The 72,089-nt window shown below is 42.8% G+C and overlaps 1 protein-coding gene and 3 pseudogenes across 1 annotated transcript; 2 read left to right on the forward strand and 2 right to left on the reverse strand.

Moving 5' to 3' along the window:
* Positions 1–1,219: 1,219 nt before the first annotated feature.
* Positions 1,220–2,305, reverse strand: LOC128574513 (density-regulated protein-like; annotated as a pseudogene).
* Positions 2,306–6,962: 4,657 nt separating this feature from the next.
* LOC128562571 (poly(A) RNA polymerase GLD2-like) lies at positions 6,963–8,671 on the forward strand. The gene has a single exon (XM_053557643.1). The coding sequence runs from the start codon at positions 7,399–7,401 to the stop codon at positions 8,491–8,493; it is 1,095 nt and encodes a 364-aa protein (XP_053413618.1). The 5' UTR covers positions 6,963–7,398; the 3' UTR covers positions 8,494–8,671.
* Positions 8,672–24,886: 16,215 nt separating this feature from the next.
* LOC128573072 (60S ribosomal protein L12-like) lies at positions 24,887–25,440 on the forward strand (annotated as a pseudogene).
* A 27,450-nt stretch (positions 25,441–52,890) lies between these two features.
* On the reverse strand, positions 52,891–62,195 carry LOC128597838 (ATM interactor-like; annotated as a pseudogene).
* Positions 62,196–72,089: the final 9,894 nt, after the last annotated feature.

Here is a 72,089-nt window from a genome sequence, read left to right on the forward strand (position 1 = left end):
TTTTAAGAGTGAGACAGCTGGTCTTGGTCTGTTGAAAACAGGAAGGGGCTTTCTGGGGAAGGGGCTTTTCTGGGGCAATTACCTAACAATTTCCTCATACAAGGCCTGGGTGTGGGTGCCAGAGCACAATAGGCCTAGCCAAGGCCAGACTCTCTCCTGGCATTTCAGGGACTGGGCTGGGTTTGCAAAAACAAAGACACTGGGACCCGTAGGAATGGAAGCTAGAAATGGGACAAAAGCTAATGTTACTAAAAGCTTAGCACTTGTCACTGAGGCCCCATCAGAAGAATAAGGAGAAGTGGTTGAGGAAAAGGAAAAAGGAGTTTATTAATTTGCCAGCAAATGAGGATTTTCTTTCTGTCTTAAAATGTTGTTGTTGTTGTCCTAATCATAAGCAGAAATACAGAGCTTTTAAAATTATTTATTATTTATTTATTTTGTAGAGGCACCCTCAGCATATGGGGCCGGCGCCCTACTCACTGAGCCACAGGCGCCGCCCTCTTTTTTTTTTTTGAGATAGAGTCTCACTATGTCATCCTCAGTAGAGTTCTGTGGCATCACAGCTAACAGCAACCTCAAATCTTGAGTTCAAGTAATTCTCTTGCCTCAGCCTCCCAAGTAGCTGGGACTACAGGTGCCCACCACAACACCTAGCTATTTTTTTTGTTACAATTGTCATTGTTGTTTAGTAGGCCCAGGTGGAGCTCGAACCCACCAGCTTTGGTGTATGTGGCCAGCACCCTACTCCCTGAGCCATGGATGCTGAGCCACAAGACCATTTTCTTAAAATAATGTCAAAGAAGTGGCTTCCTGGGTCATACAGTGCATATAGTTTTAAGCTTTTAATATACTTTACCAAAGAATCTCCAGAACAGCTTGAACAACTACTAACAGTATGTTATTATGCCTACAAAATGGACTTAGTAATAAGGAAGCAAATTCAACCACAAATCTGTTAGATTTTCACCCATCTCAAAATTATCACACCAAAGAAGCAAGGAGACATATTACTGGTGAGGAAACCAAATTTTAAAAAATCACTCAGCTTTAGAACAGTAAAATAATCAACAGAAATACTTCCCACAGAAGGTCTACAGGGTTTTTCCAAAAAATAAAAAGTTAGAAAGAGAGAAAGATAAAAGTCAGTACCCAATGACCAAAATTTTTTATTTCACTAAATTCTCTCTCATGCAGAAGCATGACAGTCTCCCCTCTTTATTAGACTTTGGCAATAAAAAAACAAGCAGCCTTGTACAGAACAGTGAAAATGCCAAGGATGAGGGTAGTCTACAGTTTTACTGTAGGATATATATATATATATATATATTTTTTTTTTTTTTTTTTTTAAGGCCGTTCCCCCTTTGGCCATATCAACTTTCAGTTCAGGTCATTAAATACAAACACATTTTCAAAATCATTTCTTCACTTCTCCAAGATCTTCAATACTGTCATCGTCTACCTCTGGCCATTTTTCCTGAATGACATCAATTATGTCATCTGCAAAGTCTCCCTGAATTATAATTTCATACTCCCCTGTTACGGAGGCACCATAGGAAAACTTTTGAGCAAAAAATCTTTGTGCTTCTTTAAGATAAATTTCAAAAGTTGCAAGGCCACATACTCTTGTTACATATTTCTTCTTCGTTCTAGGAATTTTGGCTATAGTAACGCTCTGTGGTACAGTCTTCTTTTTTTGTTTTATTTGCCCCCTTCCACCTCTCTTTTGTTTTTTCTTCTCCTACTGTTCCTTGACCCTCACTAATTCCAGCTTCTTGTTTGGGGTAATTTTCTACAGTAAGTTTTGCAAACGCATTTGGAAAATTCTTTTTTTTTTTTTTGAGACAGAGCCTCAAGCTGTGGCCCTGGGTAGAGTGCTGTGGCATCGCAGCTCACAGCAACCTCCAATTCCTGGGCTCAAGTGATTCTCTTGCCTCCGCCTCCCACGTAGCTGGGACTACAGGCGCCCGCCACAACGCCTGGCTATTTTTTGGTTGCAGCTGTCACTGTTGTTTGGCAGGCCCGGGTTGGATTCGAACCTGCCAGCTCAGGTGTATGTGGCTGGCGCCTTAGCTACTTGAGCCACAAATGAGTGCCAAGCCTCATTTGGAAAATTCTTCTCTAACCATTGTCTACATTTAGCAATATCAGGCATGTATTCACAGTACTCTGTTGGTAATGAACAGACTCCACAGTAAAGGGCTCGAAGTGGGTAATCGGCATCTCACTTGGCACTGCTCCTTGGGTCTCCTTTGCAATCAGCCCCACTGGATTCAGAAATGTCAGCAGCCATTTCCCAAACCCAGGCAGTCGCACGGGCCTGCTGCCTCCACTCCTGCCGCTATCGCCAGCTAAGGTGACACATGCAACTCCTCGTCCCCAGCCAGAGCTGCCCGAGCACCGAGACAGAAATATTTTTAAGGCCATTCCTTCTGTAACACTAAGGACCTGCTCAGGAAACCAGAGCTGGAATTGGGGAGCTGCTGAAGAATAGACAGGAGTAGCTATGGGGCTGGACTGGTTGCTTTGTATGGAAATAACACTCACCATGTCAAGGAACACTTGGACATAGACTATACTGAGTGTTCTCAGGCTTTGGTGTTACCAGACGAAGAGAGTCTGACCATCTGTGGCTGTCAGCCAATGTGCAGAAATGAGGATGGGCTGCCAAACTTTGTCCGAAGGCCAGAAATTCTAGCGAACAGAAAGAGTAGCCTCTCCAACTGTTCTGTCTTTCCATTTCCAAAACCACAGTTTTATACATAAAAGTTAAATCCAAGAACCATATTAACTCTAATCTTAACAGCAATCGCCATAACCCATGACCCATAATAAACAATAATTGACATAACCCATGACTCACACAACAACATTCTAATTCAAAAGTTAATCTTTTGGGGCGGCGCCTGTGGCTCAGTCGGTAAGGTGCCGGCCCCATATACCGAGGGTGGCGGGTTCAAACCCGGCCCCGGCTGAAACTGCAACCAAAAAATAGCTGGGCGTTGTGGCAGGTGCCTGTAGTCCCAGCTACTCGGGAGGCTGAGGCAAGAGAATCACTTAAGCCCAGGAGTTGGAGGTTGCTGTGAGCTGTGTGATGCCATAGCACTCTACCGAGGGCTATAAAGTGAGACTCTGTCTCTACAAAAAAAAAAAAAAAAAAGTTAATCTTTTGGCTCAGCACCTGTGGCTCGAGTGGCTAAGCACCAGCCATGTACACTTGAGCTATCAAGTTCGAATCCAGCCTGGGCCTGCCAAACAACAATGACGGCTGCAACCAAAAAATAGCCAGGCTTTGTGGCGACACCTGTAGTCCCAGCTACTTGGAAGGTAGAGGCAGGAGAATCGCTTGAGCCCAGGAGTTGGAGGCTGCTGTGAGCTGTGATGTCACAGCACTCTACCCAGGGCACAGCTTGAGGCTCTGTCTCAAAAAAAACAAAACAAAAGTTAATCTCTTAAATTAATCACCATAAACTACTCAAATATACACTTTCAGGTTAAAGCTGAATTTACAAAATAATGAGAATGGAGACAGGAGGTAAAGGTCACGTAGGTTCTAAACCAACCAGACCAGCTATGTCGTCTTGACTGAGTCCATCTTATTCTCATTTCAGGCTATGTGGTGATAGTGTTAGAAAAACAATTAAAAATAAAAGCTACTGCCAACAGACAAATCCTCTCCAGAAATTACAGAAAATAACAAAAAAAAATTTTATCACTAATTATGCATTAAACTAGACCATGATAGGCATCACAGTCCACTAAAGAGATTGCAAAGACAGAAAGAAATCCCACTCTTATACAGCCAGGCGGATATAATCCATGACTTACATGTTAATTGTCTTTATCAAAGGGAAGATGAAAGCATCTCATATCTTTACAATAAGCAAGAAGTTAGAACTTAGATATAGGCACCAAGGCTGAGGTCACTGAGAGAAGAGGAAACAGGATGTCATTCTTTTTTTTGATATTTACATTTCTTTTCTTTTTTTTTTTTGTAGAGACAGAGTTTCACTTTATGGCCCTCGGTAGAGTGCCGTGGCCTCACACAGCTCACAGCAACCTCCAACTCCTGGGCTTAAGCGATTCTCTTGCCTCAGCCTCCCAAGTAGCTGGGACTACAGGCGCCCGCCACAACGCCCGGCTATTTTTTGGTTGCAGTTTGGCCGGGGCCGGGTTTGAACCCGCCACCCTCGGTACATGGGGCCGGCGCCTTACAGACTGAGCCACAGGCGCAGCCCTTGATATTTACATTTCAAAAAAAAAAAAAAATGGCTCCAAAGCTCCCAGGAGGGAAAGCATTCCTGGAATGCAAAACTTGGCATGAGCCTTATTTAGCTTTTAAAGAGATTTATATACATCTCAAAGAGACAAAGAAAGAATTTATTACATGTCTTCTAAGGGAATTGCTCTAAGAAAAAGCCCGCCACACAGCCCTGTGTATGTGTGTATGCTCTCTTTGGACACCAGAGAAATTTAAATTTTTTTTAGATTTCTGTTTATCCTTACAGTGGAGACTGTTAATTGTCAACCATAATCTCTTTTCTGCTTCTTTCATAGCAGTAGAGTTTAAGCTTGTTGCCAAATTGACAAGGGAGAGAACACATTTCCCAGCCTTTCATGTAACTGCATGTGGTTCTGTTACTCAGGCTGACTGACCATGAGCAGAAATAAATATGCAGCTTGCTCTTCTTTTGTGTGTGTGTAGAGATGTGATCTCACTGTATTTCCCAGGCTGGTCTTGAATTCCTAACTTCAAACAATCTTCCTTCCTTTGTTACCAGATGAAAAGGGTCTGGCCACTTGTCCTTATCAGTCAATACGCAGAGAAGGGGATAGGTACCCCAAACTTCATCAGAAGTCCGGAGATTCTGGAGAACAGTGAGAGTAGCTTCCCAAGACTGTTTTGTTCTTCCATATCCAAAATCACAGTTGTATACAAAAGGTTCAAAGTAAAGACTACATTAACCCTTATTTTAAATAATAAATCAGTACAAATCAATGGCAATCTATTACATTTTCAATTCAAAAGTGAATTTCCTAAATAAATCCTCCTAAAGATCACCTTAACCCTTATTTTAAATAATAATCAGCATAACTCAGTGGCCTACTACAACATTTCCAATTCAAAAGTCAATTTCCTAAATCAATCTTCTTAAACTATTGGAGGTGGGTATCTTCAGGGTGGAAGCTAAATTTACAAAACAATGACAATGAGAGACAGGGGGTGAAGTTGGGTAGGGCCTAAAACCATCAGACCAGCTGTGTTATGTCCACCTTAGCCTGACAGACTCCATCTTATTCTCACTCCATGTGCTTTCACCTTGGTCTCCCAAAGTGCTGGGACTACATGTGCCTGACCAGTAGGTAACCTTTAAATTGAGAAAGGATACCCGGGAAGGGTGAGGTCTAGGAGAACAGAGTTCTTCTCAAGGAGACCACAAGAATACATAAGCAGGATCCTCTCCATGGTGACTCAATTGTTAGATCAGGCCCAACAGAGACAAAGAGCACCCAAACACCGTGTTTATAAGAGGAAGGGCTTTATTTACCAGCCAGGAGCTTACGGCATAGAAAAACTCCAAATGGCCATGCTCCCTGACTGACTTGGTCTTTCCTTTTTTTTTTTTTTTTTTTTTAATTTTATTAAATCATAGCTGTGTACATTAATGCAATCTTAGGGTACAATGTGGTGGTTTTATATACAATTTGAAATATTTTCATCAAACAGGTTAACATAGCCTTCATGGCATTTTCTTAGTTATTCTGTGAAGACATTTGTATTCTACATGTAGTAAATTTCACATGTACCCTTGTAAGATGCACCGTAGGTGTAGTCCCACCAATCACCCAGGTCTTTCCCTTTTTATCAACAGTCAAAAAGTTCCAACCCACAGGTACCCTTCTCAATGGCCAGTTTGAATCAAGCAGGAGATGTTATTCCAGTCCCTACAGAACTATAGGATTTCATGGAACTTGGAAATTTCCAAGTTCCAGGAAGTTAAGTTTACAAATTCCCAAGAGCTGAGTCATCATGGAAAGGATCCCTCAGGTGTATCCTTGTGGTCTCCTTGAGAAAACCTGTTCTCTGACCTAGACTTTACCCTCCTCAGGTATCCTCTCTCACCTGGAACCTAGAAATTTCTACTTCTGTGAAATCCTGTAGTTCTATATGTGCTGGAACACATCTGCTTGATTCAAACTGATCAGTGAGAAAGGTACCTGTGGGTTGGAACTTGTCGACTGGAGATAAAAAGGGAAGGACCCAGTCAGAGAGCGTGGCCATTTCAAATTCTTCTATGCCATTTGCTTTTCTGGCTGGAATAAAGCCCTTCTCTTACAAACATGGTGTTTGGGTGCTCTTTCCCTCCATTGGATCTCATCTTCCTACAACAAAATTATCTCCAACCAAAAGGACAAACTGACTCCCAGGAGTTCTCTTTTTAATTCCTCCCATAAAGACACACATGTGAACATGCACGTGGATATAAATGTGTCCATGACCCAGATTTGACCATGCAGATAAAGACATCCCATCTGGAGAGATGAGATAACAAGATGGAAGGAATCTGGGTTCCTGCATGACTCTGTGAGGTGTCCCACCAACATGGTCTACTCTTTGTGGGATGATTATGTGAGAGAAGAATAAGTTTTGTCTTCAAGACATTGCATTTGGGAAACTTCTTGGCTCAAAATGAAATCGGTCATTACTCTAAATAACCCAAGATACTAATATCAATATACACATTCATATTATATATTAATATATAGTAAGATATTAACATCCCGTATCGTCATACATATCTCCCCATGTGTGTGTACCTTACCTATCTAGTTACAGCACTAGTTCATAAAACAAAAATATTTTAACACCCAAAAGTAGGTAACAAGACTATCTCAGAAACAAAAAGTGTCAATTTAGATTAAAAAACAAAATTTCAAACAATTTAGGCTTGCTCCCGGAGGAAGATTGTCTTGGGACTCCTGCATGGTGTTTCAAAGGGTGGTGAAGAACTAAGGTAGAAGAATACATGTTCACTTTCAGTGAACACGAGCATGTTCCCAAACTCAATATTGGGTCGCCCACCCTTCTCTCCAAACCATCAACAACATAATAACTTCTTCACCTTGTCACCAGCTCTTTATTCACACCAGCAGCTTATAGATGCACAGTTCAACTTTCAGAATGCAGATTTGTCTAGAGCTGTGTCATTACAGCAGCTGACATATGGAAATGTCAGTCCAATACAGATCTCAACTTCTCCATTATTTCGAGGAAGGAAGAGATTAAGCGATGAAAAAAATCTTCCTCTTGATCGTAAACGTCAACGTTTCCATTCACCCCACCAAGAACCAACTGTAGTTAACCAGATAGTGCCTTTATCAGGTGAATGAAGATACTCAATGCCGCCATTGTTTCACACGCACTATGTACCAGATGTCATCAGATGTGCTCCGCCTTTTCGAGAAATAGCATTTTTAGAACCTAGAGAACTCACACTGCCTGATGCCAAAGATAAGCTGAGTCAGCAGATACTGGAGTTATTTGAAACTTGTCAGCAGCAAGTAAGTGATTTAAAGAAGAAAGAACTCTGTCGAACACAGCTACAAAGAGAAATCCAGCTGTTATTTCCCCAAAGCAGACTTTTTTTGGTTGGATCCTCTTTAAATGGATTTGGTACCCGGAGCAGTGATGGTGATTTATGCCTTGTTGTTAAGGAAGAACCAGTAAATCAGAAGACTGAAGCATGGCATATACTCACCTTAGTCCATAAACATTTCTGTACTAGACTTTCTGGCTACATTGAGAGACCTCAACTGATTCGAGCAAAAGTGCCAATTGTGAAGTTCAGGGATAAAGTCAGTTGTGTGGAGTTTGACTTGAATGTAAACAATATTGCTGGAATAAGAAACACATTCCTTCTCAGAACTTATGCATACCTTGAAAATCGAGTTCGTCCATTAGTACTGGTGATTAAGAAGTGGGCAAGTCACCATCAGATAAATGATGCCAGTCGTGGTACTCTAAACAGCAATAGTCTTGTATTGATGGTTTTGCACTATTTACAAACCCTACCTGAACCCATCCTTCCATCCCTCCAAAAAATGTACCCAGAGTCTTTTAGTCCTGCTATACAGCTGCACCTTGTACATCAAGCTCCATGTAATGTTCCTCCTTACCTCTCAAAGAATGAATCAAATCTTGGGGACCTCTTACTGGGCTTTCTTAAATATTATGCTACAGAATTTGACTGGACTAGTCAAATGATTTCAGTTCGTGAAGCCAAAGCCATTCCGAGGCCTGATGGTATTGAATGGAGAAATAAATACATCTGTGTAGAAGAACCGTTTGATGGGACAAATACAGCTAGAGCTGTGCATGAAAAGCAGAAGTTTGACATGATCAAGGATCAATTTTTAAAGTCATGGCCCAGATTGAAAAACAAACTGGATTTGAACAGCATACTACCTTTAAGAGCTGCTATCGTGAAAAGATAACTGGCCTCTATTTCTTAATATTCTTCCAAGAAATAAAGAACAATAGTTACATTATAATGCATTTTGTTTACCTCCATCATGGTTTCTTTTTAATTATTCTTGTTTTCATGTTTTATTTTTAAAAAGACATAAAGATTGCATATTTTGTTATGATATTTCCTAATAAAACCCTTTGATTTAAAAAAAAAAAAATTTAGTTTAGGGCGGCGCCTGTGGCTCAGTCGTAAGGCGCCGGCCCCATATACCGAGGGTGGCGGGTTCAAACCCAGCCCCGGCTGAACTACAACCAAAAAATAGCCGGGCGTTGTGGCGGGCGCCTGTAGTCCCAGCTGCCTGGGAGGCTGAGGCAAGAGAATCACTTAAGCCCAGGAGTTGGAGGTTGCTGTGAACTGTGTGATGCCATGGCACTCTACCAAAGGCCATAAAGTGAGAATCTGTCTCTACAAAAAAAAAAAAAAATTTAGTTTAAGATCTAATTGGCTTTTATTAGCAATTCTTAAATTATACAGAGTCACATTTGCAAATTGAAGGAGCTCTGTCGGGGAAGACAGAACAGTTGGTTTTTTGTTGTTGTTGTTGTTGTTGTTTTAATAGCTTGAGCAGGAACAAAGAAACAGAATAATTTTAAAAAGCAGGCTATTAACATCACATTACTTCAGGTTACTTTCCTTGCAAAAGTTAAAGCAGCAGAAATTTCTGTATCATGCCAGCTCAGGTTAATTAGGCCCTTTTTGATGGTTGTATGAATAAGACACATCAGGAGGCCTGTTAGGGGATTTTCCAGCTTCCTTAAAGTTTTAGTTGGCACCAAACTTAGCACAAGTGATTCCACTTTGATTTGGTCTGTTTGTGTTACTGAAAGCTTGGCACTTGTCCCTGATTGCTACATCAGAAGAATGAAGACAAGTGGTTTGAAGAGAAGGAAAGGAAGATTTATTAATTTACTGGCAAATGAAGAGGAGGGAGACTCCTATCTTAAAATGCCATTTTCCTGGCTGGGTGTGGTGGCTCATGCCTATACACCTAGAAATTTGGGAGGCTGAGGTGAGTGGATCACCTGAGCTCAGGAGTTTGGGTCTAGACCCTACCTTTACTAAAAATAGAAAAATTAGCCAGGTATTGTGGCAGGTACCTGCCAGCTACTTTGGAGGCTGAGGCAGCAGGATCTCTTGAGCCCAAGAGTTTGAAGATGCTGTGAGCTTAGGCTGAAGCCATGGCATTCCATCCTGGGCAACAGTAAAACTCTGTTTAAAAAAAGAAAAAAAAAAGCCCCTGTCTTATCTATAAGCAAGAAGGTTTTCAGTTTGTGGGTATTATTGTTTAACCACAGTTGATGGTTATGATCAAATCCATCTTTGAAGAACAATCTCAATTTCTTCCAGAAACTGTCAGTTACAGTTAAGTCATCTCCTCTGGTACAAAGAACAAAGGACAGGGCGGCGCCTGTACTCAGTGAGTAGGGCCCTGGCCCCATATACCAAGGGTGGTGGGTTCAAACCCAGCCCCAGCCAAACTACAACAACAAAAAAATAGCCCGGTGTTGTGGTAGGCGCCTGTCGTCCCAGCTAGTCGGGAGGCTGAGGCAAGACAATCGCCTAAGTCCAAGAGCTGGGGGTTGCTGTGAGCTATGATGTCACAGCACTCTACCAAAAACAACGACAACAAAGGACATGCTCCTGCCCTTCCTGACCACAGGCCTGGGGCAAGGATACAGGTTTTTTTTTTTTTGTAGAGACAGAGTCTCACTTTATTGCCCTCGGTAGAGTGCCAGGGCATCACACAGCTCACAGCAACCTCCAACTCCTGGGCTGAAGCGATTCTCTTGCCTCAGCCTCCCGAGTAGCTGAGACTACAGGCGCCCGCCACAACGCCCGGCTATTTTTTGGTTGCAGTTCAGCCGGGGCCGGGTTTGAACCCGCCACCCTCGGTATATGGGGCCGGCGCCTTACTGACTGAGCCACAGGCGCCGCCCAGGATACAGGTTTTAATTCCCTCCAAAGTAAGGGAGATTTTAAAGAAACAGCTCCTAAAACATTTCTTATCCTTTTCTAGGCTGTTCCCTCTGTTACATTGGGGTCTACTCAAGTGTTTTAGTTTAAAACAGTGGCCTCCTATTTAACAAAATCAATGAAAACTCAACACGTGCCCTTATTTTTCTCATTGTATGGCTGGCTGATAAATGATCTATTGTGAACCACATTCAGAATCTTCATTGTTCTTTAGAAATCAGTGCTCTTCATTATGAGAATATATTATCTATTTTCATAATACATATAAGGGCACACAATATGCAGCAGAGAATAGCTTATCTGAAACAACCACAATAAAAGCCTTTTGGGGAGGGGCAAGGAAAAATATTCTTCATTCATTCACTGGGAAATCATGACTAGAATAGACCTGTTCTGTGTCAAGAACTACGCTCCTATGGGTGACACCCATGGCTCAAGGAGTAGGGCGCTGGCCCCATATACCGGAGGTGGCGGGTTCAAACCTGGCCCTGGCCAAAAACTGCAAAAAAAAAAAAAAAAAAGAAAGAAAAGAAAAAAGAACTATGCTTCTAAAGGAAATCAGAATATTTTACACCTCTCGGGCGGCGCCTGTGGCTCAGTCGGTAAGGCGCCGGCCCCATATACCGAGGGTGGCAGGTTCAAACCTGGCCCCGGCCAAACTGCAACCAAAAAAATAGCTGGGCGTTGTGGCGGGCACCTGCGGTCCCAGCTACTCAGGAGGCTGAGGCAGGAGAATCGCTTTAGCCCAGGAGTTGGAGGTTGCTGTGAGCTGTGTGAGGCCACGGCACTCTACCAAGGGCCATAAAGTGAGACTGTCTCTACAAAAAAAAAAAAAAAAAAGAATATTTTACACCTCTCCACAATATATTTCTTTGACATATTTGAGATGGCTGCCACAGGTCAAACAGACAGAAGTAATGTTGCTAAGCTGTCTTTTGGGGGGAGAAATTTGCATCTTTAGAGAATCTCCATTAACACAGCCGGGTCTTTCTTTATTGATCTTGGAAGGATCAGCTGATAGTCTGACACCTTTAAAAGTCTGAAAAAAAACAATTACCACCTATTGTCTCTGGGGGTTGCTACTTATAAAGTTTAATTTACATAAAAAACCACTTTTGCTAGCCAAACCTCTTCCTTCCTCCCTCCCATAACCCACTTTGCCACTAAATCCTGTTTTGCAACAACCCTGAGCCCACATTCTTTATAAACTTCACTGGGAATTACCTTCCAAAGCCTCTCTGTATACAAACTAAATAAATTTGCATGCACTTTTATTCTGTTAATCAATCTGCCCCATGTCAATGATTTTTCAGCAAACCTTTTGGAGGTCAAGAGCCTTTCTCTCTATACTCCTTATTGGGATTACAGAGAAAAGAATGGGGTAATTTTTACCTTCAGTGAGTTCACATTCTTGTTATTCATAATACAGTGTAATAAGTACCCAAAGAAATAGTGGCATAGGCTTTAATATAACATTTCAGAAATATCTGATTCAGCTTGGAGAAAAGGGAAGTCTAAGAGGTAAGACTTGGATTCTGAAGGCAGTGGGCAAGGTTGGGGTGGGACAGGAGGGGAAGGCAGAAAAACTTCAATAGAGTAGAGATACGGGGCAGTCAGAAGGAGCCACCTAGATCTTATATGTAGGAATGATGATCTCTACTGGGAACTCATAAATATTATTTATGGCATGCTAATGTTCAAATTATCATGATTTTTGAAAAATTAGTTTATCACATAAAAGAAAAATAAAAAGGAAAAGGAGCTATGAGTTTTTTTTCCCCTTCTGCTATGCATTCAGATTATTGTTAAATTGCACACATTCAAATAAAATAAGCCCAAAAGAACCTGAGCATTGTCTCCTACAATCAAGGCATAATGTGCAAAATGATTTGTCCTTAGCAGAAAGTCAATTATCTCCCAAGCACAAAAGACATGGTGAACTAAATGAGCTCAACAAAAGGGTCTCAAGGAAATGGGAAATTTTTTCATGATTTATTTTACAGATGGTGAAGGTCACTTCAGAAAGCCAAACATTTAAAATTCGTTTTTAAAGAATCTTGTCTTGAGAGTCACAAAGTACATCTTCAAATAAAGGTTTCTTCCCAAAGAAATCACATTCAACCAAATTACATATTCACACTCAAGTGAGTCTTGCTGGATTGTAGGACATCAGATGAATAAATAAATATTAGTCTAAATAATTTATGGTTAGAACCTAATACCAAGGGAGAAAGACAGGGGGATTTTGAGGCAAAACTTATTAGGAATCTGTAGCACCAATTCTCTCTTTGACTATGGTCTGACCATTGTCTTCAGCCTCTGCTGTCACCTCCACATCACTTTTCCTAAATGGACGGCTCTTGACTGTAGTGAGAGAGGATACCCGGAAAAAGTAAGGTTTAAGAGAACAGAGGTCTTCTCAAGGAGGGTCCAAGGACATAGCTATGAAGTCCTCCCCAGGGTTACTCAGCTCTTAGGAATTTATAGAACCTTAACTTCCTGGGACCTAGAAACTAAAGCTTGCTTTTGCTTCTGCTTCTGTAAAAGCCCATAGTTATGGAAAAGCCAGAACTTTCTTCTCCAGCTTGATTCAAACTGACCAATAAGAAAGGTACCTGTGGCTAGGTGCCTGCAGCTCAGCGGTTAGGGTGCCAGCCACATACACTGAGGCAGGAGGGTTCAAACCCAGCCTGGGCCTGGTAAACAACAATAACAACTACAACAAAAAAATAGCTGGGCATTGTGATGGATGCCTATAGCTACTCGGGAAGCTGAGGCTGAAGGAAAGTACTACCAAATCCAAAAGGGGGGGGCAGCCATGTAGCAGCACCTCTCGCCCCCTACCATAAGAATGTGACCTTTTGTAACTGTTCTAGGAAATAGCCCCGAGCTGAAGCAGATAACCGGTAACCAGTTCTGAGAAAAGAGCTAAGCAAATGTTTAACTTCTGATCTTGTCTTAAGACAGATGAGTAATGAACCAGAGTTCTTCTTATCTGGAAAGCCCCTGCTATGTCTGCTACCCTTCCCTACTTTGTGGTTTTTGCCTTTATAAGCTTGTAAAACCTGCTGTTCGGGGCTTGACTCCTCTGCTCCTGAGAGAGTTACGAGTTAAGCCCCAGCATGCTGGAATAAAATCCTCTTGCTGATTGCATCAAGTGCCGTCTCTTGCGGTTGATTGGGGTCGTCGTCGTTCAGGACAGAGTGGGGGGTACTGTCCCAAGTCTTTAATTTGGGGGCTCGTCCGGGATTTGATGACCACCCCTCACCTCCAGAGTCGACCTTGGAAGTAAGAAAGGGGTACCCCGAAAACTGTCTGCTCTGTGTTTTCAGTCCTTTGTTCTGGTCTGTGTTTTCAGTCCTTTGTTTGACTTTGAGTGTGCGCTTTCGATTTCGCAGCCGTTCGGCACCTCGTGAGAGTGGATGGACAGTGGTCAGTAGACGTGCCTAGAGGACCACAGGCTGAAATCCTGGGGGATGCCCCAGGAATTGAGGAGAACCAGGGACGCCTGGTTGTCTCCTGCTGTAAGGGCGCTGATCGAGTCTGGTTGTTCGATCAAAAATTACGGGAAACATGCCCGTCTGATTCTGTTGTAGACTTGTGAGGGACCAAGTGTGGTAGGTAGGTCCTTGTATCTGTAATATTTCTGTTATTCCTGTTTTTTGTGTTTCTGACATATCTACTGACGATGGGACAGACTGTGATGACCCCTCTGAGTTTAACTCTAGATCATTGGACTGAAGTGAAGAGAAGAGGTCATGACCTGTCAGTTGAGGTTAAAAAAGGCCCATGGCAGACTTTCTGCTCCTCGGAGTGGCCCACTTTTAACGTCGGCTGGCCCTCAGGAGGAACCTTTGACTTATCTCTTATTTTTGCTATCAAAGAGATTGTTTTTCAGAGAGGACCGGGAGCCCATCCGGATCAACAACCTTACATTATAGTCTGGCAGGACCTGGCGCAGAATCCGCCCCCCTGGGTTCGGCCGTGGACTGCCACATCCAGGCCCCCGTCTAATCCTCGGGTGCTCGCTGTCCAATCTTCTGGTTCCAGAAAAGGGGGCGACAGCTCGGACCCCCCTAAGAAGATCTACCCGGAAATTCAGGCTGATCATCTTCTCCTCGACCCTCCACCCCCTCCTCCCCCATACCCTCCCACCTTGGCTCCTGTCGGGGGGCAGGGAGGACCAGCATCGCCATATCCAGCGATTGCCCCCTCTGCACCCCCGGGGGAACCTTCACTGGGGCCCACACAAGGTACCAGGAGTCACCACCGGGGAGGAATGTCTCCCGACACTACTGTTGCCCTGCCCCTGAGGGCATACGGCCCCCCGCCGGTGGCAACAGATGAGGGACCACCTCCTCTCCAGCCCTTCCAGTACTGGCCATTTTCTTCCGCAGATCTATATAACTGGAAAACTAATCACCCTCCTTTTTCAGAAGACCCCCAATGCCTGACTGGGCTGGTAGAGTCCCTGATGTTCTCTCATCAGCCCACATGGGATGACTGCCAGCAACTCATACAGACTCTCTTCACTACTGAAGAGAGGGAGAGGATTTTACTAGAAGCTAGGAAGAATGTACTCGGGGTGGACGGGCGTCCTACCCAGCTCCCCAACATCATCGAGGCTGCCTTTCCCCTCTCCAGACCAGACTGGGACTTCAACACGGCAGAAGGTAGGGAGCAACTGACAGTCTATCGCCAGGCTCTAGTGGCTGGCCTCTGTGGGGCGGCAAGACGCCCCACTAATTTAGCTAAGGTAAGAGAAGTAATACAGGGGGCCATGGAACCCCCATCAGTGTTTCTTGAGCGTCTAATGGAAGCTTTTAGGCGCTACACCCCATTTGACCCTGCCTCTGAAGGACAGAGGGCTTCCGTGGCTATGACTTTCATAGGGCAGTCAGCTATAGACATTAAAAGAAAGCTGCAGAGGATTGAAGGATTGCAGGACTATACCTTGCAGGATTTAGTTAAGGAAGCTGAGAAAGTATACCATAAAAGAGAAACTGAGGAAGAAAAAGAGCAGAGAAAGGAGAAAGAGAGAGAGGAAAGGGAAAATAAGAGAGACCGAAGACAGGAGAAAAACTTAACACAGATTTTGGCTGCAGTAGTAGGGGAGAAGAGCCAGGAATAGACCCAAGGTAGAACTAAGAAGTCAGGTAGCCTGGGCAACCGCGTCCCGTTAGATAAGGATCAATGTGCCTACTGTAAGGAGAAGGGGCACTGGGCCAGGGAATGTCCTAAAAAAAGGAAGAAAGAACTCTCCAAGAAAGTACTGGCCTTAGAGGAAGAAGAAGATTAGCGGGGACGGAGCTCAGAACCCCTCCCCAAGCCTAGGGTAATACTTAAGGTGGAGGGGAAGCCAGTTGAGTTCCTAGTAGACACCGGAGCTCAACACTCAGTCCTACTTGAACCATCAGGACCTGTCTCCAAGAAAAAATCTTGGGTTGTAGGGGCCACAGGGCATCAGCAGTACTCATGGACTACCCGAAGATCAGTAGATCTGGGAGTGGGACGGGTAACCCACTCGTTCTTAATTATCCCTGAGTGCCCCGCACCCCTCCTCGGGAGAGATTTACTCACCAAATGGAAGCCCAAATCACTTTCATTCCTGATGGCCCAGAGGTAACCCAGAATAAGAGAGTAACAGCCCTGACCATGCATTTGGAGGATGAACATAGACTCTTTGAAAAGCAGCAAGAGAAAGGGACTAGTCTCGTACATGACTGGCTAGAAAAATATCCCGGGGCATGGGCCGAAACTGCCGGAATGGGACTGGCCGCAGAAAGGCCGCCTATAGTCATAGAACTCAAAGCTACTTCCACTCCTGTGGCAGTGCGCCAGTATCCTATGACTAGGGAAGCTCGGGAAGGGATTAGGCCTCACATTCAGCATCTCCTACAGCTGGGCATACTAGTAAAGTGCCAGTCACCATGGAACATGCCCTTATTACCCGTCAAGAAACCCGGCACAGGAGACTATCGCCCTGTGCAGGACTTGAGAGAAATAAACAAGCGGGCGCAAGACATCCACCCCACTGTGCCTAACCCTTATAATCTGTTAAGCTCTCTCTCTCTGGACCATATCTGGTACACCGTCCTGTATTTGAAGGATGCCTTCTTCTGCCTCCGACTGCACTCCTCTAGCCAGAACATCTTCCCATTTGAATGGAGAGACCCGGACTCTGGAACGACGGGGCAATTGACATGGACCCGACTTCCACAGGGGTTCAAGAACTCCCCAACCATCTTGATGAAGCCCTCCACCAAGACCTAGCTCACTTTCGCACCAGCCACCCTCAGGTAATGCTCCTACAATATGTAGATGACTTACTACTAGCTGGAACGACTAAGCGAGCGGCTCAAGGGCTCAACATCCTACCGCTATATGAAAACACTTTAAGGCCTAGCCTTAAAGAAATAGCACCCCCCCTTATCAAAAACTTTAAATACTCGGAATGGGATCTCAAGAGGATGGACAGATTAGGCCTCCACCTAGAATCCCCAGAGGGGATCCGAAAAACCCCGGAAGGGAAAAACACCCTCCCTGAGGAGCAGGCAATCACCTTTCTCAGACAACTTCATAAGTTAACCCATCTGGGCCCCAAGCATCTGAAAACCATTGTTCAATCCTCTCCATACTATATTATAGAATTAAGTAAGCTCGTTGATGCAGCTGTAAGAGTGCAGACCTTGCCAATTAGTAAACACCCAGCCTAGCACACTACCTCAGGGAAAACAACTCCGAGGGGATCACCCTGGAAGCTACTGGGAAACATATTTTACTGAGATTAAGCCGGCTAAGTACGGATACAAGTACTTGCTAGTGTTCATAGACACTTTCTCAGGATGGGTTGAAGCTTTTCCTACAAAGAGGGAGACTGCTCAAGTTGTGGCCAAAATAATATTAGAAGAAATTTTTCCAAGATTTGGGCTACCCAAAGTAATTGGATCCGACAACGGTCCCGCTTTCGTTGCCCAGGTTAGTCAGGGTTTGGCCAAAATCCTGGGGCTTGAATGGAAATTACATTTTGCTTATCGGCCCCAGAGCTCAGGGCAGGTAGAGAGGATGAATAGAACCCTAAAAGAGGCCATGACTAAATTATCCTTAGAGACTGGCATTACTGACTGGACAGTCCTCCTTCCCTTTGCCCTGTTCCGTGTGCGCAACACCCCTAGTGCTCTCAAGCTGACCCCCTTTGAAATCCTATATGGAGCTTACCCCCCGCTCGTTGCCATGCAGCACCTCCCTTCCCCAGAATCTTACTCCTCTTAGTCTCTATACACCAGATTAAAAGCCCTTGAAACTGTGCAAAAAGAAGTGTGGAGCCGGCTGATCGAAGCCTACAAGCCCAGAGATCTGCAAATACCTCACCAGTTCCAGGTTGGAGATTCGGTGTACATCTGGCGCCACCGGACAGCCAACCTTGAACCACAGTGGAAAGGACCATACCTAGTACTGCTCACAACCCCGACCACAGTAAAAGTTGATGGCATCGCAGCCTGGATCCACGCGTCTCATGTCAAACCAGCACCACTGCCAGACTCCGGGTGGAAAGTGGAAAAGACGGACAATCCCCTCAAGCTCCGCATCCGTCGCAGTAGCCCTGTTCCTGCTGATACAACTCCTGGTGATAAGTAGCTCCGGTCCCAATCCCCATGCCCCCCAGAGGTTAACCTGGCAGGTTCTCTCTCAGACTGGTGATGTAGTATGGAGTACTACAAAAGAGGACCCTCCTTGGACCTAGTGGCCGTCCCTCACCCCAGATATTTGCGCCTTAATAGCAGGGCTAAATAATTGGGATATCTCCGATGAGACCTTTGAAGAGGTTCCATTGAGCCTTGATCATCATTTGGTAAAATGCTCGCTTACCCAAGGCTCCACATCCCAAGGCCAGTACATTGCAGACGCCCCTGGCTGTGGCAACTTGCCTGCCCAGCGCCGGATGCGACAAACGGAGTTCTATATCTGTCCCCAGGACAGGAGAACGAGAAGCCAGGCCAACAGATGCGGGGGGATAGAAAATTTCTATTGTAAGCAATGGGGATGTGAAATGACTGGGCAGGCCTCCTGGCACCCCATCTCCTCTTGGGACTTAATAACCGTAAAGAGAAGCAGTACCAGGACAGGGTCAAACCCCCTAAATATTTCCTTCACGGAGAGAGGGAAACAAGCCTGAGATTGGATAAAAGGAAGAACATGGGGATTCCGTTTCTATATGTCAGGGTGGGATAAAGGATTTACCTTCTTTATCAAATTAAAAATAGAAACCCCCGTCGCTGTCCAGATAGGACCCAACATCGTACTCTCAGGACAGCAGCCGCCAGCCAGGCCGCCTTTTTCCCCCCGTATGCCCCAGACCCCAGGGAGCATCCCAGGGAGCACCCAATTAACTGGGGCCAGCACAGCCCCATTGCCTGCGGAACTGTCTCCCCAGGTAACATCCCCGGAGACTCCAAGCACCGGGCAGAGACTCCTTAACTTAATACAGGGGGTTTTCAATGTCCTCAATACTTCCAATCTTAATCTTACTGAATCTTGCTGGTTGTGCCTAGCCTCAGGCCCGCCCTATTATGAAGGAATCACCTTCTCAGGTATCTTCCAAATACCACTTCCCATAATTTCTGTGACTGGGGGTCCAAGATCACCCTTACAGCAGTCTCTGGATGAGGCACTTGCCTAGGCACGATCCCCGAAAATCACCAGCATCTGTGTAATCAGACCATAAAAAGCCCGTCAACCACTACCAATTATTATCTAGTGCCCCCTAAAGGAGGATGGTGGGCTTGCAGCACTGGGCTAACCCCGTGCATTTCCTCATCAGTGTTTAACTCCACTACAGACTACTGTATCCTCATACAGTTAATACCTAGAGTTATCTACCACGAGGCAAGTTCCTTCGAGGCAGAATTCGATCTCAGACCCTGTAGACAGAAGAGGGAACCAGTCTCTATTACCCTAGCTGTCCTGATGGGTATGGGGGTTGCAGCCAGAGTAGGTACAGGAATGGCTGTTCTTGTCCAGACCCCACAGTATCTCGAAGAACTGCGAGCAGCCGTAGATGAGGACCTAAAAGCCATAGAACAATCAATCACAAAACTAGAAGAGTCACTGTCCTCCTTATCTGAAGTAGTATTGCAGAATAGGCGGGGACTCGATCTCCTGTTCCTAAAAGATGGAGGGTTATGCGCTGCACTGAGAGAAGAATGCTGTTTCTATATAGATCACTCTGGCATGGTAAAAGACTCCATGTCTAAACTCAGGGAGAGACTGGGAAAAAGGCAACGAGACCGGGAGGCCCATCAAGGATGGTTTGAAAGTTGATACAACCAGTCCCCTTGGTTCACCACTCTCGTTTCCAGTTTAATAGATCCCCTTATTATACTGCTTCTAATTCTTACCTTTGGGCCCTGCATTTTCAACCGTATAGTCACCTTCGTCCGGGAGAGAGTGAGTGCTGTACAAGTATTAATGCTCAGGCAGCATTACCAGTCTCTCCGTCGGGACAATAGCCATGAGAATGAATACATAGAGCCAGAAGTTCCATGATTAAAACTTCCCAAAAAACAAATGGGGGAATGAAGGAAAGTACTACCAAATCCAAAAAGGGGGGGGCAGCCATGTAGCAGCACCTCTCGCCCCCTACCATAAGAATGTGACCTTTTGTAACTGTTCCAGGAAATAGCCCCGAGCTGAAGCAGATAACCGGTAACCGGTTCTGAGAAAAGAGCTAAGCAAATGTTTAACTTCTGATCTTATCTTAAGACAGATGAGTAATGAACCAGAGTTCTTCTTATCTGGAAAGCCCCTGCTATGTCTGCTACCCCTCCCTACTTTGTGGTTTTTGCCTTTATAAGCTTGTAAAACCTGCTGTTCGGGGCTTGACTCCTCTGCTCCTGAGAGAGTTACGAGTTAAGCCCCAGCATGCTGGAATAAAATCCTCTTGCTGATTGCATCAAGTGCCGTCTCTTGTGGTTGATTGGGGTCGTCGTCGTTCAGGACAGAGTGGGGGGTCCTGTCCCAAGTCTTTCAAGGCAAGAGGATCACTTGAGCCCAAGAGTTTGAGGTTGCTGTGAGCTGTGACACCATGGCACTCTACTGAAGGCAACATAATGAGACTCTCTTAAAAAGAGAGAGAGAGAGAAAGAAAGAAAGATACCCATGGGCCGGAACTTTTTGACTAGGGATAAAAAGGAGAAGACTGAGCCAGTCAGTGAGCACGGCCATTTTTGGACTTTTGTTTGCCATCACTCTGCTGGCTAGAATAAAGCCCTTCCTCTTTTAAACACAGTGTTTGGGTGCTCTTTCTCTCCACTGGGCCTCATCTTCCTGTGAAAGCTGGGATCACAGGCCTGAGATACAAGGCAACACCTGGCTTTTCCCTGGGGGGTTAGCTTCTGTGCATCCATCTAAGGGACCAGGGGGTATCTAAAGATGCTAGGCAGCCACACAATGTGACCAATGTACATCTTGTAAGTTTAGCTGGTGACCAAAAAGTCACAAAACTGTTTATGCAGGTGGGACCTAGAATATTTCTTGAACCAATGAGTAAAAAAAGAAATAATTATAATGTCAATTTTCCTCCAGCTGGCTAACTAAATACCTATTCCTCCAGAGAAGGTATAGAAAGTTTAAAGGAGCATAAGAAAATCCTCGAGATCTCAACAACAACAAACAAACAAAAACATCCATTGTTACTGAGATGGGGAACTAGTAGGCTTTATTCCATAAGAAGTCATAAGATCAGAACCAAGATCTCTAATAAAACAGGAGGCCAACCAAAATGGAGAAGCCAACCAAAATTAGCTAGAACCAAGATGGCCACAAAAAATGACCTCAGGTTACCCTCCCTACTCGCTCTATGCTAGTCATTATGTATTATCATTCTAAAAGAAACTCCCAGTAGCTCACACCTGTAATCCTAGCACTCTGGAAGACCTAGCCAAGGGAGGGCTGGTTGATTGCTTGAGTTCAGAAGTTTGAGACCAGCCTGAGCAAGAGCAAGACCCTCCTTCCCCATCTCTACTAAAAATAGAAAAACTAGTGTGGTGTTGTCGCAGGAACCTATAGTCCCAGCTATTCAGGAGGCTGAGGCAAGAGGATCCCTTGAGCTCAAGAGTTTGAATTTGCTGTGAGTTATGACACCACAGCATTCAACCCCAGGTTGAGAGAATAAGACTGTGTCTCAAAAAAAAAGAATACATAAAAAATAAATAAAAGAGGCTCAGCACCTGTAGCCTGTCGCACAGTGGTTACACTGCCAGCCACATGCACTGAGGTTAGTGGGTTTGAACCCAGGCCGACTGCTAAACAAATGATGAAAACTGCAACAAAAAGAAATAGCTGGGTGTTGTGGCAGGTGCCTGTAGTCCCAGCTACTTGGGAGGCTGAGGCAAAAGAATCACTTAAACCCAAGAGTTTGAGGTTGCGGTGAGCTGTGATGCCACGGCACTCTACCGAGGGTGACAAAGTGAGACTCTATCTCAAAAATAAATAAATAAATAAAAGAAACTTCCACCAGCACCATGACAGTTTACAATTGCCACAGCAACTCTCAGAAGTTACCCTACATGGTTCAAAAAGGGGAGGAACACTTGGTTCCAGAAACTCCCTACCCTTTTCCTACAAATCTTATAAATAATGCTCCCTTCACTTAATGTAAAATGAAATAGAAGATGCAAAATAAGACCCCGAAACACATTCAAATTTTTGTCTGTTTGTTTGTTTGTTTTCTGCGATTTTGGCCAGGGCTCGGCTTGAGCCCACCACCTCCAGCATATAGGGCCAGTGCCTTATTCCTTAAGCCACAGGCACCACCCTCATTTGTGTGTTTTGACACAGAGTCTTACTCTGTTGCTCTGAGTAGAGTGCTGTGAGTACGATAGCATCAGCCTAGCTCATAGCCACCTACAACTCTGGGCTCAAGCAATCCTTTTGCCTTTGCCTCTCGAGTACCTGGGACTACAGGCACCCACCACAATGCTAGTGTTTCTGCTTTTAGTAGAGATGGGGTCTCTCTCTGGCTCAGGCTGGTCTCTAACTCATAAGCTCAAGCAATCCACCTGCCTCGGTCTTCCAGAGTGCTAGGTTTACAGGCATGAGTCATCATGCCTGGCCTAGAATCTTGCTTTTTAAGGCTGAATAATATTCTACTACATGTATACACGACAGTCTGTGTATTCGCATGGGCATGTGGGTTACTTGCACCTTGTTGCTGTTGTAAATAGTGCAGCTGTGAATGAGGATGTGCAAGTAGAGAAAGCTCTTTTAAAGGGCATGGAAGGAGGGTGTGCTGTGCCTGCCAGCATCCCGGCCTTCCAGCCCTCATGCACATCTGAGTCTACAAACAAGTGGCAAACACCACCCCAAGGGTCCACCTCTGACACCTGCTGTGGCTGTGCTGGACTGTGCCATGGGCAATCAGCCTCACAGTGTCACAACTGCATCATACACCTTCTGCCCTGGTCTTTGTCACCTAGTGCTGTGGGAACTGGCTTGGTCCGGAAGTGTGAGAGAGTGAATGCCTCTAAGACAGCCCTCCACCAGTGGGGTCTAGCTGGTGGATAATGCCCTGGCTGCCCATCTTTCCAATGGACAATTCTGTTTTGTTTTGTTTTGTTTTTTCAGATTTTGGCAGGGGCTGGGTTTGAACCCCCACCTCCGGCATATGGGGCCATCGTCCTACTCCTTTGAGCCACAGGCGCCAGCCAATGGACAATTCTGGAAGGCTTTCAGCTTATCAGATGTCCCAGGAGAATGGAGGGACCTTGATAGGGGACTCGGATGTTGGTGCTCCCTCCTTCCCCATCTTGCTTTCTCTATTCCCCACCCCCCCCACCACCCCCCACCCCCGGTAGCTGGGATCACCTCCAAATAGAATGCTTGCTCCCAAGTCCTTGCCTCAGGCTTTGTTTTCAGAGGGACCTGAACAAGCACAAAGGTTTCTGAGCACATGGTTTACAGGTTTTCTCTCTGCACCTGGTCTGTGAAACTAAAAAGACCACAAGATCCTGTAAGAGAAGAAGCAGAAAGACTCCAGAGAGGTATCATCTGAGCCTGCTCCCTCTGAGTTAATTAGGAGGGGACTTCATTCTATTAGTGCTCTTTCTTGTATATTGTGGTTCTTAAAGCACACACAGTTCCTGGATCAGACCAGCAACATCAGCATCCCCAGAAGCATTTTAGAAATATAAATATTCAGATCTTAGCACCAACCTGACCTGCTAGATCAGAAACTCTGTGGGTTGGCCAGCAATCTTTGTTTTAACAAGCCCTCCAGGTGACAGCTAATGTATGCTGAAGTTTGAGAGTGTAAGGAAGGAAAAACTTTTCCTTTTCCCTCCTAGTTTCTCTGCCTGGGGCCCTGCAAAGTAGACCGACAAAAGACAGATCAATAATAGAGAAACAGTTTGTTAATGCCTGCAGGAACGTCAGTGGTGAGTAGCTCAAGGGTGGTTAGGACTTGGCTTATACAGCTCTCAGCAAAAATAAATTTGGAGAGAAGTGACAACACAAAGGAAAAGGAGTTTAGGCTTCCCGGGGCAGCTCACTGTGGGAAGGTACTTGTATGTGGGACACCAGTGAAGTGAGGTATGTTTGTGCAGGTCCATCCTGACGCCCACTTTTCATCTTTTCTGCAGTCATAAAACTTTCTCAGAAAAAAAGGTATTCATGGCAGTCCTCATTTATCAGAAGTAAAGTTTCTGTATTTAGTTACAGATAAGGGAAGCTCTGGGAAGTCATCTTTGTACATCTGTTTTTTCTCATTTTCACGTAGCTCAAAATAATCCTATGCCAATGTGGCATATTTGGGGTTGGCATACAACATACATAATGCTTTATATGTATTACTGGAGTGAATAAAAATACCATTCTTTCCCTTTCACCTACAGGCTCTGCATGGGGGTGGGGCTGAGGTCCTCCCTATCCTCTGGCCATGCAGCTTGCTCACTACCCCTCCTCAGATGCTGACACCTGGGAAAGAACACTATTAACCCCTATTTTACAGAGAATCCCCTCCGGACACAAATATGAGTTTCTCCTTCAAGAACAGAAGACAGCCTCCAAATGGAAAAACACTTGCTATCTAGACATGATGCTAAAGACAAAAGCCTCAGTGAACTTCTAGTTTTTCCTTTTAGTCATTGATCAGTAGAATCTGCCTGCAAACAATCAACTTATTGAGTTTCAGTTTTTTTTTTTTTGCAGTTTTTGGCCAGGGCTGGGTCTGAACCCGCCACCTCTGGCATATGGGGCCGGCGCCCTAGTCCATTGAGCCATAGGTGCCGCCCTGTGAGTTTCCCTTTTTAAAACTTATATATATATTTTTAAATTTCAGATTAACATGAAGGTATAAACAGTTAGGTTGGCTTTTGGCTTGGAGGAGGCCAAGGTGCAACTTTCTTCAGCCATCTGAATCCAGGGTCATGTGACACCGTTGCCTCCACCATGCTGCCTAAGTTCAACTTCAAGGAGATCAACGTGTACCTGAGGTACACTAGTGGCGTAGTTGGTGCCGTGTCTGCCCTGGCCCCTGAGGTCAGCCCCCTGGGTTTGTTTCCAAAAAGGGTTGGTGATGACATTGCCAAGGCAACTGGTGACTGGAAGGGTCTGAGGATTACAGTGAAACTGACTAACCAGAACAGACAGGCCCAGATTGAAGTGGTACCTTCTGCCTCTGCCCATCATCAAAACCCTCAAGGAACTACTGAGAGACAAAAAGAAACAGAAAAACATTAAACACAATGGAACTATCACTTTTGATAAGATTGTCAACATTGTCAGACAGATACAGCCCTGATCTTCAGCCAGAAAACTCTCTGGAACCATTAGAGAGATCCTGGGGACAGCCAAGTCAGTGGGCTGCAATGTTGATAGCTGCCACCCTCATGACATCATAAATGACATTAACAGTGGTGCTGTGGAATGCCCAGGTAGTTAAAAAGCACAAGGGAAGGCTTGGCACCTGTGGCTAAGGTGCCAGCCACATACACCTGAGCTGGCGAGTTCAAATCCAGCCCAGGCCCACCAAACAACAATGACGGCTGCAACCAAAAAATAGCCAGGTGTTGTGGCGGGCACCTGTAGTCCCAGCTACTTGGGAGGCAGAGGCAGGAGAATCCCTTGAGCCCAGGAGTTGGAGGTTGCTGTGAGCTGTGGTGCCACAGCACTCTACCCAGGGCAACAGTGTGGCCTCAAAAAAAAAAAAAAGTGCAAGGGAAAATGTTTCAATAAAGGATCATTTGACACTAAAAACAAAATAACAATCCCCCAAACAATTAGGTTGCAATGTTTGTGTTTGTTAGGTAAAGGCCAACTTGTAGCTGTGCCCTTCACCCAGGAAGTGTGCCATATACCTTATATGGTGGCTGTTAGGCGGGACAACATCAATCCCTTTCCCTCCTCCACCCTCCCACTTGAATTGAATTGAGTTTTTCTCTTATTCAAGGGTGTGTATTAGTTCATCTACTGGTTTCATATTAGTATTGAATACATTGGATACTTGCTTTTCCATTTTTTTTTTTTTTTGTAGAGACAGGGTCTCACTTTATGGCCCTCGGTAGAGTGCCGTGGCCTCACACAGCTCACAGCAACCTCCAACTCCTGGGCTTAAGTAATTCTCTTGCCTCAGCCTCCCGAGTAGCTGGGACTACAGGCGCCTGCCACAATGCCTGGCTATTTTTTGGTTGCAGTTTGGCCGGGGCCGGGTTTGAATCCGTCACCCTCGGTATATGGGGCCGGCGCCTTACTGACTGAGCCACAGGCGCCGCCCTGCTTTTCCATTCTTGCAATACTATACTAAAGAGAATGTTCTCCAGCTCTATCCAGGTTACAACAAAAGATATAAAGTCTCCATCATTTTTATGGCTGAATAGTATTCCATGGTATAATTACACCACAGTTTATTAAGCCATTCATTTGTTTATGGCCACTTGGGTTGCTTCCACATCTTGGCGATTATAAATTGAGCTGATAATCAATCTAGTGCCAATGTTCTTGTTTTTATTATTATTATTTTTTTTTACAGTTTTTGGTTGGGGCTGGGTTTGAACCCACCACCTCCAGTATATGGGGTTGGCGCCCTACTCCTTGAGCTACAGGTGCCACCAATCTAGTGCCAATGTTCTTATGATAAAATGATTTTTTTTCTTCTGAGTAGATACCTTAGTAACAGGGTTGCGGATTAAATGGTAGGTCTATTTTGAGTTCTTTGAAGATTCTCCATATTTTTTGTTTGTAAGAGGCTGTATTAGTTTGCAATCACACCAACAATGTAAATATCATTTTGATTTGCATTTCTCTGATGATTAGAGATGATAAGCATTTTTTTCTTTTTTTTTTTTTTTTTGGCCAGGGCTGGGTTTGAACCCGCCACCCTCAGCATATGGGGCCAGCACCCTACTCCTTGAGCCACAGGCACTGCCCGATAAGCATTTTTTCATGTGTTTGTTGGCCATTCATCTGTCTTCTTCAGAGAACATTCTGTTCGTGTGTCTTGCCCAGTGTTAGATGGGATTGTGAGTTTTACCTTTACAGCTCACAATTTATGGCCTCTAATGTGATTTAGTTATTTCATGTGCTTGTGAATTATTGTTTAGAAATTTTACAAAATGATAGTGTAAAAATAAATGACAGTTGCCAAATTAATTGTTCAGCAGTAGGCTTTGAAAAATTTTCCTTAAAGGTTCACGGGATTCTATAAGGGAGAAAAAAATCTTTTCAGTGTCTGAGGCCTGGGAATTATTTATTTATTTATTTATTTTTTTCAGTTTGGCTGGGGCCAGGTTTGAACCTGCCACCCTCAGTACACGGGGCTGGTGCCCTACCCACTCAGCCACAGGCATTGCCCAAGACCTGAGAATTAAACTGATAAAAATAAAGGTCAGGGGCAGCGCCTGTGGCTCAGTGAGTAGGGCGCCGACCCCATATGCCGAGGGTGGCGGGTACAAACCCAGCCCGGCCAAACTGTAACAAAAAATTGCCGGGCGTTGTGGCGGGCGCCTGTAGTCCCAGTTACTGGGGAGGCTGAGGCAAGAGAATCACCTAAACCCAGGAGCTGGAGGTTACTGTGAGCTGTGATGCCACGACACTCTACCAAGGGCGATAAAGTGAGACTCTGTCTCTACAAAAAAATAAATAAATAAATAAAGTCAACAAGAAAAAACATTTATTTTATATGTACGTGGGGAGGAGCCTCACAGAAAGCAAATGAAAACACCCCAAATTAGTTAGACTTGGGAGTTTATATCCACATATACAATTTTAACAAAAGGCAATAAACTGTGGAGAAGTGACAAGACAAAGAAAAATGTATTTGAGCTTCTAGGTGTGGTAAATTGTGGGAAGGTAAATATATGGAGAAAGCTAGTAAAAGACAAGGGTTACTTGGTAACGTTTGCTAGAAAGACTTAAGTTGGTGCTATTTGCAATAAAAAGAGGTATCTTCTCTTCCTAATATAGGAGTAGGGGAACACCTTCATGGAGGAAAATTAAGTTCTTCTTTTAGGCAGAAAAGTGGAGGGAAGAGAATTCCTCTTGTGTATGTGATGTTCCTCAATTGCCTTCAGCACAAACTTATTCCTATGCCAAAGTGACACCTCTTGGGGTGTCATATTCTGATACCCTTCAATTTAAAGGCTGTAAAAACATCTATTTGTGATTTGGGTGTTGGAAGTTTCATTGTTCTCTTTCTACTCCAGAATAATGTGTTAAAAAGTGGTTTATTTCCCAAAACTGACACTAGTCTGATAACGAGAAAACAATAGACAACCCAGATTGTGGTATGTTTGTATGTTTTACAGGATACCTGGTCAGAACTCTTTAAGATGGTCAAGGTCATAAAAAATAAGGATAGACTCAGAAACTGACACAGTGCAGAGGAGATTAAGGAGACATGATGATGCAATGCAATGTGGTACCCTACCTGGACAGGAGAAAGATATCAGTGAAAAACTCAGTGAAGTGTAGATGAAGTATGGAGTCTAATAGCAAAGTGGCGGTGTTAGTGTCTCAATTCTGGCATATATACCATGGCAATGTATGATGATAATGTTCAGGGAAATAAAACTAGGTGACATGTATACAGGAACACCTCATGCTATCTTTGCAATTCTTCTTTAAACATAAAGTTATTCCAAAACACAAAATTCAATTTAAAATACCTTCAATTATATGTAATGACTAGAGTAGAACTATATTTCTCAAATGTCAGTCATTTATGTAGAATCATGGGTTTGCTTTTTGTTATGATTCATACCATCCACTTCCTCTAAATTGAAAAGTATTTTAAAATAATGCAAGTAGGCTGGGCATAGTGGCTCATGCCTATAATCCTCCCACTCTGGGAGTCAAAAGTGCGAGGATCACTTGAGCTTAGGAATTTGAGACCAGCCTGAGCAAGAGAGAGAACTCCATCTGCTGGGGCTAAAAAAAATTAGCCTGGTGTGGGTGCCTGTAGCCCCAGCTACTCAGTAGGCCAAGGCAAGAGAATCATTTCAACCCAGGAGTCTGAGGTTGCTGTGAGCTAGACTGATGTCTAGCCTGGGGCCACAGAGTGAGACTCTGATCAAAAAAAAAAAAAAGCTAAACAGCAGGCAGTGGAGGCCACACAGGCCAAGGTGGAGACAGCTGGTAGAGGCCCCCCAGGTCGAAACTGTCTGGGGGGTGACATGAGAGGCAGGGGAGGCCTTGAGCTCTACACTGAGGAACTGGTACTTTTTTCCAGAGGTGCAGATTTTAGCACTGAGTGAGAATGTCAGGTGCCTTTTAGAGCATCCACTCTCTGCCTACTCTGTGTAGTATGAGTTTGATGTGACAAGCCTGGAAGAGAGAAGCTGTCTTTGGGAGGCAGTACCAGGAGGAATGTAAGAATTATGGGGGGAGGGCAACCTAGGTAGAGGTATTGATAATAGAGCTATGATAAATGAGAAATATTTAGAAGGTAAAACTGACTGGCATGGTGGCTCACACCTGTAATCCTAGCACTCTGGGAGGCCCAGGCGGGTGGATTGCCTGAGCTCAGGAGTTTAAGACTAGCCTGAGTAAGAGTGAAACCCCTGTCTCTACTAAAAGTAGAAAAACTAGCCAGGCATTGTGGTGGGTACCTGTAGTCCCAGCTGCTCAGAGGCTGAGGCAAGAAGATCACTTGAGCCTATGAGTTTGAGGTTGCTGTGAGCTATGATGCCATGACACTGTACCCAGAGAGACAGAATGAGACTCTATTTAAAAAACAAAACAAACAAACAAACAAAAAATGCCCCGACTGGATTTTGTATTACATGGGTGTGGAGGGTTTGGAACAGCAGGGATCTAGAGTTGGCTACTTTTCTGTGACAATTAGCCTGGGCCATGGGGTGCCTAGACATTAGCCCAAATGTTATTCTGGGTGTGTTTTCCAGGGTGTTTCTGGATGGGATTAATCTTTGCATTGGTAAACTGAGAAAAGCAGGTAATCCCAACATGGGTGGGTCTTATCCACTCAATTGAGGGTCTGAATAAGACAAACATGCTGAGTAGGTGCAAACTCCTCCTGCCTGACTGCTAAGCTGGGACATCAGTCACTTCCTGCCCTTAGACTGAACTACCATTAGCTCTCCATGGTCTGGAGACATCTGTCTTCTTAATCATGTGAGGCCATTCTTTATAACCTCTCTCTCTCTCCCCCCTGTCCATAGATAGCCATCCATCTGCATATACAGAGGGTGCCACAAAAATGTATACACATTTTAAGAAAGGAGAAAAATAGGTGGTGCCTGTGGCTCAATGGAATAGGGTGCTGGCCCCATATGCCGGAGGTGGCAGGTTCAAACACAGCCCCAGCCAAAAACTGCAAAAAAACAAAAACAAAACTATATTAAAATTGTAATACTCCATATATACCACAAGTCATGTTGAACACCTCTTATAAATGCAGAAGTCAAATGTGACTTCAGTATTACTAATTTAATAGTTTTTTCCTTTCTTAGAATGTGCATACATTTTTTTGGCACCCTCTAAATACACATTCACACACACTGTCTCTCTCTCACACATATATCCTATATCCTACTGGTTCTGCTTCACGGGAGAACCCTAGCTAATATAGGTCATAACCAGGCTTTTCACCTGGATGACAGGTTGAACAACAGCACCACCAACTGTGCTATGTAATGGAGCAGGAGGCTCAGGTGGAGTGGAGAAAGTGGTGAATGTGGTCTGAAGTGCCTGTGGCAGAAGACCTTCACCAGGCAGCCAAGTCTACCTGCCTGAAACTCAGGTGAGCAGGTGGCTGCAAACATGCATTCTAGAGTCATCAGGATATTGTGATGTCTGGAACCACAAGGAAAGATGTGATCACCAGGAGAGTGTGCAGAGGATAACATGTGGATTTTTCCCCACTTAGGACACCAATGACAGCAGTGCCCAAGGGGCTACCCGACAGAGCAGATTTCAGGTGTTACGAGTGAGTGGGAACTGAGGGCTGGGAGCCATGAACTAGGACTACCCTTCTGAGAACTTTGGATAGGACAAACTAGACACAGATTTGATGACAGGTAGGGGAAGACCTAGGTTCTAGAATGGGGAGAGGGCAGGAACTATGCAGGTTTAGAGGCTGTAGGGAAGAGGTTTGTGTAACAAGCATGATAGGTGGATCTAGGTCTGGAACAAACATGAATAGTGGTCAAAGGCACAGGAAGGCTAAGGGGACGGCCTGGATGGGGAGCCTAGAGAGAGGCCATGGCAAGGATTGAGCATACATATGCTATATATATTATATAAGTTGTAATACTATAATAGTAAATACATATAATAATATAAATCTAAAATACATAGAATAATAGCTCCCTAAAATATGCCTCTCTGAGCCAAAGTCACTGGGCGCCAGGCACCCCCAGAACTGTGCACACCACCTCCCACCCTGTTGCTGGGTCCGGGTGTGTCACACTCCGGAGCTGCTCCCACAACCAGAACTCCCTGGCTGGGGCATCCCCAGAGGAGCTACACAGGGTCACTCCCTACAAAGATCCAGCAACAAAAGGGTGATCCCGCTGGGGTCTAATCTCAGAGAGACACCTCCCCAACTCTGAGGACAGCCAGAGGCAATGGTGAAAAACAATCATGAGGCGAAATTAAGGGAAAAACTCTGGCAATATGAATAATCAGAGTAGATCAACTCCCCCAAGGATCAATGGGGCAGACATAGCACAAGATCCCATGCACAAACAAATAGCTGAGATGTCAGAAATCGAATTCAGAATCTGGATAGCAAATAAGATCAAACTAGAATTCCAAGCAGTAACCCAAAAGATATCTCAAGAATTCAATGAATTCAAAGACCAAATAACTGAAGATTTTGACACATTGAGACAAGAAGTTGCAGCCATCAAAGATCTGAGAAACACAGTCGAATCCCTCAGTAACAGAATGGAGCAAGCAGAAGAAAGGATTTCTGACATTGAAGACAAAGCTTTCAAATGCTCCCAAACCCTCAAAGAGGAAGAGAAATGGGAGGCAAAAACAGATCACTTTCTCAGAGAGCTCTGGAATAATTACAAGAAAACCAATATTTGTCTTATAGGGATCCCTGAAAGTGATGAAGTGGCCTCAAAAGGCACAGAGTCTCTTCTCCATGAGATTACGAAGGAGAACTTTCCAAACATGCCAAGAGATTCTGAAATTCAGATAGCAGACAGTTTCAGAACTCCAGCATGACTCAACCCAAATAAGACATTCCCCAGACACATCATAATCAATTTCACTAAAGTTAATATGAAGGAGAAAATTCTGAAAGCAGCCAGATGAAAGAAAACCATCGCCTACAAGGGGAAGAATATTAGAATAACGGCAGATCTCTCTGCTGAAACCTTTCAAGCTAGAAGAGGATGGTCATCGACTTTTAATCTCCTAAAACAAAGTAACTTTCAACCCAGGATCCTGTACCCAGCTAAACTGAGTTTCACTTATGATGGAGAAATTAAATACTTTAATGACATTCACATGTTGAAGAAATTTGCCATAACTACAACTGCTCTCCAGGATATTCTCAGACCTATCCTCCATAAAGACCAGCGTAATCCTCCACCACAAAAGTAAATACACCCAGAAACTTTTGATCAAATTCCAACTTCCACAGTTGCAAAAGAATTAAAAATGTCCACCGGACTTTCAAAAGGCTTACCAATATTCTCAATTAACGTGAATGGTTTAAATTGTCCTCTAAAGAGGCACAGGTTGGCTGACTGGATACAAAAACTCAAGCCTGACATCTGCTGCATACAAGAACCTCATCTTACATTAAAGAACAAATATAGACTTAAGGTGAAGGGATGGTCATCTATATTCCAGGCAAATGGAAAGCAGAAAAAAGCAGGCGTTGCAATCCTATTCACAGATGCAATAGGATTTAAACCAACCGAAATAAGGAAGGATAAGGATGGACACTTCATGTTTGTTAGAGGCAATACTCAATATGATGAGATTTCAATCATTATTATTTATGCACCCAACCAGAATGCACCTCAATTTTTAAGAGAAACTCTAACAGACATGAGCAACTTGATTTCCTCCAGTTCCATAGTAGTTGGAGATTTTAACACCCCTCTAGCAGTGCTGGATAGATTCTCCAAAAAGAAGCTAAGCAAAGAAATTTTAGGTTTAAACTTAACCATTCAACATCTGGACTTAACAGGTATCTACAGAACATTTCATCCCAACAAAACTGAATACACATTCTTCTCATCAGCCCATGAAACATACTCCAAAATCGACCACATCCAAGGCCACAAATCTAACCTCAGCAAATTTAAAAAAATAGAAATTACTCCTTGCATCTTCTCAGACCACCATGCAATAAAAGTTGAACTCAATAACAACAGGAATCTGCATACCCATACAAAAACATGGAAGCTAAATAACCTTATGCTAAAGGATAGATGGGTTATAGACAAGATTAAGAAGGAAATTGCCAAATGTTTGGAACAAAACAACAATGAAGACACAAATTATCAGAACCTCTGGGATACTGCAGAGGCAGTCCTAACAGGGAAATTTATAGTACTGCAAGTCTTCCTCAAGAAAACGGAAAGAGAAGAAGTTAATAACTTAATGGAACATCTCAAGCAACTGGAGAAGGAAGAACTTTCCAACCCCAAACCCAGCAGAAGAAAAAAAATAACTAAAATCAGAGCAGAATTAAATGAAATTGAAAATGAAAGAATTATACAACAGATCAATAAACCCAAAAGTTGGTTTTTCAAAAAAATCAATAAAATAGATAAATCTTTTGCCAACCTAACCAGGAAAAAAAGAGTAAAATCTCTAATTTCATCAATCAGAAATGGTAATGATGAAATAACCACAGACTCCTCAGAAATTCAAAAAATCCTTTATGAATACTACAAGAAACTCTACTCTCAGAAATATGAAAATCTGAAAGAAATCAACCAATACCTGGAAGTATGCCACCTACCAAGACTTAGCCAGAATGAAGTGGAAATGTTGAACAGGCCTACATCAAGTTCTGAAGTAGCATCAACTATACAAAATCTCCCTAAAAAGAAAGGACCAGGACCAGATGCTTCATGTCAGAATTCTACCAAACCTTTAAAGAGGAACTAGTACCTATACTACTAAACCTCTTCCAAAATATAGAAAAAGAAGGAATACTACCCAACACATTCTATGAAGCAAACATCACCTTGATCCCCAAACCAGGGAAAGACCCAACAAGAAAAGAAAATTATAGACCAACATCACTAATGAATATTGATGCAAAAATACTCAATAAGATCCTAAAAAACAGAATCCAACAACACATCAAAAAAATTATACACCATGACCAAGTGGAATTTATCCCAGGGTCTCAAGGCTGGTTCAACATATGTAAATCTATAAATGTAATTCAGCACATAAACAAACTAAAAAATAAAGACCATATGATTCTCTCAATTGATGCAGAAAAAGCTTTTGATAATATCCAGCATCTCTTCATGATCAGAGCACTTAAGAAAATTGGTATAGAAGGGACATTTCTTAAATGAATAGAGGCCATCTACAGCAAACCCACAGACAATATCATATTGAATGGAGTTAAATTGAAATCATTTCCACTTAGATCAGGAACCAGGCAAGGTTGCCCATTGTCTCCATTGCTCTTTAACATTGTAATGGAAGTTTTAGCCATTGCAATTAGGGAAGAAAAGGCGATCAAGGGTATCCACATAGGGTCAGAAGAGATCAAACTTTTACTCTTCGCAGATGAAATGATCGCATATCTGGAAAACACTAGGGATTATACTACAAGACTTTTAGAAGTGATCAAGGAATACAGCAATATCTCAGGCTACAAAATCAACACCCATAAATCTGTAGCCTTTATATATACCAACAATAACCAAGCCGAAAAAACATTCAAGGACTCTAGTCCTTTCCCAGTAGTGCCAAAGAAGATGAAATATTTGGGAGTATACTTAACAAAGGACGTGAAAGATCTCTACAAAGAGAACTATGAAACTTTAAGAAAAGAAATAGCTGAAGATATTCACAAATGGAAAAACATACCATGCTCATCCCTGGGAAGAACCAACATTGTTAAAATGTCTATACCATCCAAAGCAATATATAATTTTAATGCAATTCCGATTAAAGCTTCATTGTCACATTTGAAAGACCTTGAAAAAATAATACTTCGTTTTATATGGAATCAGAAAAAACCTCGAATAGCCAAAATATTACTCAGCAATAAAACCAAAGCAGGAGGAATCACGCTACCAGACCTGAGACTGTACTATAAATCGATAGTGATCAAAACAGCATGGTACTGGCACAAAAACAGAGAGGTAGATGTATGGAACAGAATAGAGAACCAAGAGATGAACCCAGCTACTTACTGTTATTTGATCTTTGACAAGCCAATTAAAAACATTCAGTGGGGAAAAGATTCCCTATTTAACAAATGGTGCTGGGTGAACTGGCTGGTGATCTGTAAAAGACTGAAACTGGACCCACACCTTTCACCATTAACTAAGATAGACTCTCACTGGATAAAAGATTTAAACTTAAGACATGAAACTATAAAATATTTGAAGAAATTGCAGGGAAAACTCTTGAAGGAATCGGCCTGGGTGAATATTTTATGAGGAGGACTCCCCAGGCAACTGAAGCAGTATCAAAAATACAGTACTGGGATCTCATCCAACTAAAAAGCTTCTGCACAGCCAAGAACATAGTAAGCAAAGCAAGCAGACAGCCCTCAGAATGGGAGAAAATATTTTCAGGCTATACTTCTGATAAAGGTTTAATAACCAGAATCTACAGAGAACTCAAATGTATTAGCAAGAAAAGAACAAGTGATCCCATCTCAGGGTGGACAAAGGACTTGAAGAGAAACTGCTCTGAAGTAGACAGGCGCATGGTCTACAAACACATGAAAAAAAAACAACTCATCATCCTTAATCATCAGAGAAACGCAAATCAAAACTACTTTGAGATATCACCTAACCCCAGTAAGAGTAGCCCACATAACAAAATCCCAAAACCAGAGATGTTGGCGTGGATGTGGAGGAAAGGGAACACTTCTACACTGCTGGTGGGAATGCACACTAATATGTTCCTTCTGGAAGGATGTTTGGAGAATACTTAGAGACCTAAAAATAGACCTCATTAGATCCTATAATTCCTTACTAGGTGTATACCCAGAAGACCAAATATCACAATATAACAAAGAGGGCGGCGCCTGTGGCTCAGTCGGTAAGGCGCCGGCCCCATATACCAAGGGTGGTGGGTTCAAACCCGGCCCCGGCCAAACTGCAACCAAAAAATAGCCAGGCGTTGTGGCGGGCGCCTGTAGTCCCAGCTGCTCGGGAGGCTGAGGCAAGAGAATTGCTTAAGCCCAGGAGTTGGAGGTTGCTGTGAGCTGTGTGAGGCCATGGCACTCTACGGAGGGCCATAAAGTGAGACTCTGTCTCTACAAAAAAAAAAAAAAAAACACAATATAACAAAGACATCTGTACCAGAATGTTTATTGCAGCCCAATTCACAATTGCTAAGTCATGGAAGAAGCCCAGGTGCCCATCGACCACGAGTGGACTAGCAAATTGTGGTATGTGTACACCATGGAATATTATGCAGCGTTAAAGAAAGATGGAGACTTTACCTCTTTCATGTTTACATGGATGGAGCTGGAACATATTCTTCTTAGCAAAGTATTTCAGGAATGGAAGAAAAAGTATCCAATGTACTCAGCCCTACCATGAAGCTAATTTATAGCTTTCACATGAAGGCTATAACCCAACTATAGCACAAGAATATGGGGAAAGGGCCAAGTGAGGGGAAGGGAGGGGAAAGGTTAGGGTGGAGGGAAGGTAATGGGTGGGGCCACACCTACAGTGCATCTTAGAATGGGTACAGGCGAAACTTACTAAATGCAGAATACAAATGTCTACATACAATAACTAAGAAAATGCCATGAAGGCTACGTTAAACAGTTTGATGAGATTATTTCAGATTGTTTATGAAACGAGCACATTGTACCCCTTGATTGCACTAATGTACATAGCTATAATTTAACAATAAAAAAAATAAACGAGTAAATTTCTCTCCAATTTACATCTCTTGTTTTGGGAAACTAGTTACCCGGTAGGTAATTAGTACCCTTACCCTGTAAGGGCTACATTTAGTTATTTACTTGGTATCTGTACATAATTTCAATCAAATAATTAAATTGGATTTATAAAAGAATCAAAGGAAAAATGATATAATACTAAAACAAAACAAAACAGAAACAATGAAAACCTTAAAGTATTTTTCTTTTCTTTTTTTTGAGACAGAGTCTCAAGCTGTTGTCCTGGGTAAAGTGCCATGGCATCACTGCTCAAAGCAACCTCAAACTCTTGGCCTTACATGATCCTCTTGCCCTCAGCCTCCCAAGTACCTGGGATTACTGATGCCGGCCACAGCACCCAGCTATTTTTGGTTATAGTTGTCATTGTTGTTTGGTGGGCCTGGGCTGGATTTGAACCTGCCAGCTCCCATGTATGTGGCTGGTGCCTTAGCCACTTGAGCTACAGGCATGGAGCCTGGGCTTACATTTTCTTTCTTTCTTTTCTTTGCAGTTTTTGGCCGGGCCTTGGTTTGAACCCGCCACCTCCGGCATATGGGGCCAGCGCTCTACTCCTTTGAGCCACAGACGCTGCCCCTGGGCTTGCATTTTCCAACTGACCTATTTCTGTAACTATGTTAATTAAACTGATTTACCTCTTAATATTACTATTCTAAGTTATTTATGATCTTAACACAAACAGACATGGGATCAGGAGTGGTAATTAACCCTTGGGAAGCCTTGTGCGCAGACAAGCTGATGCTTCTGCCCATACTGAGATGACAAAAGACAGGAGATATTTTTCTCCCTATCTTTTCCTGAGAGACTTTTTCTCTCTTAATGAGGTTTACAAGCTTGTCCTGTCTCCAATATGTTCAACATTCCCTAACTCCCCCAAAGCATTCACTCTCCCTGAGAGGGCAGCCCAGCCTCCTTCAAGCCTTGTCTCTCAGTATTCAGTGACCTCTGAACCAAGTCTTGCTGGGAGAAGGGAGAAGTTCTGGCAAGACAGTCTGCTTGAAAACGCCAGGCTTTCAGACTATCACACTTTGCAACAGATTTTGGATTTCTCAGATCTACTTCTCTCCTTTCTCTGTTCCCTTTTGCCCATCATCTGCAATCATTTCTTAATTCAATTCCTAATCTACTTTTTTTTTTTTGTAGAGACAGAGTCTCACTGTACCGCCCTCGGTAGAGTGCCGTGGCGTCACATGGCTCACAGCAACCTCTAACTCTTGGGCTTACGCGATTCTCTTGCCTCAGCCTCCCGAGTAGCTGAGACTACAGGTGCCCGCCACAATGCCCAGTTAATTTTTTTTTTTGTTGCAGTTTGGCCGGGGCTGGATTTGAACCCGCCACCCTCGGCATATGGGGCCGGCGCCCTACTCACTGAGCCAAAGGCGCTGCCCCCTAATCTACTTTTAATAAACAATTGAATATTCATCTTAAGCTTATTGAATCATTATTGCTAAGAATGCAAGCACATCAAGAGATGACTCTTCCCTTAAGTACCCACATGTCCACTTGCACAGTGACAATTTTCTATTGGCTTTAGTTACGTAAATCTCTTGAAAATTGTAATTCCTAGACAAATATTTCAGAATTTGTTGAATCTCTGCTGAAGCTAGATCCTGTTACCCCATGACCACCTTTTTATTTTTTTGAAACAGAGTCTCATTATGTCACCCTCAGTAGAGTGCTGTGAAGTCACATCTCACAGCAACCTCAAACTCTTGCACTTAAGCAATTCTCTTGCCTCAGTCTCCCAAGTCTCCAAGTAGGACTACAAGTGCCTGCCACAAATCATGGCTATTTTTTTTTTTTTGTAGAGACAGAGTCTCACTTTATGGCCCTCGGTAGAGTGCTGTGGCATCACACAGCTAACAGCAACCTCCAACTGCTGGGCTTAAGCGATTCTCTTGCCTCAGCCTCCCGAATAGGACAGGCACCCGCCACAACGCCCGGCTATTTTTGTTGTTGTTATTGCCGTTTGGCAGGGGCTGGGTTTGAACCCGCCACCCCTGGTATATGAGGCCGTGCCTTATCAACTGAGCCACAGGCACTGCCTACTCCTGGCTACTTTTTTGTTGTAGTTGTCATTGTTTCATTTATTTATTTATTTTATTATTAAATCACAGCTGTGTACGATCATGGGGAACCATACACTGGTTTTATAGACCATTTGACATATTTTCATCACACTGGTTAACATAGCCTTCCTGGCATTTTCTTAGTTATTGTGTTAAGACATTTATATTCTACATTTACTAAATTTCACATGTACCTTTGTAAGATGCACCGTAGGTGTAATCCCAACAATCACCCTCCCTCCGCCCATCCTCCCTCCTCCCTCCACTCCCTCTCCCTCTTCCCCATATTCTTAGGTTATAACCGGGTTATAGCTTTCATATGAAAGCCATAAGTCAGTTTCATAGTAGGGCTGAGTACATTGGATACTTTTTCTTCCATTCCTGAGATACTTTACTAAGAAGAATATGTTCCAGCTCCATCCATGTAAACATGAAAGAGGTAAAGTCTCCATCTTTCTTTAAGGCTGTATAATATTCCATGGTACATATACCACAATTTGCTAGTCCATTCGTGGGTTGATGGGCACTTGGGCTTCTTCCGTGACTTAGCAATTGTGAATTGGGCTGCAATAAACATTCTGGTACAGATGTCTTTGTTATATTGTGATATTTGGTCTTCTGGGTATATACCTAGTAAAGGAATTACAGGATCGAATGGCAGGTCTATTTTTAGATCTCTAAGTATTCTCCAAACATCCTTCCAAAAGGAACGTATTAGTGTACATTCCCATAAGTAGTATAGAAGTGTGCCCTTTTCTCCACATCCATGCCAACTTCTCTGGTTTGGGGATTTTGTTATATGGGCTACTCTTACTGGGGTTAGGCTATATCTCAAAGTAGTTTTGATTTGCATTTCTGTGATGATTAAGGATGATGAGCTTTTTTCCATGTGTTTGCAGATCATACACCTGTCTTCTTTAGAGAAGTTTCTCTTCAAGTCCTTTGCCCACCCTGAGATGGGATCAGATGTTCTTTTCTTGCTAATACGTTTGAGTTCTCTGTGGATTCTGGTTATTAAACCTTTATCAGAGGTATAGCCTGAAAATATTTTCTCCCATTCTTAGGGCTGTCTTCTTGCTTTGCTTACTATGTTTTTGGCTGTGCAGAAGCTTTTTAGTATGATCAGGTCCCAGTAATGTATTTTTGATACTGCTTCAGTTGCCTGAGGGTCCTCCTCATAAAATATTCACCCAGGCCGATTCCTTCAAGAGTTTTCCCTGCCATTTCTTCAAATATTTTTATAGTTTCATGTCTTAAGTTTAAATCTTTTATCCAGTGAGAGTCTATCTTAGTTAATGGTGAAAGGTGTGGGTCCAGTTTCAGTTTTTTACAGGTTGCCAGCCAGTTCACCCAGCACCATATGTTAAATAGGAAATCTTTTCCACACTGAATGTTTTTAATTGGCTTGTCAAAGATCACATAACGGTAAGCAGCTGGGTTCATCTTTTGGTTCTCTAATTCTGTTCCATACATCTACCTCTCTGTTTTTGTGCCAGTACCATGCTGTTTTGATCACTATCGATTTATAGTATAGTCTGAGGTCCAGTAGCATGATCCTCCTGCTTTGTTTTTATTTCTGAGTAATGTCTTGGCTATTCGAGGTTTTTTCTGATTCCATATAAAACAAAGTATTGTTTTTTCAAGATCTTTAAAGTAAGACAGTAGAGCTTTAATAGGGATTGCATTAAAATTGTATATTGCTTTGGGTAATATGGACATTTTAACAATGTTGGTTCTTCCCAGCCATGAGCATGGTATGTTTTTCCATTTGTTAACATTTTCAGCTATTTCTTTTGTTAGAGTTTCATAGTTCTTTTTATAGAGATCTTTCACGTCCTTTGTTAGGTAAACTCCCCAATATTTCATCTTCTTTAGCACTACTGTGAATGGAATAGAGTCCTGAATTGTTTTTTCATCTCGACTATTTTTGTTATATAGAAAGGCTACCGATTTATGAATGTTGATTTTGTAACCTGAGACACTGCTGTATTCCTTGAACACCTCTAAGAGTTTTGTAGTAGAATCCCTGGTGTTTTCCAAATATACAATCATATCATCTGCGAAGAGTGAAAGTTTGATCTCTTCTGATCCTATATGGATATCTTTGATCACCTTCTCTTCCCTAATTGCGATAGCTACAACTTCCATTACAATGTTAAACAGCAGTGGAGACAATGAGCAACCTGGCCTGGTTCCTGATCTGAGTGGAAATGATTTCAATTTAACTCCATTCAATACGATATTGGCTGTGGGTTTGCTGTAGATGGCCTCTATCAGTTTAAGAAATGTCCCTTCTGGGCGGCGCCTGTGGCTCAGTCGGTAGGGCGCTGGCCCCATATACTGAGGGTTGTGGGTTCAAACCCGGCCCCGGCCAAACTGCAACCAAAAAATAGCCGGGCGTTGTGTCGGGCGCCTGTAGTCCCAGCTACTTGGGAGGCTGAGGTAAGAGAATCATTTAAGCCCAGGAGTTGGAGGTTGCTGTGAGCTGTGTGAGGCCACGGCACTCTACCAAGGGCCATAAAGTGAGACTCTGTCTCTACAAAAAAAAAAAAAAAAAAAAAGAAATGTCCCTTCTATACCAATTTTCTTAAGTGTTCTGATCATGAAAGATGCTAGATATTATCAAAAGCTTTTTCTGCATCAATTGAGAGAATCATATGGTCTTTGGTTTTTAAATTGTTTAAGTGCTGAATTATATTTATGGATTTACGTATATTGAACCAGGCTTGAGACCCTGGGATAAAACTGACTTAGTTATGATGTATAATTTGTTTGATGTGTTGCTGGATTCTGTTTGTTAGGATCTTGTTGAATATTTTTGCATCTATATTTATTAGTGATATTGGTCTATAATTTTCTTTTCTTGTTGGGTCTTTTCCTGATTTGGGGATCAGGGTGTTGTTTGCTTTATAGAATGTGTTGCGTAGTCTTCCTTCTTTTTCTGTATTTTGGAACAGGTTGAGTAATATATGTACTAGTTCCTCTTTAAAGGTTTGGTAGAATTCTGACGTGAAGCCATCTGGTCCTGGGATTTTCTTTTTAGGGAAATTTTGTATGGTTGATGCTATTTCAGAACTTGATATAGGCCTCTTCAACATTTCCACTTGATTCTGGCTAAGTCTTGGGAGGTGACGTGCTTCTAAGTATTGGTCAATTTCCTTCAGATTTTCATATTTCTGAGAATAACATTTCTTGTAATATTTATTATGGATTCTTTGAATTTCTGAGGAGTCTGTTGTTGTTTCGTCTTTGTCATTTCTGATTGATGAGATTAGAGATTTTACTCTTTTTCTCCTGGTTAGGTTAGCCAAAGGTTTATCTATTTTATTGATCTTTTAAAAAAACCAAGATTTTGATTTATTGATCTGTTGTATAATCCTTTTGTTTTCAATTTCATTTTATTCTGCTCTAATTTTGGTTATTTCTTTTCTTCTACTGGCTTTGGGGTTGGAATGTTCTTCCTTTTCCAGTTACTTGAGATGTCCCATTAAGTTATTAACTTCCTCTCTTTCTGTTCTCTTGAGGAAGGCTTGCAGTGTTATAAATTTCTCTCTTAAATTTCGCCTTTGCAGTATCCCAGAGGTTCTGATAATTTGTGTCTTCATTGTTGTTTTGTTCCAAAAATTTGGCAATTTCCTTCTTAATCTCATCTCTGACCCAGCTTTCATTCAGCATAAGGTTATTTAACTTCCATGTTTTTGTGTGAGTATGCAGATTCCTGTTGTTACTGAGTTCAACTTTTATTGCATGGTGGTCTGAGAAGATGCAAGGAATAATTTCTATTCCTTTAAGTTTACTGAGATTAGACTTGTGACCTAAGATGTGATCGATTTTGGAGTATGTTCCGTGGGCTGATGAGAAGTATTCAGTTTTGTTAGGATGAAATATTCTGTAGATGTCTGCTAAATCCAAATGTTGGATGGTTAGGTTTAAATCTAAAATTTCTTTGCTCAGCTTCTTATCAAAAGATCTATCCAACACTGCCAAAGGAGTGTTGAAATCTCTGATTATTATGCAGCTGGAGGAAATCAAGTTGCTCATGTCTGTTAGAGTTTCTCTTATAAACTGAGGCGCATTCTGGTTGAATGCATAAATATTAATAATTGAAATCTCATCAGATTGAGTTTTACCCTTAACAAATATGAAGTGAATATTCTTATCCTTCCTTACTTTTGTTGGTTTTAAGCCTATTATATCTGTGAGTAGAATTGCAACACATGTTTTTTTCTGATTTCCATTTGCCTGAAATGTGGATGACCATCCTTTCACCATGTGTCTATATTTATCTTTTAAGGTAAGACGAGATTCTTGTATGCAGCAGATATCTGGCCTGAGTATTTGTATCCAGTCAGCCAACCTGTGCCTCTTTAGAGGACAGTTTAAACCATTCACATTAATGGAGAATATTGATAAACCTAGTAAAATTTTGAGTATGAAGTTTTTCGAAAGTCCAATGGACATTTTTAATCCTTTCGCCACTGTGGAAGTTGGAGTTTGATCAAAAGTTTCTGAATGTGTTTACTTTTGTGGTAGAGCATTGGGCTGGTCATTATGGAGGATAGGTCTGAGAATATCCTAAAGAGCTGCTTTGGTCATGGAAAATTTCTTCAACATGTGAATGTCATTAAAGTATTTAATTTCTCTATCATAAATGAAACTCAGTTTAGCTGGATACAGGATCCGGGGTTGAGAGTTATTTTGTTTTAAGAGATTAAAAGTCACGTTTGTCTCTTGACCTGGGAAATGATTTTGGCCAGGGCTGGGCTTGAACCCACCACCTCCGACATATGGATCTGGCACCCTACTCCTTTGAGCCAAAGGCGCTGGCCGTGTAAAAAGACTATTATAAGGACAGGCTAACAATTCTGGAAAACATTGATTGTAATTTTTTAAATGCTGTTTTTCCTATGTAACAAATTTTAATAACTCATATAGGGAATATTGACATTCAAGGACTTGTCTATTGAATTCTCTATGGATGAGTGGGCCTGGCTGGACCCTGCTTAGCAGCATTTGTATTGGGAAGACATGTTAGAGACCTACAGAAACCTGGTCTTCCTGGATCTTGCTGTCTCTAAGCCAGACCTCATCACCTGTCTGGAGCAAAGCAAAGAACCCTGGAAGGTGAAGACATGGGAGACACTACTCAAGCACCCAGATCATAAGATAAATCATAATGGATAAAAACAGTACAAATGCAAAGAAGGTAGCCAAGTGTTCCAATCTTGCTCAAGACTCCATAATGGAGAGAATCTCAACAAGTGTAAAAATGATGACAAATGCCTTAGCCACAGTACAAAGTATCATAACCATAAGATTTTTGATACTGGAGAAACACCCTGCAACTATAACAAATGTGACAAAATTATCAAGCAGTACTCACATATTTATGGCCATAAAATAATTCATTCTGGAGAGAAACCCTACAAAAGTCAAGACTGGCAAAACCTTTAAACAGTACTCAAGAATTTCTGGACATCAAAGAATTCATTCTGGGGGGAAAACATACAAATGTGAAAAATGTGGCAAAGCCTTTAACCAGGACCCACTCCTCTCTAGACATCAAAAAATTCATTCTGGAGAGAAACCCTTACAAATGTCAAGAATGTGGCAAAGCCTTTAACAATTCCTCAAGCCTCTCTATGCATCAAAGAATTCACTCTGGAGAGAAACCCTACAAAGGCCAAGAATGTGGCAAATTCTTCAAATATTACTCAGGCTTTTCTGTACATCAAAAAATTCACTCTGGAGAGAAACCCTACAAATGTCAAGAATGTGGCAAAGCCTTTAACCAGGACTCACTCCTCTCTAGATGTCAAAGAATTCACTCTGGAGAGAAACCCTACAAAGGTCAAGAACGTGGCAAATGCTTCAAATATTACTCAGGCCTTTCTGTACATCAAAAAATTCACTCTGGAGAGAAACCCTACAAATGTCAAGAATGTGGCAAAGCCTTTACCTGGCAATCACACCTTTTTAGACATCAAAGAACTCATTCCGAAGAGAAACCCTACAAATGTGAAGAATGTGGGAAAGCCTTTAAACATCACACAAGCTTTTTTACACATCAAAGAATTCACTCTGGAGAGAAACCCTACAGATGTCAAGAATGTAGCAAAGCCTTTAACCAGTACTCACACCTTTCTGTACATCAAAGAATTCACTCTGGAGACAAACCTTACAAGTGTCAAGAATGTGGCAAAGCCTTTAAGCTCAACTCACACCTTTCTCAACATCAAAGAATTCACTCTGGAGAGAAACCCTAGAAATGTGAAGAGTGTGGCAAAGCCTTTAACTGTGACTCAAACCTTTCTGTACATCAAAGAATTCACTATGGACATAAAATTTACAAATTTAAAAAATGCACTAAAGCCTTTTACCTTAGTTAAACTCATAGTGAACATCACAGAATTTCTTGTGGAGAGAAGAATGTGAAGAATGTGGCAAGGCATTTACAGTGTACTCAACCTTTTCTGTACATCAAAGTATTCATTCTTGAAAGAAACTCTACAGGGGTCAAAATGTGGCATAGACTTTCATTAGTTTGTGACCTTTTCTTTCTTTTTTTTTTTTTTGTAGAGACAGAGTCTCACTTTATGGCCCTCGGTGGCCTCACACAGCTCACAGCAACCTCCAACTCCTGGGCTTAAGTGATTCTCTTGCCTCAGCCTCCCGAGTAGCTGGGACTACAGGTGCCCACCACAACGCCCGGCTATTTTTTTTTTTTTTGGTTGCAGTTTGGCCGGGGCCGGGTTTGAACCTGCCACCCTCGGTATATGGGGCCAGCGCCTTACCGACTGAGCCACAGGCGCCGCCCAGTTTGTGAACTTTTCTAGACATTTAAGAATTTATTCTAAAGAGAAACCTTATAAATAGGAAACCTATAAACAGTGTGCAAACTCTAACTCAGAGTCAATCCTCACTGTACATAGAAGAAATCACACAGGAAAGAAACCCTCCAAATGGAGACTGTGGCAATGCCTTGACTTGGTATTCATAGCATGCTAAGCATAGAAAAATTCAATCTGGAGAGTACTCCTACAAATGCAAACAGTATGGCAGTGACCTTAAACAGAGCTTAAACCTTACTACACATAATAACATTCATATTGGAGAGAAATCTTTCAAATGTCCATAATGTTGCAAAGATTTTCAGTGATCCTCAGTCTTAGTAAACATAAGAGAAACCATAGGAGGAAAAATGGAAACAATGTGAAGGTGTGGCAAAGTCTCATGCCAGTATGTACTGTTTTCTGTACACAATAAAATTCATGTTGAAGAGGAAGCCTACAAATGTGAAGAGCTTGACAACTGGTTAGTGCTTAAATCATTGTATAAATAAATAATTTATAACATAGAGATCAACTACAAATGAGAGGAAAGTGTCAAATCCTATAACCACTACTCATTTCAGTACATAAAAGAATTCATAGAGAAATTCTATATATGTATCTCACACTTCTCAAACCATGATTCAAATGGAAGAAATACTCTACAAAAAGTCAATGACCACCCTCTTCTGGCTTGAAAGGTTTCAGCCTAGAGATCTTCAGTCATTCTAATATTCTTCCCATTGTATGTTATGGTCCTCTTACATCTGCTGTTTTCATAATTTTCTCCTTCATGTTAACTTTAGTGAAGTTAATTATGATGTGCCTGGGGATGTCTTATTCGGGTTGAGTTGTGCTGGGGTTTTGAAACTGTCTGCTATCTGAATTTCAGAATCTTTTGGCATGTCTGGAAAATTCTCTTTCATAATTTCATGGAGAAGGGCCTCTGTGCCTTTCGAAGCTACTTCATCATTTTCAGGGATTCCAATGAGGTGGATATTAGCCTTCTTTGAATTATCCAAGAGCACTCTAAGAGAATGATCCATTTTTGCTCTTCATTTCTCTTCCTCTTTGAGAGTTTGGGAACATTCAAAAGCTTTGTCTTCAATGTCAGAAATCCTTTCTTCTGCTTGCTCCACTCTGTTACTGAGGGATTCTATTGTATTTTTCAGATCTTTGAGGACTGCAAATTCTTGCTTCAATGTGTCAAAGTCTTTGGTGATTTTGTCTTTAAATTTATTGAATTCTTGAGATAACTTTTGAATTTCTCCTTGAATTTCCAATTCTGACTTTTTAATTGCTCCTCGAATTTCTAATTCCAAATTTTCCTCCATTCTATTAATCTTGTTTGTAATCCAAATTCTGAATTCAATTTCTGACATCTTGGCCATCTGTTTATGAATGGGACCTTTAGTTCCATGTGCCATATCTTTCCTTGGTGGGGGGGGGGAGATTGATCTACTCTGTTTATTCATGTTACCAGAGTTTTTACGCTGATTCTGCCACATGATTATTTTACACCATTTGACTTTTCCCCTGGAGCTTTGCTGAGGACCTGTACAGTGCTACGGCCTGAGAAACTGGGGACCTGTTTGTGGCTAAGTGGCTCTGTGTTGCTTTCAGCTGGTCTCTGTCTGATCCTACTGAGACAATTACTTTGGGTTGAAGTCTCAGCTGTGGAGAAATACCAGCAATTAAGTCACCCCGCCCCCCACAGGCAACAATTGGAAAAAGAAAATCAAACCTTCCTACAACCACACACCCAGGGCACCACTTGGATAGTCCTTGGGTGATTGGCTCAGTTCAAAATGTCCAAATCAATTGTGCCAGTCAACACCTGTCTCGTGTGGAAGAGTTTAAAAGGTCTCTGGCAACTAGATTGCAGGGGTCTGCTGACAACTCAAATATGACTTGCTCCAGTGCTCTGTGAAGTCAGGAGGACCCACCCAGCAAATAGATTAGTCTGGGAAGGTTGATGCACCTCTGTCACACCCCACCTGGCACCTCTGTCACACCCAATCACTGATAACCCCACAGGGCTGTGACCCAGTTGCCTCCAATGAGCAGATACTCCAGGGGTTTGCACCTGCCTGAATCACAAGGAAATCTATGTCTCCTCACCCAGGCCGCTGCTCTCTGCCTCTATCTGGCAGGGGGATGTGAGCCTGACAACCTCGGACACTTCATGGAGGTTGGGGGGTGTTCACTCTGGTCTAGCCCTGCCCATGATTGATGTTACTGACTGAACAGAAGAACTTTGCAAAATTTGTTTCTGTCCCGGCTAAATTCCCCTGCAGAAGAGAAGCTGTTTTGAGTTCACAGAACCTGTGCCTCAGGCCCTGTCTTTGCTGTTGCAGGTTTGTATTCACAGCACAGTTAGCTGTATTCACAGCAGTTCTAGCCTCCTGCCCTCCTTTGTCTAGGCTGATGATCCCCTGGGGTCTGGGTGAGTATTAGGCTCAGTAAAGCAGTCCTCTGGGTCAGCGCTGCCCTGGAAGTCAGCCGGTACTGTGCATGCATTTTCTAGTCCCCGTGCTCCACTCAGGCCGGTACCACCTCAGGAAAACCCTTTACTCACGGGGCCTGTGTTTCTGTCCCAGATCTGTTCCACTGGTGCTTGCCACCTGAGAAGATGCTCGGCCTCATCTGGTTGCCCAGAGAGACAGGGAATGTGACTCCAGAATATCAAGGGGTGAGCCCTATTTTTGTCAAAAACGGCTGCTGCTCTGCGCCTCAGGGCACTGCCGCTCCAGCGTGGTTCCCTCTCAGCTGACCATCCTCTCCCCACTCCCATGCCACAGAATCAGCACTGACCAGCTACAGTCCAGGCCCTGTCCACACCCCTTGAGAAATCACCCAAGAATGTGGACTTCTGGGGGACAGGCCTCCAGACCTCAGAGTGAAAGTGGAGGGGAATGGTGGGAGCTCAGAATTGCAGGTAGAGAATATATACACTTTTACACAGTTTTATGCCTGGCAGGAGAGCGCCATGGCACCCTAGTAGGGGAAGTAGGTCCAGTTTTTAGAGAGTCTCTCCTGTGGAGTATAATGGGAGGACTTTTGAACTCTGTTCATTTGTTTATGGGGTACTCTGAGCTACTCTCATGGGGGAGGGGACTCCCATCCACTTGGTGATGGATTTTGTACCTTTTGTTTGTATTCTTGGGGTCGCAGTTCGCCTCAGCAGGGTTGATGTGCGTTCTTCAATCTTCTGTCTTGGCACAGCTCTAATCCGCCAGGTTATTTGCTAAATTTCTGTCCTTTAACTCTCCTTCTGGATGGGAGCCTCTTCCTTTGTGACAATCCAAAATGTCTCCAAGTATCTCAAGTGATAAGTACATTTCTTTTGAAATGAATCTTCTTGGTGCAAGGATTTCACTATCATCTCTGTATAAAACCCAGTTTCTCCCTTGGCACACATTACAGCCTGATGCCCACAAATCCCAAGGTGAAAGAAAAGAAACAAGCACAAACCCGAAGTGTGGCAGCGGGCTGTGCTTCCACTCCAGCCATTTGTCTCAGGAAAGGAAAAAACAAATAAAAAAAATCACTTCTGAGCTCTGCAACTCAGCTGCCAGAACCCTGTCATTGTTGTTTTAGCAGGCCCAGGCCAGGTTGGAACCTGCCAGCCCCAGTGTATGTGGCAAGCACTAACCACTGAGCTACAAGTGCCAAGTCACCCCATGACAACCTTAAACACAAATTCTTTCTTCCAGAAACATCTTCACCATTCATGACTTTCCAAGTGGCCACCCAGTTTATTAGTGTCTAATAGCAATAATACAGCTGCCCATCACTGGCAATGTTGTCATCAATTTCTTTAGTCTTCACTTCTACCCCGTTTCCCCGAAAATAAGACATCACCCGAAAATAAAACCTACTTACAGGAAAGATAAGACATCCCCTGAAAATAAGACTTAGAGCATCTTTGGGAGCACACCTTAAAATAAGATACTGCACACTGTCTTATTTTCGGGGAAACAGGGTATGTTAATTTCTAACTGGCATGAAGGTTCAATTGCGTATGTGTATACCTACCTGGTGGGAAGCATGTGGTCTTTAGTATTTAGGATTTCACAGCCTAGAAGTGCTTTGAGCAAGCCTACTAGGCTTGTTAGAGGGGACAGGATGCTGCCTACTGTGTGATAACTGATGTTCACTACTGAGGCATTGCTCATTTTTTTGTGTGTGTGTGATTTTTTTTTTTTTTTTGGCCGGGGCTGGGTTTGAACCCACCACCTCCGGCATATGGGACTGGCACCCTACTCCTTGAGCCACAGGCGCCGCCCGCATTGCTCATTTTCATAGCATTTGGTATTATTTTAGCATGAATAGATGTTAGAGGTTTTTTTTTTTTCACTGAAATGAATCATTAATTATATTTTTTACTTAGGAGACAGAGTGCTATTTTAGGGATGAATATCTCTGAGCTATGAGGAGAGTCTACCTATGAGAGGAGGCTCCTTAAATGAGGAGTAATTAGCGTCTCTTTCAAGGTCATGAATCCAAATAGCCCACCCAGAGGAGGTGAGGATGGAGATGTTCCCGTGGACCCTCCTTCCCAGCAGTGGAAGATGGTGCTCCCTCTTGTCATCTGGTATGGGCACAGCCCTGTTGTCTTCTTGGCCCTGCTTCTCTTCAACAGTTGGTTCTTCTCCCTGTCATGTGCTCAGTCACTTCTCAGTCTGATGCATCACCATAGACACAGAGACTTAGGAACAGAAGCCATGTCTCTGGTGACTGAGAGATAGTGGATTTTTGAACTGCCCTCCAGAAAACATCCTTTACATAGCAAGCTTTTAGGATAAATACATGTGCAGCTGGGCATGCCTCAGACTGTCTTGTGAAACTTGTGACTACTGGGGAGGTCAGATAAGCATCTTGATGAAGAGTTATCTATGGTATAGGCATTGTTTCTTTATGGGGGTCATCTATGCTATGGGAACATTGTGGTTTGTGGAGTCAAATATTGGTCATCATGTTGATTCACTTCAAGATGACATCACTCTTGCCAAATGACAGCCTGTTTTCCTACACTAAGTCCAGATTCAAAGTGAAGTTAACTTTGGAAAGCAAAAATCAAAATCAGAATCAAAATATAGATTTGATTGTGGAGTGACTAGACAAGTGCCTTCCAGTTATTTTTAGTAAGATGCTTTTGGATGAGTTACCACATCATAAACATTGACATATCTTGAGTTAATGTGTTTTAAATGACTTAATGCAGTGTCTGGCTCATAATAACTGTGCAGTAAATATTGGCTATTGTCTTTATTAATCTGTTCTAAGAATATCTCTGGCAATTGGTCTAAAACCATAAACTTAACATGCAAAAACATCCTAATCGGTATCATAATCCTTGGTGATGCCTTCAATTTTTATGTGATGAATCCTTGGTTATCTCTGGAAGTGATTTTATTTAAATCAACTTAATTTTAGAATAGTGTTACATTTATAGAAAAGTTACAAATATATGTATAAGAGGTTCCCATATGCCCCTCATCTACATTTCCCTGTTAACATTTTGCATTACCATGGTACATTTATCAAAACTCAGGAACCAGACTGGCATGGTAGTGTGCACCTGTAATCCCAGGTACTGGGGAGGTTGAGGGAGGAGGATCACTGAGACTAAAGTTTGAGGCTTCAGCAAGGTATGATGGCACAACTGCATTCCAGCCTGGGTGACAGAGAGACCACATCTTTGTTTTTTTTTTTTATGTTTTTATTTTCTGACACAGAGTCTTACTCTGTTACTCTGTTACTCTTACTCTGTTTATTCTCTGGCACAGAGTCTTATTCTGCTAGAGTGCCATAGCATCATAGCTCACAACAACCTAAAACTCCTGGGTTTGAGCAATCCTCTTGCCTCAGCCTTCTAAGTAGCTGAGACTACAGACACCTGGACAATGCCCAGTTAATTTTTCTAATTTTTTAGTAGACACAGGGTTTCACTCTTGCTCAGGCTGGTCTCAAACTCCTGAGCTCAGGCAGTGCACCTGCCTCAGCCTCCCAGAGTGCTAGGATTACAGGTGTGAGTCACTGTACCTGGCCAAGACCCTGTCTTTAAAGACAACAACAGAAACAACCAAAGAAACAACAAAAAACAAAAACCCTAAGGAACCAATATTAGCAAACTAGTGTAACTAGATACCTCACTTTATTCTTATTTCAAAAGTTTTTCCCCAGTGTATTTTCCTTTTTCAGGACTGCATCCAGGAAATCACATTTAGTCATCATGTCTCCTTGAGATCTTCTTGACAATGGCAGTCCTCAGACTTTTCTTATTCTGACAACCTTGATAGTTTTGTAGACCACTTGTCAGATGTTTGTAGAATATTCTGCAGTTTGGGTTTATCCAATGGTTAGGGTTAGGGTTATAGCTGTTTGAAAGAACACTACAGAGGTGAAGTGGCATTCTCGTGACATACCACATCAGGGGTACATACTATCAATATGACTTATCACTTTATAATGAGTTTCATCACTTGGCTGAGGGGCTTTTTGTCAGGTTTCTCCATTGCAAAGTAACTCTTGGTTTTACTTTCCCTTTCCTTTCCATATTGTCTTCTTTGGAAACAAGTAACTTAAGTGCAATCCCACTTAAGGGGTAGAGATTTGTGCTCACTGCTCTGAAGGCACAGTATCCACATAAAGTATTTGAAAAAAAATTTTTTGTGTGAGAGAGGGCTGTTCTCTCATTTTTTGATTTATCAATCAAATATTTATGTCAATATGGACTTGTGGATATTTATTTCATCCTTTGGGTTATAAGTGATGCCATACTCCTTATTGATATTTTGTTGAATTTTTTGGATTGTTTTTGTTTGGGCCACTGAGCACTCTTTTTTTTTTTCTATTTTATCAACGTCTTACGCTTTATAATACACTCACATTTATACACCAATTTCATGTCTACTACATTCAACAGAATTATCCCTTTCGCTGTTTTCCAAATCCAGAAGGAAATGATAAATGCCACCCCATACATGGACTCCACTTTTGGAAGTTGGAAGACTGTGTGTAGTCTGGGTTTCTACAGAGCAGAACTGAGACTCCATCATGTTCCAGGCCAAATCAGCCAAGAAAGTTATCCATTGCTGTTTGAGTTTTGTTGCTGATGAAGAACAAGATCCCCAGGGTTTTAAAACCAGAACTCATGGTCTGTGTATCTATGTGATTCAACTGAACCTTACTTTTTAGAGGGGGTATTCTTTTTTTTTTTTTTTTTTTTGAGAAAGAGCCTCAAGCTGTTGCCCTGGGTTGAGTGCCATGGTGTCACAGCAACCTCCAACTCCTGGGCTCAAGCGATTCTCCTGCCTCCATCTCCTAACTAGTTGGGACCACAGGCACCTGCCACAATGCCCGGCTACTTTTCTTGGTTGCAGCCATCATTGTTGTTTGGCGGGCCAGGGCTGGATTCGAAACTGCCAGCTCAGGTGTATGCGGCTGGCACCTTAACCACTTGAGACACAGGCACCGAGCTTAGAGGGGGTATGTTTTTAGCAGTGCAAATTCCTTCAGTTTGGGTCTCTGTGTCAGATGAGTCAGTACTCATGGAAAAGCTGCAGTGCTTCCCAGAGGCAGATGAAGGCTACTGTCTAAAAAGAAATTTAAGTCTGTCGGTATCTGTGTGTCAAACATCTCAAGGCCTAAGAAATTAGAATTTCCCCTACATCCACAGGACTGGGCAGAGGTGTCTGCCAGTAAGAAGTCAGTTTGGGTTTCTATGTCCAGTGATTCCAAGACTGGCTCTGTTTTCATGGTGCTAAGTTCACTCTCTTCAGTTTGAGTCTGAAAAGAAGTCTTTGATGTCAAAATCTATTCCACTATTCTGAGCTGGGCCAGATGGGAGGTGGGTATCAGGCCCAGGATTTGTGTCAGACAAAAGACTATGATTATCCAATGTCTGACCAGGCAGATTATTTGGCAAGATGTTTTCTAAATCACGTAATAAATCCATGGTTTGGGTTTGATTATCTGTCATATTCTGTGAAGAAAGCAAATTATTCTGTGCACTGAAGTTTGTAATTGGTGCAGATTTTTCTTTTCTTTTTTTTTTTTTTTTTTTTTTTTGAGACAGAGTCTCAAACTGTTGCCCTGGTAGAGTGCCCTGGCATCACAGCTCACAGCAACCTCAAACTCTTGGGCTTAGGTGATTGTCTTGCTTCGGCCTCCCAAGTAGCTGGGATTACAGAAGCCTGCCACAACACCCGGCTATTTTTGTTGTTGTTGCTGTTGTCTTTGTTGTTTTAGCTGGCCCAGGTTGGGTTAGACCCCACCAGCCTCAGTGTATGTGGCCAGTGACCTATTCACTGAGCTATGGGCACTGCCATTTGGTGCATATTTTTCAATGTCTTGATTTAAAGTCCTAGAGTCATTCTGGGACAACAAACCATGGTATACTGTCTCTGCTACTAAAGTGTTGCTTATGATATTGTCTGTAGCAAGACTGTATGATGAATGAACACTCTCAAAAATGTCTCTGCACATTCTAGCTTGGTCCATCTATATGTGCTCACCTGTTGGACTTTGCATCCCACTGGTCTGAGTTTTTTGGAGATCCCACCTGACTGGAAACAAGTGTCTATAAATGCCTCAGTCTGCGCAGCGATGGATGAAGTTACCTTAGAGGTGGACAAAAACATCTGAGTGTGAACACCAATGGGAAAAGACACTTGAGAATCAGATGACAAATCAGTCTGGGAACAAGACCACACAGAGGAATCAGGGTTAGCTCATTGTGTAGAGGTATAAAGTTTTGCAAGGCATAAGACAGATTTGTCTGTACATTGATGGAAGAATTGCAGTTCTTTTGGCATGTGTTCCCCAGTTCTTGAAAAGAATTAGATAGACTTTTACCCAGCTTCACTTGAACACCTGTACCAACCAGCTCAATTTTGGAAAGTGTTAGGCTTTCCTTAAGAGAGTAAAGCTCTGGGGAGTCACGGTGTATGGCACACCACTTGGGGGTGGGACACAATTATAAGAGGGACTTTACCTAACAAATGCAATCAGTGTAACCTAGTTCTTTGTACACTCAATGAATCCCAAACATTAAAAAAAGAGAGAGGAGGTGGAGCAAGATGGCAGCCGAGTAACAGCTTCCCTGCAACTGGGCATGGTGAGTCTGGGGAGATAAGATTCCAGGCATCTCTGGCTGGTGGGATCTGCCTCTAATCATCTCTTTAAGGATACAGGGAGTCATCAAGGGACTTCTGGACCCCAAGAGGAGGACAAAAACAGTGGAAAACTGGCAAGTGGTTGCATGTGTTCGATCGACCTAATCTCGCCGGCAGCTGTAAGTACAAGCAGCAGTGAGACTGCAAACAGGAAAGGCCTTACCTGTGAACTGTTTCAGTGTTTTTGGACTTGGCACTCAGTTGAACTGCCTTGGGGAGAGCTTGAGCAGAGTGCAGAGAAATTTGGGCATTGTCTAGGGCCCCAGACTGAGCCGCTGAGCCAGATGGAGCTAATAGTGTTTGGCTTAGGGCCACAGGGAGCCATTGTGAGAGAACTGCCCTGGAAAACTCCACCCTCAGGGTCGCAGAGCAAGGATTGGGCAGGAGCTAGTAACCTAGTGACTGAGCAGCCTAAAGGTGGGAACTGAACTGCCTTACAGCCTTAACCCTCAGGGGCAGAGTGAGACTGGTTTTGGCACACGGGAGCCTCAGGCTGTTGCCCTGGGTAGAGTGCCATGGTGTCACAGCTCATAGCACTAGTTCAGAACTAGTTTCAAGAACTAGGTTGAAACTAGTTCTAGAAACTGCTGGACTCGGCACTGCCCGGACCTCCATAAGAGCTGCGCTGTGATCCCCAACCTGCGACCCGCACCCGCTGGACCTCCACATGCCCTGCCCAGGAACTACGGGAACCACGCAACCCTGTGTCCTCCCTCCTGTACCCTCCCTGCCTCCACACTGGCCTGCTCGTCTGGCCAGGGATTCTGGTAGCTGCGTGCCCTCCAGAGCCCTCCCTGGCTCTGTGCAGAGCCCTTCTCCTGGCCAGAGACTGCTGTAGACTTGGGCTTTCTGTGCCAAAGTAACTGGGTGCCAGGCACTCCCAGAACCGTGTGCACCACCTCCTGCCCTGTTGCTGGATCCGGGTGTGTCACACTCTGGAGCTGCTTCAACAACCAGATCTCCCTGGCTGGGGCAGCCCCAGAAGAACTACACAGGGTCACTCTCTACAAAGATCCAGCAACAATAGAGTGATCCTGCTAGAGTCTAATCTCGGAGAGACACCTCCCCAACTCTGAGGACAGCCAGAGACAATGGTGAAAAACAATCATGAGGCAAAATCAACAGAAAAACTCTGGCAATATGAATAATCAGAGTAGATCAACTCCCCCAGGGATCAATGGGGCAGACACAGCACAAGTCCCATGCACAAACAAATAGCTGAGATGTCAGAAATTGAATTCAGAATCTGGATAGCTAATAACATCGAATTAGAATTCCAAGCAGTAACACAAAAGGTATCTCAAGAATTCAATGAATTCAAAGACCAAATGACCAAAGATTTTGACACATTGAGACAAGAAGTTGCAGCCCTCAAAGATCTGAGAAACACAGTCAAATCCCTCAGTAACAGAATGGAGCAAGCAGAAGAAAGGATTTCTGACATTGAAGACAAAGCTTTTGACACTCCCAAACTCTCAAAGAGGAAGAGAAATGGAGGGCAAAAACAGATCACTCTCTCAGAGAACTCTGAGATAATTAGAAGAAAACCAATATTTGTCTTATAGGGATCCCCAAAAGTGACAAAGTGGCTTCACAAGGCACAGAGTCTCTTCTCCATGAGATTATGAAGGAGAACTTTCCAGACATGCCAAGAGATTCTGAAATTCAGATAGCAGACAGTTTCAGAACTCCAGCATGACTCAACCGAAATAAGACATCCCCCAGACACATCATAATCGATTTCACTAAAGTTAATATGAAGGAGAAAATTCTGAAACCAGCCAGATGAAAGAAAACCATCACCTATAAGCACAAGAAAATTAGAATAACTGTAGATCTCTCTGCTGAAACCTTTCAAGCTAGAGGAGGATGGTCATCGACTTTTAATCTCCTAAAACAAAATAACTTTCAACCCAGGATCCTGTACCCAGCAAACTGAGTTTCATTTATGAGGAGAAATTAAATACTTTAATGACATTCACATGTTGAAGAAATTTGCCATAACTAAACCAGCTCTCCAGGATATTCTCAGACCTATCCTCCACAAAGACCAGCATAATCCCCCACCACAGAAGTAAACCTACCCAGAAACTTTTGATCAAATTCCAACTTCTACAATTGCAAAAGGATTAAAAATGTCCACCGGACTTTCAAAAGGCTTATCAATATTCTCAATTAATGTGAATGGTTTAAATTGTCCTCTAAATAGGCACAGGTTGGCTGACTGGATACAAAACTCAACCCAATATCTACTGCATACAAGAATCTCATCTTTCATTAAAGGACAAATATAGACTCAAGATGAAGGAATGGTCATCTATATTCCAGGCAAATGGAAAGCAGAAAAAAGCAGGCATTGCAATCCTATTCACAGACACAATAGGCTTTAAACCAATGAAAATAAAGAAGGATAAGGATGGACATTTCTTATTTGTTAAAGATAATACTCAATATGATGAGATTTCAATCATTAATATTTATGCACCCAACCAGAATGCACCTCAATTTTTAAGAGAAACTCTAACAGACATGAGCAACTTGATTTCCTCCAGTTCCATAGTAGTTGGAGATTTTAACACCCCTCTAGCAGTGCTGGATAGATTCTCCAAAAAGAAGCTAAGCAAAGAAATTTTAGGTTTAAACTTAACCATTCAACATCTGGACTTAACAGATATCTACAGAACATTTCATCCCAACAAAACTGAATACACATTCTTCTCATCAGCCCATAAAACATACTCCAAAACTGCCCACATTCTAGGTCACAAATCTAACCTCAGCAAATTTTAAAAAATAGAAATTATTCTTTGTATCTTCTCAGACCATCATGGAATAAAAGTTGAACTCAATAACAACAGAAACCTGCATACCCATACAAAAACATGGAACCTAAACAACCTTATGCCAAAGGATAGATGGGTTATAGAGGAGATTAAGAAGAAAATCACCAAATTCTTGGAACAAAACAACAATCAAGACACAAATTACCAGAAACTCTGGGATACTGCAGAGGCAGTCCTAACAGGGAAACTTACAGCACTGCAAGTCTTCCTCAGGGAAAGAGAAGAAGTTAATAACTTAATGGAACATCTCAAGCAACTGGAGAAGGAAGAACTTTCCAACCCCAAACCCAGCAGAAGAAAAAAAATAACTAAAATCAGAGCAGAATTAAATGAAATTGAAAATGAAAGAATTATACAACAGATAATAAACCCAAAAGTTGGTTTTTCAAAAAAAATCAATAAAATAGATCAATCTTTTGCCAACCTAACCAGGAAAAAAAGAGTAAAATCTCTAATTTCATCAATCAGAAATGGTAATGATGAAATAACCACAGAATCCTCAGAAATTCAAAAAATCCTTTACGAATACTACAAGAAACTCTACTCTCAGAAATATGAAAATCTGAAAGAAATCAACCAATACCTGGAAGTATGCCACCTACCAAGACTTAGCCAGAATGAAGTGGAAATGTTGAACAGGCCTATATCAAGTTCTGAAATAGCATCAGCTATACAAAATCTCCCTAAAAAGAAAAGCCCAGGACCAGATGGCTTCGCGTCAGAATTCTACCAAACCTTTAAAGAAGAACTAGTACCTATATTACTAAACCTCTTCCAAAATATAGAAAAAAAAGGAATACTACCCAGCACATTCTACGAAGCAAACATCACCTTGATCCCTAAACTAGGGAAAGACCCAACAAGAGAAGAAAATTATAGACCAATATCACTAATGAATATTGATGCTAAAATACTCAATAAGATCCTAACAAACAGAATCCAACAACACATCAAAAAAATTATATACCATGACCAAGTCGGATTTATCCCAGGGTCTCAAGGCTGGTTCAATATACGTAAATCTATAAATGTAATTCAGCACATAAACAAACTAAAAAATAAGGACCATATGATTCTTTCAATTGATGCAGAAAAAGCTTCTGATAATATCCAGCATCCCTTCATGATCAGAACACTTAAGAAAATTGGAATAGAAGGGACATTTCTTAAACGAATAGAGGCCATCTACAGCAAACCCACAGACAATATCATATTGAATGGAGTTAAATTGAAATCATTTCCACTTACATCAGGAACCAGGCAAAGTTGCCCATTGTCTCCATTGCTCTTTAACATTGTAATGGAAGTTTTAGCCATTGCAATTAGGGAAGAAAAGGCGATCAAGGGTATCCACATAGGGTCAGAAGAGATCAAACTTTCACTCTTTGCAGATGATATGATTGTATATCTGGAAAATACTAGGAATTATACCACAAAACTTTTAGAAGTGATCAAGGAAAACAGCAATGTCTCAGGCTACAAAATCAACACCCATAAATCTGTAGCCTTTATATATGCCAACAACAACCAAGGTGAAAAAACATTCACCATTCCCAGTAGTGCCAAAGAAGATGAAATATTTGGGAGTATACCTAACAAAGGATGTGAAAGACCTCTACAAAGAGAACTGTGAAACTTTAAGAAAAGAAATAGCTGAAGATGTTAACAAATGGAAAAACATACCATGCTCATGGCTGGGAAGAATCAATATTGTTAAAATGTCTATACTACCCAAAGCAATATATAATTTTAATGCAATTCCGATTAAAGCTCCATTGTCATATTTTAAAGATCTTGAAAAAATGATACTTTATTTTATATGGAATCAGAAAAAACCTCGAATAGCCAAAATATTACTCAGCAATAAAAACATAGCAGGAGGAATCACGCTACCAGACCTGAGACTGTACTATAAATCGATAGTGATCAAAACAGCATGGCACTGGCACAAAAACAGAGAGGTAGATGTATGGAACAGAATAGAGAACCAAGAGATAAACCCAGCTAGTTATCATTATTTGATCTTTGGCAAGCCAATTAAAAACATTCAGTGGGGAAAAGATTCCCTATTTAACAAATGGTGCTGGGTGAACTGGCTGGCAATCTGCAAAGGACTGAAACTGGACCCACACCTTTCACCATTAACTAAGATAGATTCTCACTGGATAAAAGATTTAAACTTAAGACATGAAACTATAAAAATACTTGAAGAAATTGCAGGGAAAACTCTTGCAGAAATCAGCCTGGGTGAATATTTTATGAGGAGGACTCCCCAGGCAACTGAAGCAGTATCAAAAATACAGTACTGGGACCTGATGCTTCTGCACAGCCAAGAACATAGTAAGCAAAGCAAGCAGACAGCTTCTGCACAGCCAAGCTTCTGCACAGCCAAGAACATAGTAAGCAAAGCAAGCAGACAGCCCTCAGAATGGGAGAAAATATTTGCAGGTTATACCTCCGATAAAGGTCTAATAACCAGAACTCACAGAGAACTCAAACATATTAGCAAGAAAAGAACAAGTGATCCCATCTCAGGGTGGGCAAGGGATTTGAAGAGAAAATTCTCTAAAGAAGACAGACCCACGATCTACAAACACATGAAAAAAAGCTTATCATCCTTAATCATCAGAGAAATGCAAATCAAAACTACTTTGAGATATCACCTAACCCCAGTAAGAGTAGCCCACACAACAAAATCCCAAAACCAGAGATGTTGGTGTGGATGTGGAGAAAAGGGAATACTTCTACACTGCTGGTGGGAATGCACACTAATACGTTCCTTCTGGAAGGATGTTTAGAGAATACTTAGAGACCTAAAAATAGACCTGCCATTCTATCCTATAATTCCTTTACTAGGTTTATACCCAGAAGACCAAAAATCACAATATAACCAAGACATCTGTACCAGAATGTTTATTGCAGCCCAATTCATAATTGCTAAGTCATGGAAGAAGCCCAAGTGCCCATTGACCCACGAATGGACTAACAAATTGTGGTACATGTATACTATGGAATATTATGCAGCCTTAAAGAAAGATGGAGACTTTATCTCTTTCATGTTTACATGGAAGGAGCTGGAACATATTCTTTTTAGCAAAGTATCTCAGGAATGGAAGAAAAAGTATCCAATGTACTCAGCCCTACTATGAAGCTAAATTATAGCTTTCACATGAAGGCTATAACCCAACTATAGCACAAGACTATGAGGAAAGGGCCAAGGAAGGGGAAGGGAGGGGGGAGGTTGGGTGGAGAGAGGGTAATGGGTGGGGCCACACCTACGGTGCATCTTAGAATGGGTACAGGTGAAACTTACTAAATGCAGAATACAAATGTCTACATACAATAACTAAGAAAATGCCATGAAGGCCACGTTGAACAGTTTGATGAGATTATTTCAGATTGTATATGAAACCAGCACATTGTACCCCTTGATTGCACTAACGTACACAGCTATGATTTAACAATAAAAAAATAAAAAAAGAGAGAGAGAGAGTAAGCCTCTGAATCTAGGCAGAGGAGCAGGATTCCTACTGACAAGTGCACTAAGAGCACAGACCCTGTTGCAGAGCCGGGATCATACGTAACACCACAGGCTGGGCCGAGGAGTCTGCCAGAGGCACAAAGAGAAGCATAGGAGAAAACCACATCGTAGGTAGTTTAAAAGCAAAGCCACTTTGGGCTTTGGTAAAAACAACTTCTGAGCATATGTCAGAGGTGTTGTACGCATCTGCTTTCTGGCATTCGAGCCACAAAAATCTTCAAAAGGAGCTACTAGCTTTATTTCTGAAGCTCCTAATTCTCGAGTGTCTGTCCTAGGGATCAGTTGGTTGCTCAACGATTCAGTGGTCTTATTGGACAACTTCTGGTTTTACAGGCAGTTTTCCATTCTCCTTTTCTTACTGGGTGGGTCCCTGTATTCTGCAGGGATCTCATGGCCTGTTCAGTAGATGTGGCACTGCAGTGTGGTTTTGCTAGCATAGGGACAGTCACACACACCTCTTCAGGTCCCGCTCTGAGCCTTATGAATTGGTGCACTTAATACATCTATGCTTCTTCTCAGGATACATTTTCATAAAGTGCTGTTTTAAGGGAGAAAATTGAGAAAATGGTCTGTGTCAGCCTCTAGGGCATCTGTTGACCTGGACAACAGTAGAATTTCAGCATGGTTTTCAAATCTTTTCTTTCTTTCTTTTTTTAATTTTTTTGTAAAGGCAGAGTCTCACTTTATCATCCTCGGTAGAGTGCCGTGGTGTCACACAGCTCACAGCAACCTCCAACTCCTGGGCTTACGCGATTCTCCTGCCTCAGCCTCCCGAGCAGCTGGGACTACAGGCACCTGCTGCAACGCCCAGCTATTTTCTGTTGCAGTTTGGCCATGGCTGGATTTGAACCCACCACCCTTAGATATATGGGGCCGGTGCCCTACTCACTGAGCCACAGGAGCTGCCCTTCAAATCTTTTCTTGTTGGATGTACTATGCCATGCTGCTGGTGGCAGCTCTTGGCCAGGCACATGTTGAGCTCCAGGCTGTTCGGCAGGATCTTGCCCAGGACAGATCATTCAATGATGGCTGGATTAGCTCCTGGGCCGCTGCGTTGTCACTGGCTGCCTCTCACCCGACACCTGGGGCCTGAGGTGGGGGAACCAGCTCCCCTGGTAGCTGCCAGAACGGCCCGGGCACCTGCCACCAGAGCCACTGCCTCCAAGCTGGGAGTTCTTTCAATACCTCCTTATGCTCCTTTGACATCCTACATTGGATTGTTTTTGAGCACTTCCTTACTTTCTGGTACTTCAAGACGCACAGGCTCATCTTGTGTATCCCCTTTCTACTATGGTTTGAATTTTCCTCTCCAAAACTCTGAAATTCAATGGACATTGTAGCAATTTTAAGAGCTGATTAGGTGGTTTGGCGCACATAGCACAGTGGCTGGCGGGTTTGATCCCGGCGCTGGCCAGATAAACAACAATGACAACTGCAGCAAAAAAACAGCAGGGTGTTGTGGCAGACGCCTGCAGTCCCAGCTACTTGGGAGGCTGAGGCAGAGAATCGCTTAAGCCCAAGAGTTGGAGGTTGCTGTGAGCTATGACACTACGGCACTCTACCAAGGGTGACAGCTTGAGACTCTATCTCAAAAAAAAAAGAGGTGATGAGGTGACAAGGGCTCTGTCCTTATGAATGGATTAATGCTTTATCATGCCAGTGGTTTAGTAGTTTGGGGCATGGGCTCCTAATACAATGATGTGTTGGCCTGACTTGCTGTCTTGAATGCTCTCTTCTACCTTCTGTCCTTTTGCCATGGGGGGGACCCTTGCCAGATGCTGAGACCGTTCTTTTGGGCTTTTCCTCCTCCAGAATCATGAACCAAATAAACTTTTATTTTTATAAATTACCTGGTCTGTGTATTCTGTTATAATAGCGGAAAACAGACTAAGACACTACTCTAGCCCTAGAATCAGCCTCTTCTCAAGAAGTCCCGATTCTTTTGATTGGGCAATGGTATTAGAAACTAATATTTGTGTTGTGGGTGTACTTGTGGTTACTAGGGAGTCATTGCTTATAGGAACTCTCAGTGGACAGAGCTAGGAAATATATGTGTGCATTTTAGGGATTATTTGACTTTATTTTATTTTGTATTAATCATAGCTGTGTACATCAATGCAATCATGGTGGTACAATGTGCTGGTATTATTTTTATTTTTATTTATTTTTATTTTTTAGAGACAAAGTCTCTTATTTTGTCACCCTCGGTAGAGTGCTGTGGTGTCACAGTTCACAGCAACCTCCAGCTCTTGGGCTTAAGCGATCCTCTTGCCTCAGCCTCCCGAGTAGCTGGGACTACAGGCGCCTGACACAACACCCGGCTATCTTTTTTGTTGTTGCAGTTTGGCTGGGGCCAGGTTTGAACCCACCACCCTCGGAATATGGGGCCAGCACCCTACTCACTGAGCCACAGGTGCCGCCCAATGTGCTGATTTTATATACAATTTGAAATATTTTCATCAAACTGGTTAAGATAGCCTTCATGACATTTTCTTAGTTATTGTGTTAAGACATTTATATTCTACATTTAGTAAATTTCATATGTACCTTTTTTTTGGCAGTTTTTGGCCGGGGCTGGGTTTGAACCAGCCACCTCTGGCATATGGAGCCGGTGCCGTACTCCTTTGAGCCACAGGTGCTGCCCCCACCCCCTTTTTTTTGAGACAGAGTCTCACTTTATCGCCCTGGCATCAGCTCACAGCAACCTCAAATTCTTGGGCTTAGTGATTCTCTTGTCTCAGCCTTCCTAGTAGCTGGGACTACAGGCACCCACCACAATACCTGGCTATTTTTCAATTGTAGTTGTCATTGTTGTTTGGCAGGCCTGGGCTGGATTCGAAACAGCCAGCCACCGTGTATGTGCTGAGCTATAGGTGCTGAGCTGATTGCTCCTTTTTGTGTATGTGTGCTTGTGTGTATAGCTAAATGTGAGTTCATAGAGGTGACTCTAATCTACTCCAATACTGCAGCATTCCTGCTATCCTACATGAGGGTGATTTTTAAGAAATAAAAGAATGAGAGAGTGAGAAAGGTAAATGGTCAATGCAGACTTAGACAATACAGAATTAGAGGAAAATACGTTCCTGTCATCACAGAACTGAAAGTAATCACAGAGAACCTATCATCCAACTTGTTCATTTAACTGGTGAGATAACTGTGATCCAAAGATGTGAATTAGGGCGGGTCCGGTGGGACACACCGGTAATCCTAGCACTCTGGGAGGCTGGGGCAGGAGGATCACTTGAGCTCAGGAGTTCAAGACCAGCCTAAGCAAGACTGAGACCTTATCTCTACTAAAAATAGAAAAATTAGCCGGGCATGGTAGCAGGCCTGTAGTCCCAGGTCCTTATGAAGCTGAGCAGGAAGATCACTTGAATCCAGGAGTTTGAGGTAGCTGTCTAGCCTGGGCAACAGAATGAGACTCCAAACAACAAAGATGTGAATTATTCAGAGTCCCACAGTTGGTTGGCAGCAGAGACTCCTTATTCTGAGAAGAGCCCCTTTTGCACCATCTATAGGACACCGTCTCATTGACTATACCTCTTCCTTTCCTTTCCTTTCCTTTCCTTTCCTTTCCTTTCCTTTCCTTTCCTTTCCTTTCCTTTCCTTTCTTTCCTTCTTTCTTTCTCTCTTTCGAAACAAAGTCTCGGTCACCATAGGGCAGATTGCCATGGTGTCATAGCTCACAGCAACCTCAAGAGGTCCTCTTCCCTCAGCCTCCCGAGTACAGGTACCCACTACAATGCCTGCCTAGTTTTTCTACTTTTAGTAGAGATGGGGTTTCCCTCTTATTCAGGCTGGCCTCAAACTCCTGAGCTCATGCAATCCACCTGCCTAGGCTTCCCAGAGTGCAAGGATTACAGGCATGAGCCACTGTGCACAGCCCTATTATGCACTTTTCTTTCAAGGGCAAATGGACAAGGAACTGCCAAAAGATTTCAGACAATGCTGACAGCCTCAGTTTTATAACATGGAAGGACTGAACCACAGAGTGACCAAAGTGTTTGGAACAGGGTATTTTCCCCTCAGACACTTAAAGCCTGGTGGAAGAAACAGAATTTAAACAATGTGCAAGAGCAAAAATAGAAATATTTTAAACAGTGCCGGGTGCACCAAAAGGTGAGGGATTATTGGTGTTGCAGTAGGTTGGGACAATTTTCCAAATTTGGGAGGGTAGCATTTTACAGGTGAAAGGCAAACCCAGAGAAATTGAGGGACTCTCCCAAGGCAGCTCATCAAGACATATGGGCAAGTATTTTTATATATAGGAGAGCCTCCATTTTTTTAGCCAGGTGAGAGCTTGCCTATGGCCTCTCCTATGAGTCCCTGGGTCTCGTGGATCTCGCTTTACACAGCATTTTGGGGATAGAGTGGAAAGCATTTCACTTGTTTTTTTTCTGTTTTCTTTTGTTTGTTTTTTTTATTTTTTGAGACAGAGCCTCAAGCTGTTGCCCTGGATAGAGTGCCGTGGCATCACAGCTTGCAGCAACCTCCAACTCCTGGGCTCAAGTGACTCTCCTGCCTCCGCCTCCCAAGTAGCTGAGACCCAGGTGCCTGCCACAATGCCCAGCTATTTTTTGATTGCAGCTGTCATTGTTGTTTGGTGGGCCTGGGCTGGATTCGAACCCATCTGGTCAGGTGTATGTGGCTGGCACCTTAGCCACTTGAGCCACAGGTGCCAAGTTGTTTTTTTCTGTTTTCAATATGTGTTTCATTCCATTACAACCAAGTGAAATATTGTTGGGGTGTCTTCTCTTCTATGTATGGCTTCCCAAGCTTCCTTGTATGAGAGCTCTCAGGCCGGGCAATCCAGGAACACTGGAATACTGAAAGAGAAGTTGGGACGTTGGGAGCAAGGTTTTCTTTTACTTTTTCTTTTTCTTTTTCTTTTCTTTCAGTCTCACTGTCACCCTGGGTAGAGTGTTGTGGCATCACAGCTTTCAGAAACTTCAAACTCTTGGACTCAAGCAATTCTCTTGCCTGAGCCTCCTGAGTAGCTGGGAGTACAGGTGCCTGGCCACAACATCTGGCTATTTTTTCTATTTTTAGTAGAGACGGAGTCTTGCTCTTGTTCAGGCTGGTCTTGAACCCTGAACGCAAGTAATCCCAAAATGCTAGGATTACAGGCATGAAACACCATGCCCAGCCAGAGAGCAAGATTTTCTAGGGAATGATGTACAGTAACCCCTTCAGAAACCAGTAATGGGGTTAGGGCAGAGGTGGAGAGCCTGTGGCCTCAATACCACATGAAGCCTTCTATATATATATATATATATATATATTTTGTTTTTTTGTAGAGACAGAGTCTCACTTTACCACCCTCAGTAGAGTGCCATGACGTCACAGGACTCACAGCAACCTCCAGCTCTTGGGTTTTTGCGATTCTCCTGCCTCAGCATCCCCAGCAGCTGGGACTACAGGCGCCCGCCACAACGCCCGGCTATTTTTTGGTTGCAGTTCATCCAGGGCTGGGTTTGAACCCGCCACCCTCGGTATATGGAGCCGGCGCCCTACTCACTGAGCCACAGCCTTCTAGATCCTTAAGTTCATGTGCCTTTTGATTAATCCACATCTTATAAAACAGATCCTTCTATTTTGATTAATACGTTTTTGTTTGGCTTTTACATTTTTATTTAATTTTTAAAACAAATGTATTTAAAATACCAAAGCAGGGGTCCTCAAACTGCGGCCCGCAGTCCACATGAGGCGGTGTGACTGTATTTCTTCCCGTTTTGTTTTTTTACTTCAAAATAAGATATGTGCAGTGTGCATACGAATTTGTTCATAGTTTTGTTTTTTAAACGATAGTCCGGCCCTCCAACAGTCTGAGGGACAGTGAATGGACCCCCTGTTTAAAAAGTTTGAGGACACCTGTACCAAAGAATGAAATATGTTGCAGTGACTTCCCGTGCCGTTTTTTTTTCTCCTTGCCACGGGCCACAAACTCTGGCCCCCACTCCTGCAGGTGGGTCCCTGACTTAGTGCCAACTAAGAAGACACATGGTGAGTAGGCCAGTGGGTAAATGGGCTCATGAAATCATCAGAAGTGTCTGCTATCCCACTCACCACCAGTGGAGGTCTCCCTTGTACCATTAACTTTACCCCAGGCCTCTAAGCAATTCAGTCGTCAAGGTTTCATTCAGCAGCCAATTCTCACACTCTAGCACACACAATAACACCATTCTCTTTTAGACATAGACTTATAGCTACAAGTTGGCTATTCCTCCAAGATTCTCTCCAAGGGGTTTCAGATGGAGTTTCACTATGTTGCAACAAAACTCACACGTGACAAACACAGACGATATAAGGAATCCTTAACACAAAATGTCAAGGCCTTACAAAATAGGAGACTTAAAATGAGAACCAGGTCCTCTCAAGTGAGAACCAACATCTCCTAATCCACAGGGGACAAAATGAGAACCAAATGTTCTCTAAATAAGAACCAGCATCTCTCCATCCCCTCAAGGTTCCCTGGGAACCACAACTGAGCTCTAAATCCAAACCAGTTTCCCTAGTTCCACTCAGTCTTGTGACTTCTACCCCAAACAGCACCTTCAAACACCAAACAAAATGACCTGCAACAGGACAGGGAGGTCTGGAAACCTCCCAGAAGGGTGGAATCAGTGTTTCAGGATGCACCCCAGGGAACTTCTAGACAAATGGCCATGGCATCCAGACACTTTGGAAATGCATTTATTTCTCTTCAACTCAGCTCAGGCTGCTGGGGAGCTCCCCTAGTTTGGGGAGACAGAGATGGGAGTTTCACAGAGCTAAAACAGACTCTGGTATTTTCTAGGAGCCATCCCTTACCTCAAAAAGAAGTTGTTATTCCCCAAGAAGATCCATGGCTTGGCCGAAGGCTCCTTATTTGCTTCTTGCAGCAGTAACTGGATGTCATTCTACAGTCACTGATGGGCCCACACAGGGCTCCAAATTCTGTTTTGAAAAGCATGGCACTTGTCCTGATGGCCCCATGACCATATCAGAAGAATGAGAACAAGTATATGAGGAAAAGGAAAGAGGAGTTTATTAATTTGTGCACAAATAAAAAGAATAGTGGAGGTGGCACCTGTGGCCCAGTGTGTAGGGCACTGGCCCCATATACTGAGAGTGGCAGGTTCAAACCTTGCCCTGGCCAAACTGCAACAAAAAAATAGCCAGGTATTGTGGCAGGCGCCTGTAGTCCCAGTTACTTGGGAGGCTGAGGCAAGAGAATCATCTAAGCCCAGGAGTTGGAGGTTGCTATGAGCTGTGTGATGCCACGGCACTCTACCAAGGGTGATAAAGTGAGACTCTGTCTCTGAAAAAAAAAAAAAAAAGGAATAGTGGGCTCCTGTCACTAGGTAGCAATGTCCTCCCATAAGCAGAAATATAGGGTTTTAATAAAACCTTTAATAAAAGGGAGAGTTTTCAGGTTCTTGGTATTAACATTCACCTACAGTTGATGGCTCTGATCTATCCATCTCAAGTGAAGACAATCTTATGACCTCCTCCCAGACAAGTCCATTGAACCCTCTCCAGTGGTACAGAGTAGAACAAATGGCCTGAGACAGGAAGGTAGGCTTTAGTTCTCAAAAAGGGTGAAGGGGTTTTAAAGAGACAGAAAACATTTTTATCCTTTTCCAGGCCATTATCTCTATTACACTATCCAGTTCCCACCTTGTGGATCTTTACTAATTTTATAAAGGACGATTACAATTTTATACCAGTTCTAGAACCCATTCCCTTTACTTAAGTATGTGCATCTCACTAGGGGTACATTTTTAAAGCAAATTAAAAAAAAAATAGGTTGGTAGTGAGAGAGGATACCCCAGAAGGTTGAGGGCTAGAACAGGTCTTCTCAAGGAGACCACAAGGATACACCTGCGGGGTCCTCTCCATGGTGACTCAGCTCTTGGGAATTTGCAAACTTAACTTCCTGGAACTTGGAAATTTCCAAGTTCTGTGAAATCCTGTAGTTCTGTAGGGGCTGGAATAGCATCTCCCGCTTGATTCAAACTGGCCAACGAGAAGGGTACCTGTGGGGTAGAACTTTTTGACTGTTGATAAAAGGGGAAAGACAAAGCTAGTTGGGTAGCATGGCCATTTGGAATTCTTCTATGCCATAAGCTCCCAGCTGGTGAATAAAGCCCTTCCTCTTATAAACGTGGTGTTTGGGTGCTCTTTTTCTCCACTGGGCCTTGTCTTCCTGCAACATTTTTGGTTCCCTGACCAGGAAGCAAGATTACCCTTGGAGAGAACACACTCCTGGTAGTTGCTGCCAATCCTCTGGACACCCACGTGGGTGTCCCTGATCGGCCTGGGCGATGTGAACCACTGAGCACGCCAGGGAGGCAATTTGGCCTCCCTGTGTGGATGCCTCAGCTGAGTGGAGAAAGGACCCCGTTGGCGGGTCTTCGAGGAGTTAAACACCAGGAGGAACTTGCATGCAGGAACAGGTACCTACACAGGGAGACATCTAAGGCAAGATATGATCCATCTGGGGGTCCCACTACAGTTTTAGTGAGAGAAGGAGCCTGATCAACTCCTTGGGCATTAGATCACTGGCAGGTCTGTTGAGAGGTGTGTGAGAGTATGTGGATGTGGTGTAACTGAGAGAACTGTGAGGGTGGAGTTGGACCTCCCTTCACAGGGTCTAGGGGAGTGTTGGTTTGCCTCCTATGGCTAAGTGGCAGCTGGAGTAGGAAATTGAGGCTGCCCAGGTTAAGAAGTGGGTTGGAATTGTGTGCATGTGAGTGCTTGGAGAATGACTGAGATGGCTAACAATAGGTGGGGTTTCACACACACTCCTGCCCCATTCACAGGGTGAAATGAATGTGTGAGTGTCCCCTTCTTCCCTCCAACTTTGCCCCCTGGCTATTTTGAGAGAAACTGGAAGTTCAGGTTTTCCACCTTTTGTCTGTCTTTGGTGGCCACATGGCCATGTGGGTCTTGGGGGAAAATGAAAAGACATTAGAAAGGATGTTGTAATTTTGTTACTGGAATTTCTTCAGTGAGTCTTTGGTCTCAGGAATTTGAGAATTGAGCCTATGGGCCACAGATCAGTGATAAAATGGGATTTTGTTGGACTGAGGGGCATGCAGGTGGAGTGGAGAGTGCCAGAGCTATTGGTACAGGGGCCATGGCTTGGAAAGTGTTGCGGTTCCGGTAGTCTGGTGACCTCTGGATGGCCCTTGAAAATCTGGAGGAGAGAGTGTAAATCTCATGCTAGATGGGTGTATCCATATCAGCAACAGGTTTCCAAGGTGAACAACCTCTGGAAGGGGGCAGGAGGCCCAGGTCAGAGGTTTCCTGCATGAGTCCTTTGTCTAGGGGTAAATAATTGGCCCTGAGAGATATTTTGGCCAGCACTTGGTGGATGGAAAAATACCTTTACAAACTGAAGGGGTGTTCTAGCAAATGAATGAATGCAGCCCCTCACCTTGGAGAAGGTTATTAGGTCTTTGCTGCAGTATTTGTCTGGGGAGGTGATTAGGGTGTGTGCTCCTTAGTCAGGGCTGCTTTGTTCATGACTTTGCTGGGGCTCAGAGGGTTTGTACCTGGAGATGGGAGTCTGATATCTGAGCTCAACTGAGCCTGAAAAATGGGGGTTCCCTGACCAGCCCTGAGTGGGAAAATCCTGTATCAATGTTACATCTCATAAAATATCTCTCATTTGTAAAATGTAATAATTTGATTGTTTAAATTATTGGGGAAACTGAGTCTTTGTCAAAGGATAAGATTCTTGCTTTTTAAACCTTCTAATTATCAGTTTGGCCAAGTGAATGGGTGACTTCATAGTAAACTGGGATTCTGTTTTGTGGGAAGTGAGTTTTTGGGAGTAAGAGAAATTAGACGGAAAGGAGAATGGCATTGTGTAAAGAAAAAATCTTGTATGATAAATATTGTCCTGAAACAGAATGGTTGTGTAAGAAAGTAAAAGGCAGGGCAAAAGTTAAAGAAAGTTTAGAATGTTTGTAGATTCTCTGTACAGGTTAAATTAAGCTCATAAAAGAGAATTTGTGAAAGAATTTCCATGTAATCCAGTTGACTATGTATTTCCTTTAAAATCTTTCAGCATGTAATCTTATTTGAAACAATGTTTTAGGCCTCTGATGTTTGATAAACCTTCTAAAATCAAAACTCTAAATTTGGGGCTTGGCCCCCATAGTATAGTGGTTTGAACTCAGCCGGAGCCAACAAAAAATACCAAAAAAAAACAAAAAAGCAAAACACTAAATTTGATCTTCTTGAAATATTAAGACCACTGAAAGTCATAGGAAAACAAATTAAACTTATTCAATTTATTACAAATGTATAGGAAACATTGTCAAATATGAAATGGTGATTAATTTTGTATGGGTTGTGGTTATATATATGCTCCAATATTATAAAGCATTGGTCTGTCTTCACCTATAAAGCACTTGTCTGTCCTAATGTATAAGACATTGGTCTTTTCTAACATATATTGTTGTTAGACTATAACACTAAAAAAAGAAAGTGTTTTTTATGTAAGTGGCTAAGTCCAAAGTTTATCCTAAAAAGAAAAA

This window comes from Nycticebus coucang, chromosome 2 (assembly GCF_027406575.1).
Source record: "Nycticebus coucang isolate mNycCou1 chromosome 2, mNycCou1.pri, whole genome shotgun sequence".
NCBI classification, from domain to species: domain Eukaryota; kingdom Metazoa; phylum Chordata; class Mammalia; order Primates; family Lorisidae; genus Nycticebus; species Nycticebus coucang.

Bases quoted from the DNA above. Each gene is read 5' to 3' on its own strand.
- LOC128562571 (XM_053557643.1), top strand. From the start codon at position 7,399: ATGCCGCCATTGTTTCACACGCACTATGTACCAGATGTCATCAGATGT.